Source organism: Mauremys reevesii, linkage group 1 (assembly GCF_016161935.1).
Source record: "Mauremys reevesii isolate NIE-2019 linkage group 1, ASM1616193v1, whole genome shotgun sequence".
Lineage (NCBI taxonomy): Eukaryota > Metazoa > Chordata > Testudines > Geoemydidae > Mauremys > Mauremys reevesii.
The window spans coordinates 57,308,053-57,380,141 of record NC_052623.1 but is presented as its reverse complement, the minus strand read 5'-3'; the positions used below and the strand labels follow the sequence as shown (position 1 = coordinate 57,380,141).

Sequence of the window (72,089 nt, the reverse complement as noted above, 5' to 3'; positions counted from 1 at the left end):
AATCTCAAATCTTTGCTCCACATCAGGCAGAGGGGAGAATTGAAACTAGATCTCCCAATCCTGGGTGAGCGTCCTAACCATTGGGCTGAAAGTTATAAGGGGAGGCCTTCACCTTCAGTGGGTGTTTTCTGGGGGGGTTTAGATGTGCTCTGAGCTTGTCAACCAAGCTGGGCCCCAAAGGCAAGAAAGGTGGGGGAGCACCTAATTTGTGAATTGCACTGGGGCTTATGTGTGAGCAAGGTGCTGAGCTTTTGTGCCACATCAGGACTGAGGCAGCTGTGCACATGCCCAACCATAAAAATTCAGGTACACTAGGGCCTTTAACATGGAAATGTAGACACCTAAGGGATTTAGGCACCTACAAGGTTAGATGGCAGCTGAGTAGGGGTTTTGTGGCATCTGTTGGACTGAAGCGCATAAATTCTCCTTGTGAATCCTACTCTGAATGTATATGGAGCCAATTTTGTTACTATAGTCAGGAACTTGGCCTCTTTAAAGCAAGTCTAGATGGCCTGTGCCAGAGTGGGAATCCAGAACACAGTTTACCTGGCCTCATAGCAGCTTGCCAGAAGCCAGGCCACATATATTCATTAGGTTCAGATGGTAAGGTGTCCACAGGTGCCAGAATTAATGACTTTTGTGGGAAAAAAACCTAAATATCTTTTACACAATTTTTTACTCCAGTCCTTCAATGAGAGCTGCTAAACAGGCCCACACCCATGCAGTGTCGGCATTATGGGACTCTGTAGCGGTGCAGGATCGTTGCTAGCAGATCCTATTACCAGATAGGTGCCATGGAAGTTTAAAGGTAGGAGCCTAATTTCATGTTTATAAAGGCAGCCTGATTTTCAGAAGTGCCAGGCACCTACAACTCTCTCGCAAGTCAGGGGAAACTACTCATGGAATAAGGGTTTGCACAATCAAGCCCTAATTTCTAACAGAATGTTAAAATTTTTCCGCATTTCCAATCTATGAGTCTGATCCACGGTGGTGCTGAGAATCTCCTGAAAGGTGAGGAGTGCCCACTGACTTTGATGGGAGTTGAGAATGCTGGACACCTCGTAAGAGATTATCAGCACTTCACAGGATCCAGCCCTAAATTGCTGAGTTCTGGTTTCCAAAGTTGCTGAGCATGGCCATCTCCCATTGGCTTCAGAGGGAGTTGTGTGTACTCAGCACTTCTGAAAAAAATCAGGCTTTTAATCTGCATTTGTAATTTAATTTCAGCTCTGAAATGGAATTATATATCACATTAATTTGTTTGAGAGTGATACATAATCTGTCCTGATAATTATGTTATCCTACATTAAGTATTTATTGCAGCAAATGTCACCTGCTCACACAACAAATTCCAGCCTTTATCCACAATTATCTGTAATTAATTTTGCATTCCACTTCTGCAGTGACCTTTGATATTAACCCACATCACTAACAATCCAAAAAACTATAGAAATTAGAAATACTTTTAGACCTTGTAGGGAGTATTAATTGTTCCATATTCCAAAATATTTGAATGGTGTCCAGAAAACAGCATTCAAAGAAGGTCTGAGTTACAAAAGTTGACAGAAATAACTTATTGGAATATCATAGTTTTGATTTGTCTGTGATATAGATGTAACCCTTCTGCTAGGTGGAGCCAGCAGCAACCAGGGCCAAGTTCAATATCTAGGGGTTCCTCTTCAACAACACAACACAGAACCGCCTTGAGCCCTCACCCAGTAACCTGGGAAAATTAAACACCTGGGTGACTCTGAGAGGCAATACTTCCCCACTCCCAAGTACAGAGTCTGAGTGTAGAAAATAAACTTTTAATAAAAGGAGGGAAGTCACCTGACATTAATTCGAGAAAATGCCACAAGCAGGATTCATAATCATAAAACTGTGAGCAGGACACCCACCCCAGAGTGTGTGGGGCAGTGCCTTCTGCCTCATGTTCTTGAGTTCTGCAACCAAGAGTTCCTTTTCTGTGCCCCTCTCTGCTCCCTTACCATGCCCCACTCACAGTGGTTGTCCTGGGTCCATGAGGACCCAGGGTTCAGAGGTGCATCTCTGTGAGTTCACCTCCCACCCAGGGAAGAAGAGAACTGGCTCTGCCATCTGAGCACTCGCTCTGGCTGGCTGCTCTGCTAACTGCAGTTCCTCTCCACTGGCTGCCCTGCCAACTGTTTGTGCCACTCCTGCTGGCTCCTCCCAACTGTCAGTTACCATCTGCTGCCACCTGCCTCTTTGCTGTGATCTCTGCAGGTCAGTCTTTTAGTGATTGTCAGCTTTTAGCAGACTGGGTAGAAATGCTGCCCCACCATAGGGGGGAGGGATAGCTCAGTGGTTTGAGTATTGGCCTGCTAAACCCAGGATTGTGAGTTCAATCCTTGAGAAGGCCAGTTAGGGATCTGGGGCAAAAATTGGTCCTGCTAGTGAAGGCAGGGGGCTGGACTCAATGACCTTTCAAGGCCCCTTCTAGTTCTAGGAGATTGGTATATCTCCAATTATTACCTTTATTACCACAAGTGATTTCAGATCTTAATTTGCTCCAATCCCTCAGACAGAGACAAACGCCTACAAGATCTTTATCAAGCATTCTTAAAACTACAATACCCACCTGGGGAAGTGAGGAAACATTGACAGAGCAAGATGGGTACCCAGATCACCTACTACAGGACAGGCCCAACAAGGAAAATAACAGAACACCACTGGCCATCACGTACAGCCCCCAGCTCAAACCTCTCCAGTGCATTATCAACGATCTACAACCTATCCTGGAAAACGATCCCTCACTCTCACAGACCTTGGGAGGCAGGCCAGTCCTCGCTTGTAGACAACCCTCCAACCTGAAGCAAATACTCACCAGCAACTACACATCACACCACAGAAACACCAACACAGGAACCAATCCCTGTAGCAAACCTCGTTGCCTACTCTGTCCCCATATCTACTCTAGCGACATCATCAGAGGACACACCACATCAGCAACACAATCAAGAGCTCTTTCACCTGCACATCTACTAATGTTAATATGCCATCATGTGCAAGCAATGCCCCTCTGCCATGTACGTAGACGTCCCTACGTAAAAGAATAAATGGACACAAATCGGACATCAGGAATGGTAACATACAAAAGCCAGTAGGTGAACTCTTCAATCTCCCTGGACATTCTATAACAGCTTTAAAAGTAACTATTCTTGAACAAAAAAACCTTCAGAAACAGACTTCAAAGAGAAACAGCAGAACTAAAATTCATTTGCAAATTTAACACCATTAATTTGGGCTTGAATAGGAACTGGAAGTGTCTGGCTCATTACAAAAGCAGCTTTGCCTGTCCTGGAATTGATACCTCCTCATCTATTATTGGGAGTGGACTACATCCACCCTGAGTTAATTGGCCCTGTCAACACTGGTTCTCCACTTGTGAGGTAACTCCCTTCCCTTCATGTGTCATTATATAATGCCTGCATCTGTAACTTTCACTCCATGCATCTGAAGAAATGAGGGGTTTTTTTACCCACAAAAGCTTATGCCCAATAATCTGTTAGTCTTTAAGGTGCCACCGGACTGCTTGTTGTTTTTGTGGATACAGACTAACAGAGCTACCCCCTGATACAGATCTCATTTAAGCACTTAAAATAACAAATTTCATAGTAGCAGCTGTGTTAGTCTGTATCCGCAAAAAAACCAGGAGTACTTAATGGAGCCTATTTAGCTCTATCTTTGAACAGTAGGGAGGAACAGGTTAAATGAAACTGAGGCCCTGTAGAGAATGTCCACACCTCCTAGGTAAGATACCTGTCTCCTCCTCTCTTACTTTCACAGCACTCTGACCTTCAAGCCCCTAGCTTAACATGGTCTTTTCAGTTGAGGATGACCCCTCATTTTGGCACAGTTCTGCTCTCCTTTGTTCATACAATAAAGGCAACAATATTAATAACAACATTTCACTACCCCTACATTCTGTACTAAAGTGATTTGTAACCCAACACCAGCCAAAGTTGATCACTTCGAGCAACACAGCTCCATCTGCTGGCTATCTAAGCAGAGTAGGTGTGTTCATGTAAATACGGCTTGCTCCTGAAGTCTCTCCCCTTCCCAGCTAGCTGTCAGGTGAAAGTTCATTCACATCCTGCTTACATAGACATTAATATTCCCTCATCAAAGGAATTGGGGGGATTCTTAACTGATCTTCCCCAGGGAGTGGGGAGGGGAAAGGGTGTCCTTCTTTCCCTTTCCCATGAAGCCAGGAGAGGAGCAAAAGGGCAGAATCATGAAGCAGAAATTGGGGGGAAAAAAGGAATAAAAGCAGCAGAGAAAAAGTGCACTATGGTAATGGATAAAGGATGAGGCCCTGCTCAAAGCATTAAAGAACATTAAGACCCTCCAAGGAAGTGAAGTGATACAGTGCAAAAGCCTTAAAGGGACATGGGCGAGAGACAGTAACAGTGTCTGTAACAGAGGCAGAGCTGTTTAACTGCAAAGATGTAGGAAGATGCATTAACAATGCTAAAAGTAGAGCTGGGTGATTTTTTTTTTTGGCAAATAGTTTATTCACTGAAAAATGCAGTTTTGGGTCAACTGTTTGTGAATTCGTGTCAAATACGGTTCCAAGAGTCTAAAATTTTTCATAGCTTCATTGATTCTAGGGCTAGTCTGATGTTCTGTCAAAACACAGACCACTGAACTTCCCCAAAATTATTCCTGGAATATAGCTTTTAGAATAACATCCAATCTTGATTTAAAAATTATCATGATGCCAAATCCATCACAAATCTTAGTAAATTGCTCCAGTGGTTAATTACCCTCTGTTAAAAATTTACGCCTTATTTCCAAGTCCGAAGTCATCTAGCTTCAGCTTCCAGACATTGGATCATGTTACACCTTTCTCAGCTAGACTGCAGAGTCCATTATTAAATATTTATTTCCCATGTAGATACCTATGGACTGAAATCAAGTCACCCCTTAACCTTCTCTTTGCTAAATGAAATAGATTGAACATCTTGGGTCTATCACTATAAGGCAGGTTTTCTCATCCTTTAATCATTCTCATGGCTTTTCTCTGAACTCTCTCCAATTTATCAACATCCTTCTCAATTATGGGCGCCAGAACAGGACACAGTATTCCAGCAGGAGTCACGACAGTGCCAAATATTGAGGTAAAATAACCTCTCTACTCCTACGTGAGATTCCTGTATGTATGCATCCCATGATCGCATTTCCTCTTTTGGCCACAGCATCACACTGGGAGCTCATGTTCAGCTGATTATCCACCACAACCCCCATATTTTTTTCAATTTTTTTTCAAATGTTTTGTTGCCAGGGTAAAGTCCCCCAACCTGTAAGTATGGCATATATTCTATGTTACTAGATGTATATATTTACATTTAGCCATATTAAAACACATATTGTTTGCTTGCGCCCAATCTGCATCAAGCAATCTACATCACTCTGACTTGTCCTCTTCATTATTTACCATTCCCCCAATGTTTGTGTCATCTACATACTTTATCAGTGATGATTTTATGTTTTCTTCAGGTCATTGATAAAAATGTTAACTAGTTTAAGGCCAAGAACCGATCCCTGCAGGATTCTACGGGAAACAGACCTGCTCAATGATGATTCCACATTTACAATTACATTTTGAAACCTATCAGGTAGCCACTCTTTAATCCATGGAATGTGTACCATGTTAATTTTATATGATTCTAGATTTTTAATCAAAATGTTGTGTGGTACCAAGTCAAATGCCTTACTGATGTATAAGTATATTATGTCAACACTGTTATCTTTATCAACCAAACTTGTAATCTCATCAAAAATTATATCAAGTTAGTTTAAATCAAGTCCCATATCAGCTGCTCCATTATACAGCCCAAGATCAATGTCAGGCCTAGAGGCCTATAATTATCCAGGTCATCCCATTTACCCTTTTTAAAATTGGCACAATATTAGCTTTCTTTCAGTCTTTTGGAACTTTCACAGGACTCCAAGATTTACTGAAAATCAACATTAATGGTCCAGCAACCTTTTTAAAAACTCTTTGATGCAAGTTATATAGATCTGCTGAATTAAAAGTGTCTTACTTCTGTTTAACATCCTCCAGAGATACTAGTAGAAAGGAAAGAGTTTATCACCACCATGTGGTGAGACCATATCATCTGTTTGTTGCCAAATAGAGAACAGAAATATTTATTGAGCACTTCTGCATTTTCTCCATTATTACTGATAAATGTTCTATTTCCATCTAGTAATGGATTTTCAGGATTCTTTTTGTTCCTCGTATATTTTTTTTAAAACTCTGTTTTTATTGTCCTTAACTCTGCTGGCCATAGATTTCTCCTTGTGCCTGCTGGCTTCCCTTATCATTTGTCTACAATTCCTAACTTCTGATTTGTTACCAGCAATTTCCCCTTTCTTCCATTTGTGTACCTTTGTGTGTATAGACAGATATAAATATATTATTTTTTACAGTTGCCTTCACTTCCCCTCTAAACTAGGTTTTTTTTTAACCAGCACATCCTTCTTCCTCAGTTGTGGGATTGTGACTTTTGGGGCATCTTGTAAAGTGGGGTTAAATGATTCCCGATTATCATTCACATTTTTCTGATTAAATTCTTCTTCCCAGCTGATTTGGCTCATAATTGTTTTCAGCTTTGTGAAATTGGCCCTATTACAGCACCAACTATATATGTATTACTAGTCTGGACTTTATTCTGCTTGCGCATTGTAAATGTGATCAAGTCATGATCACTTATACCCAGGATACCATTATTTTTAGTTCTGTGATCATTTCCTCATCATCTGTTAGCCTGATCTAATGCTTATTGAAATTAGTGGAAACCTTTCCACTGAAGTTAATGAAGTTAATGAAGATAGGAATCTGGCAACAGTTTATCACAAGACTTCTCTGATGCATTTAAATCTTGATACCTTAACCAGATACAAGGGTATATGTTAGGGAAAAGAATACTTTCACATTTAAAAACTACATATTATTTGTTTGCTTGTTTTTTTAAATTTAGGATAAAAAATATGGGAGGTATAGGAACATAATTTAGACTGCCTAGGGCACTGTCTAATGTCAGGCCAGCCCAGAAATATTCCTGGGAGAAAACACTTGATTGCTGACTCATACCCCTGCTGCTTCCTGAGCATCACTGTGTTGACTGAATCACTTATTAACTCCTATTGATTGGTTCAATCTACATCGGTTACACTGGTACTTACAATGTGCTATATTGGCAAAAGAAGTCAATAATATTATAGATCTTCTCTAAAGTACTAATTCTCAGAGATAGAATTACTGCAAGAGCATCACCTGCTGTCAGATTAAGAATCAACATTAGTATTTGCTGATGATGCTGATGTGTGTCTGTTTTATTCTTTTTAGGTCTATTTTAGCTGAAACAAAGGAAGCCAGGTTTGGGATAGAAGGAAAGGTTATTGGTGCTCTGTAGATAGCTAGATAGCTAGATTTACATGTGCTGGGTTTTCACATAACAGTGTCAGTAAAATGACAGCTCATGTGAAAGGTATACAGAAACCCTAGAGTGGAGAAAACTGTAATTTTGATGTTGTATTCTTTTTGATATTTTGCCCTGTACAAAACAGAGAAAAGACACTGTCTCACCAGGAAGGATAAATAATGTAGTGAATTCTTGTTTTTGTAAATCAGTTTTACTATCAGGCTCCTGCAGAATTCTATTATTTATTTATTATTTAGGAATAATTTATTGGAATATTGGATTACTGTACCTCTTGGTTTAGAATTATAAATATTTAAGAGTACTATCTTCTTAAATCAAGGAGTACATTCCACTTAAATAAATAAGGACTATTCTGTAAAAATCAAGGACTATCATATGCATCTTGATATAGTCAGTTTTTAAATATAACTCTTCTATCAAAATAAGAATAAGGTAAAATTTTCAAAAGTGGCTGAGTGATTTAGGAGCCATTGACTTTCAGTGGAGTTGGGCACCTAAGTAATTTAAGCACTTTTGAAAATTTTACCCATGGCGAGTCTGGGCTCAACCGAACCTTCAAAACTCTGAATGTACATCACAGTGCACATTGTAAAATCAGTTATAGATCTTAGACACACAGGTGCAGAAGCTGTTTCTACAAGGTATATGGTGATACATGAATCCTTACTAGAGGGAAGAGAGTCCTGAATATTCTCAGGATTTTTGTGTCAAATCTCCCATTAAAACAAAATATATTCTTGCATCTAACCCGGTCTCAGCTTTATCCTCCTTGAATCCGGCACTTCCATTAGAAATATGCTTCCCCCCAAGATATATGTTATACCTCCTTTCTTATACAGTTCCATTACCTTCTTCTTTTACAGTTCTTTTATTTTCAGTCTCCTGTTCTATGGTCTGTTAACCCAATCCAGTAAAGCACATAAGCATCTATGCTACTTTAAACACACCAGTAGTCCCACTGAAGCCAATGGGGCTATTCATGTGCTTAAAGTTACACACATGCTTAAGTATTAGATCATGGCCTCATGTAATGTTAGTCTTCCGATCTCTTATCAACTTCAGGTCCACCCCATTTTGACATCTAATGTTATCTATTTATCGAAATATACTATCTCTCTCTCTTTCTCTGTCTTCATAGTCAGAATATGTTTTATGATAGTTTTAAAAATGTGCATAGCTTATTTACAACACAAGTAATCAAATGGTATCATATGCTTTTTCTTGAAAAAATATTACTAAATTCAACGCTTGCAAAGAAAACAAGGAAGCAGAAAACATGAGATGTAGAAACCAGTAAGAAAACTGGTGAAGGTTCCATCACTTTAGACCTTTTTAAAACTAGACTAGATTTGAATAAATGTACAACAGTGAACAATTCTGCATTGGCAGGATGATGTTAGGCTGGACTACCTAACAGATGTTAAGTCTTTTCCATTGTAACTTGTTTTGGAGGGTTTATCTCTGCAACCCCAATAACCCCCTCTGTGGCAACTACATTTCACTCCTCCTAGGACTGACATAAAAGGCAAGCCAAGGTGGAGTTGGGGAGGTGAGAAGGGGCAGTGCCATAAGGAATGCTGCTACAGCCATGTAGCTTGCCCCGTAAATAATAGGCAGTACCAGTGATGCTGTCATAGCAAAGGCTTCCTTCCAGGCTGCCTAAGTTATGTCTGGGGCTTTTTCAGCTCCTAGATCAGCCCAGAATTGGGATGGCTTAAAACCACCTTTGTTCTCCTCCCTCTAGGCTGGATCTTTTGTGCTGCATCTCCTAGAAGGACCTCATAGAATTTGGGCTTGTGAATGAATCAATGGAATACCGCAGAGACGTTTTAGGGCTGGCCACATTTAATATCTTGATTAATGACCTTGAAGAGGGAGTAAACAGTATTGGTGGGATTCAAAAAGGTACTTGAATGCCTACACTCCAGACTTTGGTGTCTAAATCTGGGTTTAGTAGCCTAAGTCCTAGTTTTAGGCTCCACTGCAATTCACAAAACTCCTGCTGAATTCTGTAGGTGCCTAAACTCACCCAGCAGCTAAATTTTCAGGGTAAAAGTTCTCTAGGTGCCTACATTCCTGCCTCTGGGTATGCACAGGGCCGGATTAAGGCAAGGGCTTTAGGGGCTGCAGCCCAGGGTCCTGCAAGGGGGACCCCTCAAAAATAAATCGCAGGCAGCAATCTCCGGGATGCCAAAAGGGGTGTTCAGGCAGGCTGCCTGAATGCCATAGCCCCATGCCACTCCCGGAAGCAGCTGGCTGCTGGCACGTCTCTGCAGCCCCTGGCGAGGGGGCTGGAGGTGGCTCTGCGCTCTGCCCCCGCCCCCAGCACCATCTCTGCAGCTCCCATTGTCCGGTTCCCAGCCAATGGGAGCTATGGGGGTGGCTCTTGCAGCGAGGGCAGCGCATGTAGACCCACTGCCACACTCCCCCAAGGGGCCCACAGAGACGTGCTAGCAGCCAACCGCTTCCGGGAGTGGCATGGGGCTACTGCATGCAGGCAGGCAGCCTGAGCCCTGCTGTGCTGCCAGCCGGGAGCTGCCTGTGGTAAGAACATCCTGGCCGGAGCCTGCACCTCGCACCCCCTCCTCCACCCCAACCCCTTGCCCCAGATCAGAATCCTCTCCTGCACCAAACTCCCTCCCAGACCCCGCACCTGCTACTGCACCCCAACCCCCTGCCCCGGCCCCCTCCTACACTAAACTCCCTCCCAGGGAAAGGACTTGTATAAAGGGACCCCACAAAATCTAATAGCCCCAGGCCCACAGGAGAGTTAATCCGGCCCTGGGTATGCACACTGCTGTCTCACTCTAGGCATCCAATTGCCTATCTCCCGCCTCAGCCCTCAGTATGATTCACACACTGGGGAAAGAAAGACGCCCCTCCACCTATCTCAAGTACAGGACCCAATGTGATAGGCATGCTCAGAGGCCACCTTCTGGATTGGGTCTCATTTAAAATCTGGACAGAGGAGCAGAGGGAGGTGGTAGTGCTTACCTTATAACTTTTAGCCCATTGGTTGAATAACTGGGATGTGGGAGACCAAGGTTGAATTATCCACAATGAGTGGGGAAGAGTAATTTGAGCTGTGGGATACTTTGATGTGGGATTCCTTCAGTCTCTGCTTGAGGCTGCTCCATTGTGGATAAAAACATAGAGTCATTGGGACAGAAAAAGCGAGCAAGAGAGTGACTCTGTAGTCTGATAGTTAGGGTACCCGTCTGGAAGGTGAGAGACCCAAGGCCCCCTCCTCCAATAAATTGGGTTCCTAACTCATTCTCACAAGAAGTGCCTTAGGTATCTAAGCCATGTGCTTCCAGGAGAAGGGCGACCACTTGTGAATCCCTAGTGGAGATAGGTACCTATCTCCATCAGGGCCAGGGATTAAGACACATCCCTGTTGTTGGCATCTCCTATTAACTATCTTAAGCAGCTCCCTGCCTAGTGTGGTGACTTTTGCAGATCACAGTCTAAGGCGCCTGTCTTTCTCCATTCATTGTATAGGGAGCCTAGCGCCAAAGTCAGGCTTTGTGATTTGCAGTTTTGTTCCTGTGATTTCCAAGATGTCTAAAAATTAGGCATTGCAACACTCGGCATCACAATGCCTAAGTCCCCTTGTGAATGTTGCCCCCCCAACAATAAAATATGAAAGGAATATCAAATACCAATGAGAGCAGAGAAATAACACAACTTAATAAAGAACAGGAGTATGTTTGGCACCTTAGAGACTAACAAATTTATTTGAGCATAAACATAATAGCTCATCTTAATTAATTAGCCTCTTAGAATTGATATGGCTACTTCCACCTTTTTATGTTCTGTATGTATATATATCTCCTTACTATATGTTCCATTCTATGCATCCAAAGAAGTGGGCTGTAGCCCAAGAAAGCTTATGCTAAAATAAATGTTAGTCTCTAAGGACCCACAAGTACTCCTGTTCTTTTTGCGGATGCAGACTAACAGGGCTGCTACTCTGAAACAAATGAATAAGAAACTTGGAGAGAAAATTAGCAGCTGAGATTAATTTCAAGACAATGCATCCAGGAAAAAAATAAACAGGAACACAGATATACAATAGGCTGTATAAGCAATGACATTGCATTGTGGCAGAGCAGACCAATAGTCTATGGAGCTGATTATGCAGCCACTTCATATGATTAGCTCCCATTGAAAAAAACAGTGGCTCCTCAGACAATGGTGCTTCACATAGAAATGTTGTTTTCATGTCTGGGCATTCCATTTCTAAAGAGATATTGACGAATCTGAGGAAGTTCAGAGGAGAGCAAAATAAACAAATGGGGGCTGGGGCAGTTGAGTAGTGAGGAATGGTTATAAGATCTATATTTTTGCAGCTAGGCTAGATGACAGCTACTGAGATTTCTGAAAGCAGTCTGCAAATATCTGAACATGTGTAGACTAAGATGGAAGGAAATTAAGTTGCTTTGTGCAGGTGTGGTATAGCTAGGATTAATGGAATGAAATTAATAAACAGGAAAATGAGGGCCAGATCCATTAGGCTGTGAAATAAATGCCTTAGGAAAGAAGAGGAGGCCCCCATTGCTCACTGGAATACGTAATGCAGAGAACAATCCTGCGTTGACATAACATGGTAGGTTTTCTCCATCTCTAACATCTATGATTCTAACCTTCACCCCCAACTCCCAGCATCAAAGCCTGTAGCAATATTCCCTTGAGTAGTGATCTTACCCAAAATCATAAACTAAGCAATGTCAGGGTGGGAGACCTATGAAAAACCCCATTGTTGTTGAAAGACGTGTTGGTAATTTAGTAGGTGGTGTTTTTCTCAATGAATTATTACTGAACCAGTAAACCAGCCTTGTGCTAACAGGTGCTGTGCTGGTGAAAAACAGCCTCCTTACAGTGTATCGTTATTAAAGGTTTTATGGGACCTTTGCAAGTGTTAGAATATTAACTCTGGAGTCCTGGCCAAATTCCAGTTCAGGCAATGTTCTGCTCACTGAAAACCTCCTCTTTCTTTCAGCTGGTATTCCTCATGTGGTTTGTGAAATAAGTAGAGTAATTCAAAGAGTAACGTGCACTTACACTGATGGGCTAACTCAGTGGCCCTTGCACACAAGACCCTCTTCAGGATTCCAGGGTTCAGGACTTCTGTTTTATTTCTTCAAAATAATGTAAGTTCAACATATCCATCACATCTTTTCCCCCAACCCAGGGTCTTCTGCTGTGGCCCATCTACACCTGCAGGATTATACTTCGCAGGCCATCTGCCTGAGGTTCATGCATCAACTAGGATCTTGTTCCTGACACAGGGACAGATATATGTCTGCGTCTCTGTCTAACTAAGGTACTTGCTGGCTTTGATGAGGACCAGGATATCATCCAGTTGTAGGGTGACCAGATGTCCTGATTTTATAGGAACAGTCCCAATTTTGGGGTCTTTTTCTTATCTAGGCTCCTATTACATCCCACCCCATCCCGATTTTTCACACTTGCTGTCTGGTCACCCTATCCAGCTGTCACCTGATCCCTGTGAGTCAGCTGATTAGTCACAGGTGTGGCTGGGCCCCAGCTCCCCTTTAGGGCAATGCAGACAACTGTGGCAATGCATCAAAATGTATTAAACATATTTGTATCTAAACAAGGTACCAAGAAATATGGGTTTAATTGTATTTATATTAACCAGTTCAGATATGGGAGGGAGATAGTTGTCTGATGGTAACAAAGTTGCCATCAGTAGACTTTGCTAGATGCTTCAAAGGCGGGTGCAAGAAACCCTGCGGTGGTGAGTTATGGGACAACCTGTCCCCAGGGAAACCATCCCTCTAACCCCTAGTTGTTAGAGATTGGCTTAATCTCGAAGCCTGAGGGTTCATATCCCTCTCTGCACTCTTGTTTTTTTTCTTTAGTATTTATTGTCATGACTCTGGATATTTGTGTTATCCATGTAAATGTCCAGTCCCTTTTTGAATCCTTGAAACCCAGGGGAGCCTTAGACTTTCTGTGGAAGCCAGGCTCCATTCCTGGGTCTGGGCCTTTCTGGGTGCCTCTGCATTGCTCTCATGGATCTCCCTTCCCATGGCAGTACAGCTCTCTCGGCCTGATTCTCCACTGCCTCGTGTAGTCATTTTCAACTGTAGAATGTGTATATAAAGTAGGTGCAAATCATGACTGCGTAAATCTGGTCATGTTCAACGCCCGCTTTGCACAGATATTCTCTTTTTGGTGGTTTCTTCTTAGAGCCCCTTAGGAGACATCTCCAGAAGACATATCCATGCTAGCTATGGCTGCAGCTCAGGCTCTGAAGCCTAGGGAGGTGGGGTGGGCTTCAGAGCCTGAGCTCCACACTGAGCTTCAACTTCAAAGCACTGTCTATACAGCTATTTTTAGGGACATGAACCCCTCAAGACTGACAAGGGCTGAGAGGCTTGTAGACATGCCCTAAATGTTTGCTTAGCCAAACTATTAATATTTGAATTCAAGGATTTTTGTGTCAGGGAATAAAATTAAACCTTTGAAGAAATAATTAAACTAATTTTTTGCAGTTAAACATTTTTTATTCAGTCAACAAATTATTTAGCATGAACATTCAAAATGTTTAGGGGAAAATAAATATTACTGGGTTTTCTCCACTAGAGGTCTCCAGAGAAATACAAGTAGCACTAGTTAGAATTACTACAGATGTATTACAATTTTTATCTTGACACTATTCAAATGACTTTAAAGACAGAAACCAATCTCTACATTTTGTTAAAAGAATGAATTTTGTGATCTATCCCTGTATTTGTTCTGATACTTTTCTCTTACTGTAGATAGGATGTAATCTTTGCAATCATCACTAAAACAAAAGATTTTCATCCCTTATTTATTTTAAAGTATTTTAATGTACTTTTAATTAGATTTTCAGGACCATATACCCTGGGAAGTACAATATTCCAGAAAGTAATAAGGCCAGGCAAAATAAACAAAGGGATCAGGCAATAACATTGTTAAAAAATTAAATAATAGATTAAAATAAATATAATGCTAATAATTACAGGTGAATAAACCCAGGGTTGGTTAACCAGCATAGTAGTTTGGTTTATAAATTACAAACGGAACATATAATTGTTTTCTTTAGTACTTTGGTGGGCCACACATCTCATTTTTGTGATACCTAATGGTATGTATACGGGCCTGAAGGTGTGGGTAGGTTATTTATTTTAATCCTATAATTCTCTGTATTTTATAGGACACAATTATTCACCCGGAATTTGATTCACAAAGGCTATTTCCTTTTTTCTTTTCTAGATTCATGGCAATTTGTTTTTTTAACATATGTTTGCTAACTGATAAGATTGCACAATTTCTGTCACTTTGTTTGATTAATTATAAAATGACAATTTCCAGGATTTACAGAATTTCTTTAGCCATAGAGTCATAGATAATAAGGCCAGAAGAGACTATTGTGATCATCTAGTTGGACCTCCTGTTTAACACAGTTCATAGAACTCCCTTAATTAATTTCTGTTTGAACTAGAGCAAATCCTGTAGACAAAAACATCTCATCTTGACTTTAAAATGACCAGTGATGGTGAATCCACAACAACCCTTGGGGTACATCTACACTGCAATTAAAAACCTGCAGCAGACCCATGTCAGCTGACTCAGGCTTACAGGGTCCAGGACAAGGGCCTGTTTATCTGTGGTGTAAATGTTCAGGCTCAAGCAGTAGCCCAGCATCTGGGACCCTGCGAGCGGGGAGAGTCCTAGAACTCAGGCTCCAGTCCAAGCCCAAATTTCTATACAGCAACTAAACAACCCCTTAGCCCTGAGCGCTGTGAGCCTGAGTCAGCTGACACGGGCCAGCCGCTGGTATTTAACTGCAATGCAGACTTACCCTTGGAGACCATGTGTATTTGTAGTCACACTTTCCTGACAATGCTTAATGCAGGCAATATTAGGCCAATGAACATTATGAGAATATTAGGGTTGGAAGACAAAGATATTCATTCCTTTCAATTATGTTTTCATTTGGTTCACAAAGGCCTCAATCCTGCACACACGTACACATGTCAATCACAACCATGCTATTTCTGTAATGTTCCTAACTGTTCTCCTAATGTTGCCTGAGGTAAGCTTTGTCAGGAAAGAGTGACTATCTAAAACAAACAAACAAACACATGGCTACTCTGCCATGGGATTATTCATGTGCTTACAGTTAAGTGTATGTATACATCTTTCCAGGATTGCACAAAACCTTTATTAGACATGGCTAAATCTGTGTCTGTCACCATGTCAACAGCTTTCTTGAACAGCGTTTATGGAAACTCACGCAGCCACACAATATATGAAATTCAGTATTCCACACTTGACTCCCATGAAGAGATGAACAGAATGCTGACTTGCATTATGGAAATTTTTACAGGAGTCTAAGTTTTTCTCCCAAAACTTTGCATCTGTGCTGGTTTATTTTTAATATAACCATTGTCCATATTACTTATCCAGCAAATGAACAGTATAATGACATGTCACTAGGGATGCTACAAATTAAGGTTGATTTTCTTCTAAATAGAACTGATTAATCTGACTCAGTTAATATTTTTATTTTTCACCAGCATTTGCTGTGCTGTTTTACCACCTCTGGGAGCCCCCTCTGATAGTAAAGCAGCTATATATTAAAAGTGAGGCATGTAATATTCATTTTAAATTCTCTTTGGATGCATTTGAAATGGAAATGAGAGTTACTTAACACTCATCTTTACTCTTTACATATGAATGGAAAGCAAAAAAGGTTTTGGGATTGCTGTGATTTAATGCTTAATATGGGATCTGCACTCCCATTGGGACATTTGTGCAGCTCCCATTAGCATCAATGAGAACTGCAAACAAGCAATAGATGTTAGAAAGGGATTTCTGCCTATGAGTCAAGGCCCAATACTTTCCCTGCAAGCCAGTAGAAAGCCAGCCATAGAAAGTCCATTCAGCTGGGGTTCTATGGGAAGGGGTGGGGGGAGAGAGTCTGTCTAGACAGAGGTTAAGAAGAGCCTGAAAATAGTTGCCCTATCCAGTATGCTCCTCCTCCAAACCTGGAGGATGTTCCTCTATGTGCATGGAACTCAGTGTTGCTTGTTGCAGCATTGACTTCCACCTCATGCTTAGTGAGCCCCACTGAAGTTGTCACAGTATAAGCATAGGAGAGGGAACAAGGAGAAAATGACTTCTAAGTTGGGCCCTGCTACCAAATGGGAGGGGAAGCTGGAGAGCAACTCTGACGAGCTTGCTTCAGGGATGGAACTAGATTTGCCTGAAGTCCTTAACATCCTTGAACTCGTTAAATCTACATCTCTTTTAAATCAAGGTTGAATCTCATTTCCGTTGACCTTAATATGTAAGGGTTTGGGTTCATTTTTATTTTAAATGAGACTCGAAAGGTGAACATTTGTGTGATCATGATACCTACTGTAGTTTAAAAGTACAGCCCACTGTGGAACAGGCAATGCATAAGAAGTTAAAAACCAAATTCTAAGTCCAAATCCAGCCCAATTCAATAATGAACAAAAGGCATTGGCACTTTATGTCTGTTCTGTGGTAAATTAATTTGGTGAACTCACTTTAGTTCTGAGTCACAAAATCCATGAACGTCATATGTGGCACTAATTGGCAACCTTTTTGGAAGTCTAGAAAGCCAAGGCAGAATGGGTATAGAAGAGCCAGGAATTCCTGAATTCTAATTCTGTCTCCATTGCATAGTTACCTTATGACCTTAGGTAAGTCACTTAACCTTCGTATCTCACAGTTTGCCCATCTGTAAAATCATAGAATTGTAGGACTTGAAGGGACCTTGATAGATCATCTAGTCCATTCCCTTACACTGAGGCAGGATTAAGTATGATCTAGACCATCCCTGACAGGTGGGAACATGAATATTACTTACCTACAAAGGTTAATTAATTAAGGTTTTATATATAGTGGCTCTGGTAGGCACAGCCAGAGTTGTATATTGCAATGGAGAGGTCTCACAACCGTGACTTTTCCCAGAGGCAAGTTGTCTGCAGAGACAAGAGGGTGATAGAAGGTTTTGAAGGCACTGTAGGCAGGGGCGACTCCAGGCCTCAGCACGCCAAGCGCGTGCTTGGGGCGGCATGCCACGGGGGGGGGGCACTCTGCCGGTCGCCGAGAGGGCGGCAGGCAGGCAGCCTTCGGCGGCATGCTTGCGGAGGGTCCGCTGGTCCCGCGCCTCCGGTGGACCTCCCACAGGCGTGCCTGTGGAGGGTCCGCTGGTCCCGCGGCTTCGGTGGAGCCACGGGACCAGCGGACCCTCCGCAGGCACGCCTGTGGGAGGTCCACTGGAGCCGCAGGACTGGCAACCGGCAGAGTGCCCCCCACGGCATGCCACCATGCTTGGGGCGGCAAAATGTCTAGAGCCGCCCCTGACTGTAGGGAGCATGCCAAGAAGTTCCTATACTTTCTATTTTAGAGTTGTACCACATGCTTGCCCTATCACTGTCCCTGGGCCACCAGCTGGTATGGAAGAGGTAAGTTGGCCTTCACTCTTCCCCCTTTGGAGGGACTAGGGATACTGATAGTACTATGACACCTGCAGGTAGGCCAAGCGTTGGAATTCTGTCTGCAATAGAGAAGGTCTCTCTATACTTTCTCCCTGCACTTTATGTACCTGCATGGTGTCATCTAGAATCTGGTCCTTTGAAGACAAAGTGCTATATTGGTTCAAAGTATTATTATAATCCTGAACTATCTTCTCCTCCTTAGATATGGTCCCTCCTTGTACTTATGCCTGGGGAAAGTTCCACTGTCTCTGCCTAAGCTGTACCTGTTCTGTAGTGAAACAGAGCGCTTCAGTCCCAGGAATGTCAATCCAACATTTTTCATGAACACTGAACTCTCCTGCACCTGTTTTTTTAATTTCCAAATGTGATAATTACCAATTTTTTTTTCACTTTAACTGCAGTATGGTAGGTCTTTTAGACTTAGGGTTAAAAAATTTCCCATTTTCATAAATGATGGATTATACATTAAAAATGTAGGCATATATTTGTTTAAAATATTCTGAAAACATTTCTGTGTTGAAATGGAGAAATTTGCACTGATCTGGGGGTCAGGAACTCCTGTATTCCAGTCCAGCCCTCTGACACTGACTCACAATGTGCCCTCAATCATGTCACTTCACCTCTCTCCCTCAGTTCCTTCATTTATCAAATAAAATTGACATTTATGAACATAAAAATGGCATACAGGGTAAGACCAATGGTCCATCTAGCCCAATATCCTGTCTTCCAACAGTGTTTCAGAGGGAATGGGCAAACAGAACAGGGCAATTATTGAATGATCTATCTCCTGTCACTGAGTCCCAGCTTCTGGGACACCCAGTGCATGGCATTGTGTCCATGACCATCTTGACTAATAACTGTTGATAGACCTATTAACTTATCTTCCATTAACTTATCTAATTCTTAAATCTGATGCCCAATAATTTCATTGGGTGACCCCTTGGTTCTTGTGTTAGGGTAAATAATGTGAAAGGGTAAATAATACTTCTCTATTCACTATCTCCACACCATTCATGATTTCATAGACCTCTGTCATACCTCGCCCTGCCTCCCGGTCATCTCTTTTCTAAACTGAACAGTCCCATTCTTAATAGTCTCTCATAATACGAAAGCTGTTTCATACCCCTAATTATTTTTGTTGCCCTTCTCTGTACTTTGTCCAATTCTAATGTTTTTTTTGTGATGGGGCTACCAGAACTGCATGCAGTATTGAAGGAGTCATATAGTGGCATTATGATATTTTTCTGTCTTCTTATCTATCCCTTTTCTAATGGTTCCGAACATTCTGTTTTTTTGACTGCCACTGCACATTGAGCAGATGTTTTCAGAGAGCTATCCATGATGAATGGTAATAGTTAATTTAGACCCCATCATTTTCTATGTATAGTTGGCATTATATTCTCCAATGTGCATTACTTTGCATTTATCAACACTGAATTTCATCTGCCATTTTGTTGCCCAGTCACTCAGTTTTGTGTGATCTCTTTGTAACTCATCCCAGTCACCTTTGGACTTAACTATCTTAAGTAACTTTTTGTATCATCTGGAAACTTTGCTACCTCAGTGTTTAACCCCTTTTTTCCAGATCATTTGTGAATATGTTGAACAGCACTGGTTCCAGTACAGATCCCTGAGGCACCCTGCTATTTACCTCTCTCCACTGTGAAAACTGGCCATTTATTCCTGCCTTTGTTTCCTGTCTTTTAACCACTTACTGATCCATAAGTGGACCTCCCCTTTTATCCCATAACTGCCTACTTTGCTTAAGAACCTTTGGTGTCAAACGCTTCCTGAAAATCCAAGTACACTATCTCAGCTGGATCACCCTTGTCCACATGCTTGCTAGCACCCTCAAAGAATCCTAATAGATTGGTATGGCCTGCCCCACCTGCCTCATAGGAGGCTTGTGAGGACTACTAAGGCCATATTTACACTATGGATGCTATAGCACCATAGATATGGGACTGTAACTGTATTACTGTAACCTCGTAGTGTAGACGCAGACTACAGCGATGCAAGGTGCGTATTTCTTCTCATGGTAAGAAATCCATCTCCCTGAGCAACAGAAGCTAGGTTGATGGAAGCATTCTGCCATTGACCTCACTGTATCTGCACTGGCGGGTGGGGGTCAGCATGGCAATGGCACTCTGGGGTGTGTGTGGATTTTTCACACCCAGAGCACTGTAGCTATATCAGCCTAAGTTTTAAGTGTAGACCAGGCCTTAATTAATGTCAATGTAAATATAAATGTACAATGCTCAATGTAAATACTAAGTATTATTATTATTAAATTATTTCACTAGTTAAGCAATCATTAAATTATATTGCTAATTAATAAGGGTATTAATATCACTTTTTCTGATCACACAAACACTATCTCAGGTTAGTGTTATTGACAAGTATTGATAGTGACATTAATCAGTTTCACTAATAAGATGACAACTCAGGTTACAATAGTGAACACACAAAAACACAGTAGAAAAAGCAAGGTATAGCTCTGTGAGGCAGAGACAGTGTCTCCCTCTGTGTTTGTGCCACACCTAACACAATGCAACTCTGATCCCATCTGGGGCAGCTGGATGCTTCTGTATTCTAAATATCAAATCATAAATCCTGGTCTAAAATTCTTTTAACTACTCTGCTGTTTTAAGTGTCAACTGAACAAAATGATAAACATCTGCTCTTTATAGAATAAAGAAAATTAGTCACAATGGTGGGAGAGGGGGATGACACATGCTTTGCATGTTTGAAGAATGGTATTAATTCAACTAATTGAAGCTGGCAGTTTGAAGTTGCTATTCCTGGAAGGGTCTCAGGTTGATACAATGTTCCCTCCCACAACCCTGTAGCATATATATAAACTGTGAGCTCTTCAAAACTTTTTGCCAGTTCTCTCGTTAGACTAGGCAGGAGGAACAGGGGATTAAGGATGAAGATCCTTTTTTTATCCACCTTCTCCATTTTTTTGTTGTCTGCTTTTGATCCAGCAAACTCTTCTGCTCATTATGACAAGATTTTGTCCCATAGCCGAATCAGGGCACGTGAGCAGGGGTAAGTACATGTTTTCTCTTTTATAATACCCTAAAAGGAGTGTTTTAAAGTTCTCTCCCCTACACAAAGCTCAAGATTAAGCATAATATTAAAATGAGATTTGTGCACTGTAAATTCTTACTGAGTGTGAGTCAAATATATTATTTCTAAAATGCAAATGGTATGAAATATATTTCCAAATTATTTTTTGTAGAAAAACCATACAAAATAAGATTAAATATTGTTAAACTTTATGAATTGTTTGAAAGCTAAAAATTATATCTGAAGCTAAGTAAAATACATGCGTTTCAGTATCATTGAAAGTAACTATAGTTTACAACAGATATAATGTGTGATCAGACATGTTTAACATGGCCCATCAAATATTTTACCAGCATTAGTGTATGTTCCACAACATGTACTTTTTCTTTTTTCTCATGGTGAGAAGTATGAACTCTACTCAGTTCTCTGGTAATTTGTAAATGCACAATTAGAGTACTTTTCAAAAGTTAAGTTCCCACGTAAGCTTTATAATAATGTTGCACAGTAAGACACTGAAATGCAGTGATTAGAAGTTATTTATTTTAACAAATTGTCTCCGAATAAATATTAAGGAGTCTAAACATATCTGTTTTAAGGTTTCTTAGTAAAAGATAGTTTAGCTCTGTGGGTTTGTTTTTTTTTAAATAATCAAAAGGATTTTTGCATCCCTGCTTACAGGATGAACTGGGCTTTGTAAAATAAGAGTTTCATGGTTTCCTCTTTTGATAAGTGTTATGTTCTAACACTCCGACAGAAAAATTACTGTAATATATAAATTAGAGACAAAATGGAAATTTGCTTTTGAGGAAATTTCTCTTTTGCACACAACAACATTACAAAGTTTTCCTTATTTGAATTTTCTGATTTTTTTTTATATAGCAGTTTACCCTTTGGTCCTGTGTAATTACTAGACTGTTTATTTAGGTGCTCTTGACATTCCAGACAGTGGCAATCCAAATAGCTGATTGAGTTACTGAAGATGGGGTTCCTTACTGGATAAAGAAAAAGTCAGCTTTCTGCCCTCCCCCCTCCCCATGACATGCAGCCACACAGCTGTGCACAAGACGAACTTTGATGAAAAGAGCTCGGCAATAGTCACAGTTCAGTCCCTAGCGGATGGTAATTCACTTCAGGAAAAAAACCGCAATGCATAATAAAGCTTGATTAGGCACAGCTGGAAGTGACTGTTCACTGGAGATACAGGGCTAAGCTGGCAGACAGGGGGAATCACCTCTTGCTTCTAGGGAGTGTGGTCTTTCCAAAGAACTCAGCAGGGTGGTGTCAGGAGCTTGGACAGTGGTTGACTGAAATCACACCTGCTCTGGTAATCAGGACCAGATGTCCGTTTCTGGCTCTTGTCCATTGAATACTGTATTCAAAACTATTTTTAATCACACTTTTTCAAATATGTACAATGACTTAATGTGTTTTTTTTTCCTCCAGTCCAAATGTCTGTGCTCTTCAGCAAGTTATGGGCACCAAAAAGAAATATTTCAGCACCTGCAGAAACTGGTATCAGGGAACTATCTGTGGGAAGAAAGCGTAAGTGCTATTTGTTTCCTGACTATCCAATATTTACAGAAATGTTATAATATTATTACAGAACTCCTCTTCTTCTAATAGAGGCATATTACATACTTGCTTCAAATGCAGATCTCCCATAGCTAGCAATGGCAATTTGGAAAATGACAACACAGTGCAAAGCATTTAAATTCCAAGTGCTTTCCAAATAATCCTCACAACACACATTTAAAGATGATAGAACTGAGACAGAGGGCTGAAGTGACTTGTCCAGTGATACAAAGCAACTATCCAAGCAGGGGACAGAATTCAGTATTTCGTGGCTCCAGTCTGGTGCCCAGACCACACCTTTATCTATGTACATGGAACAAAAGAACAGAATATTCCTAAGGATTTGGGGAAGTTATTTTGTCTGTTGTTTACTAAGTCGAAGTGATTTTGGTGTCTTTTTAGTACCTTAGAGAAATTTGTTTCTTTACGTTTATTGTAATCGTGACCTCATAATTTCATTATCCCATGATGGTGATGACAAATTTCACTTGAGGCCCATAGTATCAGAGTCATTAATGACTCCACTTCTGGCCATGCATTATCTTTGGGGCATACTCACCCAAGCACCTAAAAGCCAAAGCAGAACTCTTCCTGCACCTCTTTTCTTGGTGCTGCTGCCATGAGTGACTAGTATAGCTGGTTAAATCAGTATCCTTAGAAAAAGCTATTTAACACATTCTGCCACTATAGTGCCACTAAACCATCCAATCAGTATTTTACAACATTCCACCTTTTCTTTAGCTGCTAAACTACTATTGATTGGATAATTTATTCTGCCAAAAATTATTAAATATGTTATTTGACTACTAATCTTTGTCAGGCAGACCTAAGATAAAATTTTCAAATGTGCCTAAGTGACTTAGGCACCCAAGTTCCATTTTCAAAAGTGATTTGGGCACTTAGGCATCTACATCTTATTGAAAGTCCATGGGACATGGTCTTCTAAATGCCTAAACTACTTTTGAAAATGGGATTCATGAAGTAAGTCACTTAGATGCTGTTGAAAATTTTAGCCATTGCATTAAAAAAAATAACAATAGCAAACACCAAGAACAGGAAGTGACTGACATTTTCCAAGCCATTTAAAGGAACATTGTCACTTTCCTTTACTATTTTCAAAACCAATTAAACATTAGAATCCATTTTTAGCCTTTGCTTTCAGCTTAAACCAGAATTCCTAAGTAAGCACTCAAAGCCTCAAACATCCATTAATTGATTTATTTGGACTTCAGTAAGTACTCACAACCTACACTGTTGCTACTGGACATTGTGCACACATTAAGAGAAGTGTAACCCATCAGAAGCTTAGATATCATGGTGATGTGCATGATATAAATGCCGACACAAATGTTCTTCACATTGTTACAGATTAGATTTGTGAATTCACAGTAGCTCAGCAAAGACCTGAAGCAACCTTGTACTGTGGTTGCTACTGGTACTGGTCAGTGTTAGAAGTTCATGAGACTGTTTTGCATTTCTTGAGATTCCTGACAGACATCCCATCTTGTGACACAACACTGGAATAGCCCCTGAGGAAAAAATGAGTGGAAAGAGATGGAGGAGGAGGATATGGCTTCCAGTTTTTTTATTTATCAGAAAATATTTTCAGCAGGGTGTCAGCATAGCATAGAATTATGGGGCCAGTTATGTTTTTGATACACTAATCAAGCAAAGTTTACAACATCTAGTCTTGTGGTGCAAATATTCCAATAATTCTGAACTCTAAGGTCAGGGCTAAAATCTGGGCCTCACTGAAGTTCAAGGAAAAACTCCCATTGACTTTAATGGGGCTAGGATTTCACCCTGGGCTTTCTGTTATTATAAACTTCATATTTCCTCCAAGAGCCATGGATTAACACTGTATTATATTAATATTATCACAAAGGATACAATGACATTCTCACCAGAACAGGAACAGATGCCTCTTCGAATCTCCAGAAGCTTCTCTGGAATATAATTTAGCATCTATAATTCTAACCCTCCCATTTTGAGTGAGACTGATGTTTTCGCAAGGCTTTTTATTTCTGCAGCTGATTCAGGATCTGTCTCCCCTTTATGCAATTTGATCAGCTCAGTTATGCATAAAATTGGGAGATTCTGTGGAGACACTGTAGTTTAATTTCCAGGACTCAGATTGGTGCTATAGAAGTAGTGTTTGATCATCCTTCCAACATCTAGCCTGGGTTTCCCAGGCACTTTAGTTTGTTTTGCGGTCTTTCTCCCTTCCAGTCTTTCCTTCTCCTCCTAATGACATTTCAATGCAATACTGACATCCATTTTCTTCAGAGCACATGGTGTAAATTGTCCAAGATATTTATTCACCATTTATGTAAAGCCTGCCTTACCACTGTCTTCTTGGCACAGCATTTTCTTTCACTAGTGACACATTAGGGAGAAAGATGCTTCCTGAAAATGCTTTAGACTGAACTTCTTTGGACATTTTCAAAGCTGATTTTGGAACGTTAGCTGCGTCTGCAGACTAACTGCTTCATTTATGTCATGTCTTGCCAATACCCTCTAAGTGAAAGACTGCTGAGTGCTTTAAGATGACATAGAGAATCATTATTCAGCTGAGCCACAGTGGTAGCATGAGTTATTTTTTTGTGGACGGAGACATCATGATGTGTCAGAAGAAATATTTTGAGGCCATGAAGAGATTTTACAGTACTCAAAATAAGATTCCTTAAGTGTAGTATGGACTCATTGACAGTGAGGTTACACAAAGGTATCACATACATTCTGAGCTCTGCATTGGGACTTTTTGGGTTGTGCAAAGAGTAGATTTGAGGAAAACTGTGGATTGGATTTGGATTAAATGATAGGCATAGTGGTACCTTTTGTGTGCTAACAGTAGAACATCTGGTATAGTTTAGATGGTGCCTAAAGTAATGTAATTATTAACAAGAGATTTTGAACAACGCCAAAAATAGAACTACCACCATTCCTAAACAGATTAATTTGCTTCCTTCTCATTTAAAAAAAACAATGTTATTTCTTACAGTTATAACAGTTCCATGGTAACTCCCTTCAGCTTGTATATTCTGATCCAGAAAATGTACGAAAGATACCAAAAGGATCTACATTCTATCATTTCCCATTTCCAATCGTATTTATAAATTCCCCAGCTGAACTACTGACCTGAGGGCTCTGTAGAAACAGCCCTATTGGATCATAAAGGTGTCTGTAGTTTTAATAGTATATTATGCCTGCTAACAAGACAGATAATTTGCAAACAAGCCTCAGGGCCGCTCTGAGCTATGCCAGCCACCAACAGCCCCAAGAGGATGCTTGACTACCACAGAGATGCCCTGGCCATGCCCCTCTTTCCTTGGGAATGCCCTTTATCCCTGGGGCTGAGATGGAAGTGGCATAGAGCTGGTTTTCTTTACTTAGGAACGCAGCATTACGTCATTATCTGAAGAGTCACTTCTCTTCAGTAACATCACACCATGTGCTGAATTTGCAGAATTATGTAGCTGAAAATTTTTTGGAGTGTGGTATTAGTGCACAGGCAACTCTGCTTTGGATTTTATACAATGCCTCTCTATGGGGGGGACGGTCGGGGGACTGTGTTCCTTTTTTCCTCTAAATTGTCCTTCAACCTAAAAGGTGTGGGGAGCAACTGCATCTTACATTGATTTCAGTAGAAGCTGCACATTCCACCTACCTCAGCATCGAGCTTATTGACAACCCTCACTCCATCACATCTATCCACATCTACCCATGTCACATACATTTGACACATCAGCTTTCTAGTTCCAATCACCCATGAGGGAACATATGGCTTTGGATACTAAAAGGAAGAACTGGCCAGATTTTAATTACTAGCAGTCCTCAGAGGCAGCATGCTGTATGTTAAAAGGAATATGATAACCCAAAGGTACTAGCATTGTAGCTCTTGGCCAGAGAAGCATTTCCTTTGTCCATTGTACTCTTCAGCCAGTTTTCTGCCTCACATAAATTGTACTCGTATCAGACCCAGTCTTTTCTCTGCTGAATATGGTGAAGAAGAGTAAACATCCAATGTCTGATTGGTGCTTAGTCCCCCTTTTCCTGTTATCAAAACTTAAGTGAGATGTCAAAACACACAGGATATTTTCCTGTTTCCTTTTGGAATATTTTCTCTCTCTGAAGGAAGTACATTTTCTTATAACAAAGCAGTTTCCTGGATGGCAGATGCATGCTAATTGCTGGTTTGTGACCGAGATTCCTCAAGAACCAGGTTTTGTCTGACTCTAGCATGGGTGAGCAGGAGGCATGGGAGGAATGGTGCAAGGAGCCCTCTTCCCACACTTCTGTGCCTCGTGAAAAGGCCAGGAATCACTCCAAAAGTGTATCTTTGAGTGCACAGGGTGGGAGGCAGCAGGACAATTGTTGCATCTGCTGTGATAGAGCGGGTTTCACTATTGCTGCTTGCTCAGGAGTCAGGGGAAGGCACAATCCTTCTCCAAACTAAATCTAGTCCTACTATGCCAGGTTTGCATGCTCACCTACCTGGTGGAATATGAAGCCCACACTGTATAGTTCTGGGGGATGGGCGTAGAGTGAATTGTCATCATCCACAGAGAAGTATATTACAGACTGTTGCACAAAACTTTTTTGAAGCTCAGTTAGAATTGTCTTGTGTAAGGTTTCGCAAGCTGAATAATAAATAGATTCCTTTTAAAATCAGATTAAAAAGAGAAAATAGGGAGTCACACAACCTACATTCATAGCAGAAACAAATCTAACATGGCAAAGAAAATTCTCTATAATGAAAAGCTCTTTGTTCTTTACTGGCTATCACTTTGCAATAAATTATGTAGCTCAGAGTCTCATTTTAAACTCATGCTTTGTAATGTTGTTTTTATTCCAGTCTGCTTTTATGTTTAAGTTTTTATTTTTAAGATTTAAGATTTTATTTAATCTTCAAATAGATTTTTATCCCAGAGTTCTGAAAATTCCAATTTGAGCAAGCCATTTAGTTTAATGTATTTGTTGCTAATATTTTGTCATCTATCAGAGGGGTAGCCATGTTAGTCTGGATCTGTAAAAAGCAACAAAGAGTCCTGTGGCACCTTATAGACTAACAGATATATTGGAACATAAGCTTTCGTGGGTGAATACTCACTTCGTCAGATGCATGTCAGCTCTAACTCATTACAAAAACCTACACGATCCCACACAGCTGCCTCTAGGGAGCTTCCAGCTTCAAAACTGAGATCCTTGAGCCACATGCATTAAAAAAAATCATGTAGAGCTCTGATTGCATGTTTTTCTAGTAATTCAGTCTGCAGTAATTACTTTGAAAAGCAATAACTGCAGAAGAAAGAGTTTAGAGATTTATGTTATTTTTCACGTTTCAGTAAGTCCATATAATTTCCTGGGTTTCTTTATCCTCCAGCAACCACATTCATCCTTGCCATAACTCCATTGACTTCAGTAGAGTTGTGCTTATTTACAGCGGGGCTGAATTTGGTTAAAAATGTCTATTTTAAGGCTGTTACTTCCTTCAAATCAATAAGGTACAATAAAAAGCAATCCATAATGCTGAATACAACATTACATAGCACCAACCCACTTCTGAGTACAGTTTATACATTCAAAGGTGAGGCGATTTCCTTGAACAACTATACATCAGGCACTATCCGATTTCCAGCTCAACTCTATCCTCCCCTTCATGGCTGAGCTCTCACTCCTGCCGCCTTCAATTCCTCTCTACTAGCTCTTTCCTTCATTTGTTACAATCTGGCTTTCACCTTCTATACTCTAACTAATGAGACTAGGGTGACCAGATGTCCCAATTTTATAGGGACAGTCCTGATTTTGGGGGCTTTTTCTTATATAGGCACCTATTACCCCGCACCCCATGTCCCGATTTTTTACACTTGCTGTCTGGTCACCCTAAAGGAGACTGCTCTCACTAAAGTTACCAATGATCTTTCCCTTGTCTTCTCCATATTCATTGATTTTCCCCTGTTTTCAACATAACCAGTCATTCTTTATTGATTCTCTCCTCTATTGGCTTTTACAACACTGTTCTTGAACAGTTTCCCTTTTTACCTTGTGCATTTCTCTTTCAGTGTTGTCCTCAGTGGCTCCCCCTCCTCCCACTTTCTGTCAGCATCCCAAAGGGCCTATTCCTAACCCCCTGCCTTCATTCCTTCACATTATCCTTGGGTGGTCTTATTTGCTTTCATGACTCTAATTACCATCAATTTACCCTTCACATGTAGACTATTGCCAAAGCTTGGCACTTTTTTTCTTTACATCCACACTGTCAAAAGCTTGTCCATGCTTTGATAATCCTCCCCATCCCTTCCAACCTTGATTCAGTTGATCCCTCCTGAAATCTTCTCTTTGGTTTTCCAATCCCTTCTCTCCTAGCCAAAATGTCACCATCGGATTCATTTTCTTCACCTGCTACTGCAATCACCTCATTCCTCTTGACGAATCCCTTCACTAGCTCCACTTCCCCTCTCACATCCATTCCAAGCTCCTTGTCCACCTTCATGGCTGCGGATGTGTTGTGTATGTAAAATGCTATGCAGCTACAGGACACAGTACAGTGGAGCCAGTTAATAGGATCTGATTTGACACCAACAGAAAATAGGCTGCTGAATGTTAAAAAAAAAAAAGATGATTAGGTAACTCTAGCCAAGGAAACTGAATAGAAGTAGATAATTTTTTTTAAAAAAAATGTAAAACTAAGATAATTAACTGTAATTGGTGTCATTTTGTTTGTACTTTATTCAATCTAATTTTTATTTTATACCCTACAGAACTGTCTTGTATGAATGTTGCCCTGGCTACATGAAGATGGATGGAATGAGAGGTTGTCCGGCAGGTACAGTCTTAGATGCGCATGATCTTTACATATGGGACCCATTCTAACACAGGAGATTTTTCAGAAGTGGTCTGTAATTTTGGGTGCCCAACCTGAGACATCTAGAGTTTCTCAGAGGGGATGACTGAGGATCCACAACTTCATTTGATGTCCCTGAATGTGGGCAGCACCACTGGAAATCATCCCCACGGTGTTTGATGTTGGACACTGAGCACTGAGGCATTCATAATTAGAGGCCACTTTTGAAAATTTAAGCCAAAACCCTTAAAATATGAACCTGCCCACTATGGATAATCCTGGCAAGTCTTGGTCCTGCTGATGTGATGGGTTCCCCGGCAGCAGAAATACCACAGTCCCACTGTGTAAGGGGACAGGATCTGGGGGAACTGTACAGGCAGCATATATATTGGGGGAGGGATAGCTCAGTGGTTTGAGTATTGCCCACCCCCCTAAACCCAGGGTTGTGAGTTCAATTCTTGAAGGGGCCATTTGGGGATTGGTCCCCTTTGAGTAGGGGGTTGGACTAGATGACTTCCTGAGGTCCCTTCCAATTGTGATATTCTATGATTCTTGTGCAGTGTGAAGTTCCCTTCTGTGTCATTTACATAGTTGCTTGCAGTGGACCAAGCAGCACTGGGTAGGGGGAGGGATGGTGCAAAACCAGGTATTGGAGGTGAGATGGCACCAGAGTCAGGGGGAGGGATAGGTATTAGGGGTGCATAAGAAGGTACCAAGGGCTACTCAGTAGAATTGGCTGGTCATAAAATTTCTAGGGGAACATTTTTTCATGGGAAAATGCTGATGTCAAAATGAAAAGTTTTGCAGGAACTTTTCAATTTTGTCCAATTTTCCTATAGAAACCAAACAGATTTTCAAAGGGAAAACTACCTGGTTTTCTGCCAGCTCACCTGTTGCATGGGATGCCCTAACTCAAGCCAGAGTTTTCAAGACTTCTAGGCTTCTCAATAACCTATCAGATGGGCAGCTGGGGCTCCAGACAGCTTGGGGATTTCGTTTAGAAAAAATAAAATCAAAATGCCATTTAATTTTTTTCTAAACAAAAGTTTCAGACCTTCACCTCACCACAACTTGGGGTGGAGAATTCCTCCCCTCTGGATATTTGTTGAATTATTTTTTCTGGGCACTGTCTGCAATGACGATTTGGCATATATTGCAAATTCTACTTAATTTGAACCCAAATTATGGAATTTTTAAAGCAATGTTTAGTTAAAAGGGTTTTATTACGATGATTCTCTCCTCCAGTTAAAACAGTAGTAATAGGTAATGATTTTGAGAGACTGACTTGTCAAAGAATTTACAGTACTCTTGTCTTGTGTATTTTAGTTGCTCCTATTGATCATGTTTATGGTACCCTGGGCATTGTGGGAGCAACCTCTACTCAACGGTATTCTGACATGTCAAAGCTGAGAGAAGAGATTGAAGGACGAGGATCATTCACATTCTTTTCACCAAGCAATGAAGCTTGGGAGCTGTTGGATCGAGTAACTATATATCTATATATCTCTATACACACACACACACATATATATTAATGTTATGAGTGCTTTTTTTGTATCTACAGTAGCTGTGTTTTAAACCACATTAGAAAGAATGATGATTTTTTTATATATCAGAGATAAATATTGAAACTCAATTATTATATTATTCTGAACTAAATTATGCTTAAGGAACACAGATATTTTACATTTAAAAAAAAATTCTAGAAACAATGAACACCTGCAAAGGATATCTGTTGGAGCACTGTCAAAGAGAAATTGGTTTTATGATTGTTGCTCAGCACCTTGAGTACTTTTGTGATTGGATGCTTTATAAATACAATTATCATTATTAGTCTTGTCAGCATAGCTTTGGGAATAATTTTGAAAACTGAAGCAATTCCAATAAGGGAGGGTGAGAGACATTTTTGTGTGTGACTGTAGGGTACTTTCCCTAGAACTACAATGTTAATCAAATCCAGTACAGAACCAAAAAAAAAAAAGCTTGAATGTCTTGCTTATATAATGAGGCCCGCTGTCTTTGATACTTAATCAGTCTAGAGAATCCTCTAGCCAGCTGCATACCAGTAAGGTATGTAACTGAAATAATTTACCTAGTCAAATGAAATATACATTCAAAAATATGTTGAAAGCATATTTTGTGGCAAAGAAATCTGTATAACTAGCTGATTGAGATTGTCCAGGAAATGTCTAACTGAATCTTCTTCCTCAGGAAATTCATAGTAATTTAATTGACAATGTAAATATTGAACTGTACAATGCCCTCCACAACCATATGGTAAACAAGCGTATGTTGACAAAGGATCTTAAGAATGGCCTGACTCTTGTATCCATGTACAATGATCAGCAACTGCTTATTAATCATTATCCTAATGGGGTAAGTTTATTTCCATAAGCTTCTTTTATACCGTATTTCAGAGTGGTCACTTTCATTAACTCTGTGCTTTTTTTTTTTATTTATCTAATGAAGAATCGATAAAGTCATAACAAGATTATCACTTGGCATGTCAGTTATACATCTTACCTTACAAATGCTAGGAATACAGAATAAATCTATTCATTAAAGACCTCTTTCATAGACTGAAGGCTAATTGCTAAGAAAGGACTGGGTAACAAGAGCTAATTTTTATTTTAAGAAAGTTGTAAAAGCACGTAATGAACTTTTCTCTAAAGAGGTAGCCTTTTGTGGATGGGACAGATTATTATCCTTCTAAATATCAGAAGTTAGATTTATTACACACTTTTTCCATATATTACTAAATACATTTTAATTAGATTTTTATTCCAATTGCAGCATGTGACAGAAATATTTAGTCGTAGAAGAACCGCTTATATTATCTTCCTACATGGGATTTAATTTTTATTAACCAGGATTCCCAAAGTAATTCACTAGTATTTATTTTCTTAAATTCATAGAAACTACATGTTAGGTTGGCACTGAAATTAGTGTAAACGAAAAACAAGAACCATTTTAATCATTCAGGGAAATGGAACGCTAAACAATTGTAATATGGTTGGAAATCAAGATGACCTGCACAAGTTGATCTATTGGTAAATCTGGGTGTACAGGCACTGACTTTTGTTTTTCCCAGTTTGTGTTCCTCTCGCCCCCTCTCCCTTTGCGAGTGGTGGGCGGGTCGTTGGGGGAAAGAGGCTGAGAGGAGGTGGAGCCTTGGGGCAGAACATGAGCCAGCCCTTAGGGGGAAGAGGCCAAGCAGGGATGGGGCTTGAGGGGGGAGAAGGCTGAGTAGGGGCAGGGCTCAGGATGTAGCGGGGGCAGGGCCTTGGGGCAAAGAGGCCAAGTGGGGGCAGGGCCTCAGGCAGAGCTTGGGCAGAGCAGTGGGTGGGTGCATGCTCTGGATGCTGGGGTCTACAGAAAATTAATCCAGCCCTGCAAGTGCTGAGGTCCCCCAATTTTTTTTTCAGTGGGTGCTTGAGCCCCAGAACACCCACAGAGTTGGCATCTCTGGCTAGGTGGATGTCCTCCTTAAAAATAAATTATAAGAGATAGTCTGCTTAATATTCTACTGTTCAATTCCTTAAACATAGGTTGTTACTGTTAACTGTGCCAGAATCATCCACGGCAACCAGATTGCTACAAACGGTGTCGTTCATGTCATTGACCGTGTCCTGACCCCTGTTGGAAATACCATTCAAGAGTTTCTTGAAGCTGAGGATGATGTCTCATCTCTTAGAGTGAGTGGGGGAAAATAAAATGCTAACAAGCTTCTTTGGCCTTATAATTTTCCTTTCTTTTTCTGTAGTCTTAGATGTATGAAAAGATTATTAACACATTGTTAGGGGAGTGAAATGAACCAAATCAAGGACCAGTCCACCAAATGATACAAGGTAGAAGAGCTATATATTTTGACATAAGTGCCCAGTCCTGCTTTTGTGATAATCGTGTAATTGACGTCACTAGGCCAGATTCTGGCACCCTTATTCGCAGTGAGTAGTCTTTACTCCTTGAGTCCTGGGGCTGTTCAGAGAGTAAGGTATCACTCAGTGTGAGTTCAGATCACAGAATCTGGCTCCGTCTGATCAGAATTAGATCCAAAATGGGGAAAATAATTAAAAGTAATGGAAGTAATAGAGATATCATCATGGAAGCTTAAGTGATCCAGTTGGTTTCAGAAAGTTGGTTAGAGAGTGATGACAAGGATATTTACTCGCCTACTTGGGCTGGGGCACCAGGATATTATGGAATCTTTCCAAGCCTCTCCCTCACTCTTCCAGAACTGAAAGACTCTCTCATTTGCCTCCTTTCCTCTGATTTCTCTCATCTTTTCTTCTTTCTGTGGAAGAAAGAGAAAAGTTAGAAGCAGCGGAGAACAGAGAGGGCCCAGCAGGTTCCCTCTTTGTAGCATGAGGAGGTGAGAAAAACTATGGAAGGTGTGTGAAGACAACCATTATATAGGGCTGCTTTTCTTATTTCCTGGTCGGTGGAGTCATATATGATGTCAAAATATAGTTGTGCTGTTATGCTCAAATGACAAACGGGAGACATTCATGACAAGTTGTAACTATATTCTTATATATACCCAGACATATTAATATTAAAGATAGTTTTTTAATAAATTGGCTTAGAGATGTTCCCATCTGTTCAGCAATGTATTTCAAGTACACTTACACTGTTCTATAAATAACTATATTAAGCTAGATAACTTATTTCAATGTTTTATATTGTGACACTGAAATTAGTAGGTTCTGTATGAATGGGCTTATTTAGTCTGCAGAAGAGAAGCATGAGGAGGGGATTTGATAGCAGACTTCAACTACTTGAAAGGGGGTTCCAAAGAGGATGGAGACAGGCTGTTCTCAGTGGTGGCCGATGACAGAACAAAGAGCAATGGTCTCAAGTTGCAGTGGGGGGTGGGGTCTAGATTGGATATTAGGAAAAAATAATTCACCAGGAGGGTGGTGAAGTACTGGAATGGGTTACCTAAGGAGGTGGTGGAATCTCCATCAGAGTTTTTAAGGCCTGACTTGACAAAGCCCTGACTGGGATGATTTAGTTGGGGTTGGTCCTGCTTTGAGTAGGGGGTTTGGACTAGATGACCCTTTGAGGTCTCTTCCAACCCATATCTTCTATGATAATCCCATTGGTCTGATGAGTTCCAGCTTAGGGCAGGTTTCCAACAGGGCAAATCAAACATCAAAAATGTTAGCAGCTCAATTCAGCTATGCCTCCAAAATTCTGAAGTAAATCCCAAACCCATTGAACTCTAAGGGCACATCCCCTATCAACTTCAAGGATACAGCAAGGATTTCACCCTGGTGTTTATCTGCACTTGTCTGGATGTAGCCAAACCTTTGAATCTGAACAAATGGTGTGAAAATCTTATGCTTTCTTGAAAGACTCCTCATTCTTTCTGGTATCAATTGGACCAAAGCTACCTATAAAACAGCCTCTCAATATATTTTTTTCAGTATACCTATTTACCTGAGCATGGACAAGCATATGGGCAGGGGAAGAACTTAAAATAAGCAAATTAAGAAAACTTTTTTCTTTAATCAGAAAAGGGTTGGCTTGATTACGCTTTTAGGACAGGGATTGAGTTAGTTCATATTTCATTCAGGCTGATTCCCACATACCTAGTTTCCAGGAAGTAAAGGTGAACCCCTAATGAGTTTAGATATTTCAATCTTAGTTCATATCTACTGTGATTAGATAACTTTCATCATTAATGTCCATTAGCCAATCTGAACAAAATTGAAGGAATTAAACCATGTAAACATTATGGCTAAATGCATTCTTATGCCTTAGGAAGGGTTAGGAAACAATGTACTGTACAACAACACATAATTTACTAGCTGTATTATGAAAGATTTTTCACCTTCTTCAGAAGTATCAGGTCTTGGCTTCTATTCCAAAGGTAAAACAGTGGATTAGATAGACTGCTGGTTTCATCTGCTATGGCAAAACCTATGTGCATATGTTCTTCAAGGCAACAAACTTTTTCAGGATCCTTTGTATTCATTTAGCCTAAAGGTTTGTGTATAGAATTTCACTTATTCAGCTTTATTTACATTTACTACTGAGTATTTGCATGTGATGGATGAATCTAATGAACTACATTCAGAACTACATTCTGATTTGGACTGGAGTAAATCCAATCTATCTCAACTGAAATCAACAGAGTTATGCTACATTTGAATCATTATAAATTGTCTCAGAATTAGGCTTTTTCTTAATATCTGCTAAAATATCAAAGAAACTCAGAAGACTGAGCCAAGATGTTTCCCTAGAACATTTAGTTTTCTATATTTTGTTTCTGTAATTTTACTTATGTAAAGAGTCTTTTCTCTGAAGAATATTATAATTCATTTCAACATACCACTAAGATATCTGGATACAAATCCTAAAGAGCTAAATCATAATATAGTATCAATTGTACAGAAACTATGTGCCAAATTCTACCTACAGATTCATATACAACTTCCACTGTTCTCAACGAGCGATGAATGTGAGCATTCGAGTGCAGGATTTGACCCTCTGAGGTTTCAAAATTAAGGGTTTTGTTTTTCTGCACCCATAAGTTTAACGTATTTGAACAATGCTCTCAGTAAGCAATACATTTCTTTTCTAGGCTGCTGCCATTACATCTGGTGTATTGGACACACTTGGAAAGCCCGGCCATTACACACTCTTTGCTCCTACTAATGAAGCTTTTGAGAAACTTCCACGAGGAATCTTGGAAAGGATCATGGGTGACAAGGTGGCCTCTGAAGGTACATCAGTGACTTTGTGTATGGGAAAACATGAAAATATATCAAACATAATCAAATCAGGAATTAACAACAAAGGGATTATAAAACTATATACATCTCTCAAAAGAGTGATCAGAAAATTATACTGCTTGTATTTATTTAATGGAAATGGACCTAGCTTTATATTCCGGGGCATCCGGATCTGGGCTTTTGCCTCAAACGCCATCTCGGCTATAGCTCTTTCAGGGTATATGTATTCTATAGGCCAAATTCTACTGTGTAAACTTTTCAAGAGATTGTCTTATTTTTCTACAGCCACAGTGAGGCTGCAATCCTAATTCAGCCTGCTGGGTGCTACTGTAACACAAAGAAATAAAAAGCACAGACAATTTTGTCTGTGAAATGCTATGCACATCTATGTGCTGTGTTAAAAAATAGTAATAATTACCAATAAAATAACCTTCAGTTGATTTGAGAAGGGTACTCAAGACAATTTGATTTTAATGCTACAAAAAATGTACATTGGTTCCCAATCCCACAGGGATCCAACATGTTGTTTATGGGTAAAATTTTCCAATGCACCTAAGTGACTCTAGAAACCTGCTTCCCATGGACTTTCATGGAGACCTAGCTGAGTCACAGAGGTGCTTTTAAAATGTTTGCCCTACTTGCTTTAAACTGGATATTCCTATTCTCATGCAGGCAGAATTGCCTTTGAAGTTTATGGAAACTATGCCTGCAGGCCCTTTACTGACAGGCATCAATTGGAAAATAGAGCAGAATGTGCTGGCCAAATATACAGGTGGTGTAAAGTGGTGTAGCTAAATTGACTTACACCAGTGGAGAATAATATATGGAGATATACCTATCTCATGGAACTGGAAGGGACCATCAAGTCCAGCCCCCTGCCTTTGTTAGCAGGACCAAGTACTGGTTTTGCCCCAGATCCATAAGTGGTCCACTTGAGAATTGAACTCATAACCCCGGGTTTAGCAGGCTAATACTCAAGCCATTGAGCCACCATTTATTAATAAAGATGCATCTCACCCACCATTTATTAATGAAGAAGAATCATTTAATGATGGCTGTACAGTGTATTTTAAATAATGGGGCAGATGCCAGTTTTCTTGCCCTACCTATGTCTGTGGTGTATAAGTGAAGGTCAAGAAGGAAGATTGTCTTCAGTTTGTCTGTGCAACTATGGTTTCAAGACAATATAATTTTAATCCTTTAAAAAGATGTTACCAGTCACTGAACCCCACTCCTTAAGCAGATTGGATGGCTATTATATCACTTTCCAGCACATTTATCTGCAGTGGTCTGATACTTGGGGATAAGAATCCTTTAACAACCAAGCTGTCAAATGAAAGACTATGCATCTAATGCAATCAACATTGGTTAAATGCATGCATAGCTCATAAAATTTCCTTTCCACAGAAAGGAAAAGGAAGTCCCATTAGAATCATTATAGTTGTAAGTTACAGCTAACATCTGTCCTTCTCATTAAGGAAGGGCAATTGCCACATACTGTACTGGAGGAGTCAGAGTTTCTGTCGTGCTTTAAACTACAAAAAAAAAAAAGCGCCAAGGGATTCAGAATAAGCATTATTAGCAGGATGTCTGAAAGAAATCTATGTAAACTATGTTGTAAAGACTGAGACTGCAATTTCTGCATGCACTATGCTGCATATTTAAGGCATTTTAAAGGTGAACTGTGAAGGACACTTTTATGCCTTTTGGTAAGTTCTCCTTACAAAGATTAAAGATGGTTCAAAGTTTTCTTCCCAAACTAAAAAAAAAAAAAAGTGGGGGAAGGGGAGTTTTGATTTCTTCTTTTCTTCTGGAGCATTCCTTAGAGGAGTGGAATCTATGGGATGTTTCCTAACAATTTATTGAAGCATGTGTGTGTGTGTGTGTGCATGAGCACAATCTTTCAAAAACACAGGTTTTCTGCCAACTGTTTGTCAGGAGTAAGATATTAAAGCAATAAGTTAGTTTATCCAATTCTCCAAGAAGTCCTCCAGCAAAAAAGAAAGAACTCAGGACCTGATGAGCATGAGGGAGGCAGTCTGGGGACTGTAACAGTCACCTGATTCTCAGAACATAAGAACATGAGAATGGCCATATGGGGTCAGACCAAAGGCCCGTCTAGCCCAGTATCCTATCTTCTGACACTGGACAATTCCAGGTGCCCCAGAGGGGAAGAACAGAACAGGTAATCATCAAGTGATCCATCCCTTGTTACCCATTCCCAGCTTCTGGCAAACAGAAGCTAGGGACATCATCCCTGCCCATCCTGGCTAATAGCCATGGATGGACCTATCCTCCATGTATTTATCTAGTTCTTTTTTGAACCCTCTTATAGTCTTGGACTTCACAACATCCTATGGCAAAGAGTTCCACAGACTGACTGTGCGTTGTGTGAAGAAATATTTTCTTTTGTTTGTTTTAAACCTGCTGCTTATTAATTTCATTTGGTGACCCCTAGTTCTTGTGTTATGAGAAGGTGTAAATAACACTTCCTTATTTACTTTCTCCACACCAGTCATGATTTTATAGACCTCTATCATATCCCCCCTCAGTCATCTCTTCTCCAAGCTGAAACATCCCAGCCTTATTAATCTCTCCTCCTGTGGAAACTGTTCCATATCCCTAATCATTTTTGTTGCCCTTTTCTGAACCTTTTCCAATTCCAATATATCTTTTTTGAGATGGGGTGACCACATCTGCACGCAGCATTCAAGATGTGGGTGTAGCATGGATTTTTATAGCAGCAATATATTTTCTGTCTTATTATCTATCCCTTTCTTAATGATTCCCAACATTCTCTTCACTTTTTTGACTGCCGCTGCATACTGAGTGGATCAGGGCAGATTTGTTCTGGTCCTGGACCCACATAAATTATAGTAGCCTAAGGATTGCTCTATCTTGTGCTAGCTAGCTATGGTCCCTAAGGGAACAAATGCCAGTTATGAATTGGCAGAGCTCCAGTTGACCCTTGTTATGACCCCAACAGAGTTTGTGCACTCTGCTGGGGGTGAGGCATTGGGAATACTCTGTGTCATGTTACACAATCTGCAACCTCCCCTACTCCAGAAGAATTCACATTAGGGCCAGATCAAGCAACTTGCCATCATCTGAGTGGCATAAAGTGGCAAACGCTGGTGGGAGGGAATCTGGGCTGATACTCGGAATGTAAAAAAATAACCAAGAAAAGAAATTTTTTTGAAATCTCATAGAACTTCTTTATGCATCATAAAAAAGTAAAATGTGATTTTTTTAAAAATTGCTTTTGAGTTCACCTATAAGAATTTCATTTTGTCTTCTGGGCACCACATCCAGAAGACTGGACTCTGAAGCTCACTTCTCCAATATAGTCAAAGGTACCAGAACCCCCTCTTGTATATTTGACAACAAAAAGGAAGATAAAGCTCTGCTGGGGCTACACACCTGTGAGCTCAATTCTGTCCATCATACAATGAAGGCAGCAGGGTTGTCCATGGACAGAATATGGCCCACAGTGTTTTCAGTATCTGCAAAAAGTAAAGAACTGAAAGCAGCAGACAGTCTGTAACATCTTCTTTAAATTCCTACACAAAGTTTAGACCACCCAGGTTATCCTCAGCTCCACATGTCTAACAGACTCTCCCCGCTGCCAGCAAGTAACCACATTTCACACTCCCCTCATTTTACAGGGAAGAGTAAACATCTGTGTCTACTACCAGCCTCTCCACAGACTGGTTGCAGAAGTTTAGTGATTGACAACTAATGATACTGGTGTATCTGAAGGGCTAAGGCCACTAGCTAGAAAATCCTCTCACTGGATCACTAGCAGGAAGATATTTCTTGGAGGTGCCCTTTTTCCCATTATAAAACAAACAAACAAACAAACCCTGTGGGAGCTACCAGGAACAAATAATGAACAGTAATAATAAAAGCTGAGCCTTGGTTCTGAACACCCAATACAGAATATGTTGAGTTCCACCGGCAACCTAATTTTACCCATGGACATTAAACTATATCCTCTGGAGAGCTAATTAACAGACTAGGGTGTATTTAATGATATCATGGGAATCACTAAAAAAATTTCTTAACCATAATGTGCTATAGCAGTCTGCACTTATGAGTTCTTGTACAAAGAACCCTATCTTCAGTGACCAGAAAAAAGAGTTATCTGTACAGCCATTAAGAGAATATGATATTTTGTATTTTTCAAACGTGGCATGAGAAATTATGGGAAATAAAGGTAGTTATTCAAAGTTTTATTGTAACAACACTAATTCAGTCAATGCATTAAATTGTTTTAAGCAATCCTTTTACAATCAAGTGCCTATACATGGACCTGTCTCTTCTTTTTTCCACAGCTCTCATGAAGTTCCATATTTTAAACACTCTTCAATGCTCTGAAGCCATCATGGGTGGAGCAGTCTATGAGACCTTGGAAGGAAGTACAATTGAAGTAGGTTGTGATGGTGAAAGCCTGACTGTAAATGGCGTCAAGATGACAAACCGCAAAGACATTGTGACAAGCAATGGTGTTATCCACCTTATTGACCATGTGCTGATTCCTAACTCTGGTGAGTGACTGACATAGTTTCATGTCTGTATCACAGAGATAAGGAATGTTGACTACAAGACATTCTCCACCTGAGAAAACTATACAAGCTTGTTTATTGAGAGGACTTGTGTGCACACCTTCTCTGTACCTTATCCAATCTCTCTAAACCCTCTTGTACTGAATTGTAATTTGTAGGGAGGGAGGTGGCTGAAACAAGAAAACTAATTAACAGGCTAAAATTAATTATCTTTTCCTTTATCAATTGCAGCCAAGCAAGTTATTGAGCTTGCAGGTGACCAGCAGACCACCTTCACAGACCTTTTGGCACAGCTAGGATTGACTTCTTCTCTAAGGCCAGAGGGACAATACACTCTGCTGGCTCCTCTGAATGGTGCTTTCTCGGGTAGGTAGGAATATTCCCTCTGAAGTAGTGTCAAAAGTATCTTTTCTGCCATTATGGTTTTCTAAAACAAACTTTTTCCCCAGTCTATGTTATGAGACTGCAAAGATTTGGCACAACTGAGAATAAGAGATTCTTTGTCCTTTTCAATATACACAGTGGGTAAAATTTACCACTATGCAGAGAGACCGCAGAAGACCAATGTGCCACTTGAGTCTTACTTAAGCCTACACACTTTATTTTATTCAGCATATTGAGAACCTCTTTATTTAATGGGAAAAGTAGAGTTAAAATAAGATGCAAAACGTACCTTAATGGTTAGCAGGAGAGCTGGGTGAATAATGCAATTATATATTACAATAAATCCCCTTAAATTCACTTGAGTTGTCACCAGAACCCCCTTTATTTACTGTTCAAGTAGTTTCACACAAGCACATTTCTATTTACCAGGATGTTTGAGCAAAGAGAAGGTGTCACATACGTATGTGTCAATACACATTTGAATTAGTATTTGCACTAGGAGTGGCCACATGGCCCTTCTGAAAGCTCTTTGTGGATTTGGTAGTTATCCAATCAGAGGTAAGAAACAGCTCCATATGACTTAGATGTCACAACACAGAGTGGATTACAAATGGTGAATACTCAAAGCAATAATTACAACAAATATTTTACAAGTAATCTAGAGGTTAAAACATGCCCATACATAAATCATCTGCCAAATATCTACTAAAGAATTAGAAGTCTGTTTACAGATCATTTGTAATCATAAAAAGGAGTTAATTTAATTCTGAATAGTGAATAGTTTTCCCAATTTTATTAAGTCTAAAATGATTTATCTAAAATGTAAACAATGCAAAAAGAACAAGTATTTTCATGATACTCAAACATAGTGTGTGCAGTGAACCTTACCTGAATGAAGGAATCATTTATACATTATTGTCTAAATGATTTGGTAGATGACACTTTGAGGATGGATCTACGCCTTCTTAAACTGATCATGCAAAACCACATTTTGAAAGTGAAAATTGGCCTCAATGAGCTCTACAATGGACAGAAGGTGGAGACCTTGGGAGGAAAACGACTCAGAATCTTTGTATACCGCACAGTAAGTGAATGAGGATTTCCAAATCCTGGGACAGTGACTAATAAATCTATCCAAAACCTGAAGCTGAAGAAGGATGGATCTCACTCAAGAAGATAATACTATTGGTGTTATAAGAGAACTCACCATTGAAAGTCAAAATTACCAACAGTTACCACACCACTGTATAGTAGAAAGGTCTTTGATTTTGACATATTATGCAATTAAATTAAATTAAACTTTGGCTGAAATAGATGAATGAGTGGAAAACTAGAAGATGGTTTCACAATTTAGCTTGAGATTAATAATAAAAATTTCTAGTTTCTGAACAGCTAACAATTTTTTCAAGTGACACAAGTAATTACATTTCAAACTATTTACGTAGTCATTTACCACATCGTTTGCTTCTTTTTGCACATTTTATTTGAAAAAGGAGGAACAAATAATTTGCTAATGAGAAGTTGGAGAAATTCTATTTTTAAATTGTAAAGACTACAGAGGAGTTCATGTTTCAGGCTGATTACAAAAAATATGCTTCACTAAAGTTGCCATGGCTGTGGCATGGACATTGTGACTATAATGTCAGGTGGTTTGTCTTGTTTTTTCTTTTATATCAGGCTGTATGTATTGAAAATTCATGCATGGTAAGAGGAAGTAAAGAGGGAAGGAATGGTGTTATTCACATTTTCAGACAGATCATCAAACCAGCTGAAAAGTCACTGCGTGAAGTGTTGAAGAATGATAAGCGCTTTAGGTAAGCAAAAGGTTTTCACAGTATAGAAATCTCTCTATAGACTGTGGTAATGTCTACACAAGAAATGCTACAGCAGCACAGCACATACTACAGTGATGGGTTCTTGGGTCACTGTAGTCAATCCACCTCTGTGAGAGGTGGCAGTTAGGTCAATGAAAGAATTCTTCCACTGACCTAGTGGTTTCTATACCAGGGCTTAGGTCAGCTTAATTACATCTTTCAGCACATGACATTTTTCACAGCCCTGAGCTGTGAAACTGATCTAACTTTGTAGTCTAGACCAGCCCTTGATCAGTATAGAGTAGAGCTGCTCTGAAAAATTAAAATTTGACAAAAAATGGTAGAGGGGGGGAAATGGATTTCTTTCTCCATTTTCCATGCAGGTATATTTTATAATACCAGAATGGTACAGTGAAGCTATAGGCTCCCATTCTGGGCAGCAGTCTAGCTCTTTCATGCCATTCCAGTGACAATAAGGTCCAGAACCCAGACCTCATTCCCTGCTGGTAAGTCCCCCAGCACAAGGGCAGTGTAGGGCTGGTGTAATAGCTTCACATGGCCACACATGCTCAGCTACTGGCAAGATGTTCAGAGGGGCTGGGACAGTAGGGGAGCAGAGAGGATGTGTCTAGAGTGTTTTCAATAGGACTGCTCATGAGTAAGTGTGGCTACAGTCTGGGGCCTTAATTTTTCTCAAACCCTAATCCCTGAACACAACCTGCCTGTACACAGGATAGCCTGAGTACATACTCTAGTATCCCATTTAATGAAGTACTACTCACTTGAACTCACTTATCTTACTACTATCTCCCTCTTCCCTTTTATCTCCTGCCCTGGGAGCACACAGTCTTCCTCTCCTCTACTTCTCCACTGGATTCTGTGCAATCTCATTTCTGACTGCTCCACTCCATGAACATTGCTTGTATCAAAGTCACCAACATCCTCCTCTTCCTCTACTCCCTTCCTCTTCAGTCTAGCCATTGCTCTTGACACATTCTATGACTCACCACCTCCTCCACTCTCCCTCATCCTTCAAATCATTAGGAATAATTGCAGAGTAAGGTACTAGACAGATGCTTAGAAGTGACAGGAACTAATTAAGCAAACTTTTGTGTGCTGATGGTGCCTTCAAAATTCCTTGTGTAAACAAGTCTTTGGGAACTGGACCATAACTTAATGTGTGCTTTTTTTTTCTGATTAGCATATTCCTTAATCTGGTGAAAGATGCCGATTTAGATGATGTTCTATCACAACCTGGAGAATGGACTTTGTTTGTCCCAACTAATGAGGCCTTTAAAGGCTTGACGGATGAGGAAAAGGAAATACTGAGAAGTAAGTAGCACACAAATATTAGAAATGTAATTAACTAGGGGTGAAATCCCACTGAAGTCTATGGCAAAGATCCCGATGACTTTAATGGGGCAGGATTTCACCCTAAGTGTTTAATGTGCCTGAAATCTGCATGCTTCATACTCCTAGGATCCACCTAACACCCACTCCCTGCAAGGAACTCTGTGTACCCCCAGGCAATGGGATCAGAATTTATAAGCTGGCATCCCTCCTTTCCTTTCCTTTCTCTTCCGCTGTCTCCAGCACAGCCATCTCTGCCCTCACCCTGCTATTAGAAAAGTACATCTTCACTGGATCCTTGCTACTTTTGCTACTTATACCACAATACTTTGCATTTATATAACGACTTTCAAACAAGGCTCTCATAGCATTTAAAGTAGCTTTTTAAACCACACAACTTCCCTTTGAAATAGACAAGGGATATACACTGCTCACTTCAAATATCACTGCAGTCCGGTGCATTGTGGCAGGGTATAAAGACTTTGCCCACTTTGTACTCCCTGGGCAAAGGCCAGAAACAGGTCCAGTCCCCTCACTTTACATACTGGAATTCAGCAGTGATACCAGGGTTAATATTTCATTTCCTATGGAAAGTTCCAGAGGATCTTTAATGAGTGAAAAGAGTAAAGATCAGAGCAATAGAGTAAAGCTGTGTCAATCAATTACACCCCATCCTACATCTCCAATCATTCCGTCACTTACTCATCCAATTGCTTCAGTTAAGAGCTACACCGTGACTTATTATTATTTGCCTCGAAGGCCTCCTGATACTGGGGCAGCACAATCTAAAGGAAAGGACAGTGACCACCCCACATGTCTCCTCTGCCCAGCGACCTCCCTGCCCTGTGCCCAGCCTGGGGCCTCTGCGCTCTCTCCCGCTGCGCCTCCCCTCCCCCATACATTTGGCCATTCTCCCTGCTGGCAGCTGGGCCCAGGTGGGGAGTGGGAGGGAGCCTCTTCTCATGCTGGCTGAAACTGGCCTCTCTGGGTTGCTGACACTGAGAGAGCCTGGCTGGGATGGTGGCCTGCCACGCTCCACCCTCTCTGCTCTCCGCCCCGGCTTGGCTGCTGGGGACAGCAGCAGAGTGAGCCAGAACCCCATCTCCCGCCGTCCCTGGCAGCTGGGCATGGGCGGGGAGCAAAGGGGCTGGGTGGGCCACCACCACATCCAGACTCTCTCTCAGGCATCCGTCACACCGCACAGAGCAGCAATCTAGAGTGGCCATCATGAGAAGCAGCTTGTCCCACACCTTCAGCTCCCTGCAGGCCAAATAGAAATCTGGGGGAGGGGGCACTTGACCCCACATACCCCTCCTACGCATCGCCTATCCCCAAAGGTGAGATGCTGGTTTTGTCTTTTATCATTTTTTTCTGTGTTAACTACTTATGCCAAATGTAAGCGGGGGAATGGTCCCGCTATTGTGGGGAACTTTCCTGGCTTCTGCACTACCCTGGTGAAGTGGGCTAGCGAAAGGATCTGAATCCTCGCTCCCACTTCCTTTACCCAGAGGCCTCCCTGCCCTTGAGGACTCCCCTTGCACTCTCCTGTCTGGAAGAGTCCTCGTAACCCGACAAGGCTGGGCCCAGGATTCCTGGGGGGCTTGACTCCCAACCCTGCTGTGGTCATCCAGTACAGGGGTTAGGGTGTCCCCACTCCGGGGGACTCTCTCTGCACTGGGCACCTCCCTGACCCACTGATCATTACATAGGATTTAAAGCAATACAGTTTATTTAATTAGCAATTAGTTTAAAAAAAGAATAAGGAAAAATGTGAAAGGTTAAAGGAAACTCATCACCCTGCTCTGTGGCAGGGAACATCACAAACAGTGTCTCTGGAATGTCAGGGCAGTTCACAGTCTGTTTTTTGTAGGTCTCAGGCCTCTTTCTCAGGCTCTGGCTGTGCTGAAGGGATGCTGTGGGTTGGACACTTGCTCTGGTGGTGGCCACATGCTCTCAGGCTCTAGGTGACAGGACCCTTCTCCCCAGCATCACCCACACCCCGTCAGGGTTACGATCCCCCTCCAAGTCTGGCCTGCAGAGCCTCTTGGCTGAGACATCTCCCTGTGCTTGGCCCATTGCCCAGGGTCCCCCTCGCTCTCCCCAGCTGCTCACCATACCCGGCTCCGGATTGCTCCACTCTGCCTCAGCACGGCTGCTGCTGCTGCTCTGCCTCCAGCTCCCTGGGCTGCTTCTCTGGTGCCTCTGTCTCTGGTTGCTACAGCTCTGCTCCCAGGGTAGGTCTGCTCTGTGGGCTGCTTCTGTGACTCTGCTTCCAGCTCTGACCTGCTTCCTGGGCTGCTTTTCTAGCCCCTCTGGCTCTGGTTGCTGCAGCTTTGCTCCCAGGGCAGGGCTGCTCTCTGGGCTGTGCTCTGGCTTTGGGGCTGCAGCTCCCAGCAGCTTAGCTTGGGCCCCTGCACTCTCCTTAGCTTGGCCTCACTCTATCTGACCCAGGCAATTTCAGCTCACACGGAGGATGGAGGACGGGACCCCCCTGGCCTCCTGACTCCTTGATTAGCCTGCCCATCCTGTCAATCAGGTTGACCTGGAGCGTTGGCCTCTCCCCATTGCCCCTGGGGACTGTCAGTCTCAGGGTCCCGATTTCCCATTTACCCTTCCCCTTTCGGTACCGGGAGCTAGCCAACCAAAACACCCCCACTGAATGTTAGTAAGGGGATAACAGTTCCCTTACATAAACAATCCGTTCCACCTTGTGTTTAGCTGTCACACTCTGAGTACATTTCCCAGATCTGAAGAAGAGATCTGTGTAAGGGCTTGTCTACATTTAAAATGCTGCAACAGTGCAGCTTCTCCACTTTAGCACTTCAGTGAAGATGCTACCTATTAATGGGAGCGGCTCGCCTGTCAGTTTAGTTAATCCAGCCCCCCAGGAGGCAGTAGCTAGGTGGAAGAGAGAATTTTCCCAGGGTTTAGGTTGATTTAATTGCACTGCTCAGGGGTGTGGGTTTTTCACACTCCTAAATAATATAGTTATACCAACCTAATTTCCTACAGTAGACCAGGCCTAAGCTCAAAAGCTTGTCTCTCTCAGCAACAGAATTTGGTCCAATAAAAGATATTAACTCAACTACCTTGTCTCTCTAATATCCTGGGATCAACATTGCTACAGCAATAGTGCATATAACAATATAAATCCATTGTCATTCTCTTTAATTCACTACTTAACTTTTCACCCAGCATTTACTTCTCTTATCTTCTGCCATTATTTTCACTCTGAGAATTCATATAAAGCCTGGATCCCATTGGATTTTTTAAACAGCTTAGCTTTCTGAATTTGTTTAATATACTGCAGAGTGTTCGATATGATCTCATTCTAGCCATAGTGGGCTTGGCACACCATTACACTGTTGTCTGGTAGATGCAGTTTTATGGGATTTAAGTAAGAGGAGTTCAGGCAAGTATTTAAGGACTGGAGAATTCATAGCTGTGATTTTTCAAAGCAAGTGAATAGGAGCAAAATGCTGAACACTTTTTTGTTTTATTCTATATAGGTTCTAATACCACCCTCATCACTGTATTTTCTTAGTGCCTTCTCATTAAGCAATGTGACTAACATTTGGTCACATCTGGTTCATGCTCTCGCTCATCCTCTTCCTAGGGGAAGAATGGTATGTGCTTTTGGATATGCCAAGCCGTGTGTCTGTCTAAGCAGTGATCTTATTCAAGCATCATTCCATGAATCCTTGGTATCTTTACAAATGAACTAAGCAGCACCATTTAATGGCTATTTTTATAGGCGACAAAAACGCTCTCAGGACTATTCTTCTGTATCACCTGACAAAAGGAATTTACATTGGAAGCGGTTTTGAACCTGGTGTGACAAACATTCTCAAAACTATCCAAGGAAGCAAACTGTTCTTGAAAACAGTAAGTACTAAAAAAAAATTATGATACTCACTCTAATAGGGAATTGGCATATCAGGTCCATATATTAAATAGTGTACTATTTACACTAGAAAGATGTGTACTTGAACAGTAATAAACCACCATAGTAAGACTAAACTTTTTTTGGAAACATACATGTTCAGTATCTTGAGTTCTCTTTTTGTTGTTTGTTAGGTAAATGACACACTTCTGGTGAATGAAGTGAAATCAAAAGAATCTGATCTCATGGCAACTAATGGTGTTATTCATGTTATAGATAAACTCTTGTATCCAGTAGGTGAGTATTGGCTTAATGCAGGGAATAAATATATAGAAAACCTCTATGTACCTCTTCTAAGCATATGTGAAGAGTTACAAAACATAGAATACTGCTGTCTTTTTAAAAAATCACTACTTTTATAATTACACAATGCAGAAAAGCAAATAAGAATGGGTTCTTGGACAACCCTTGCCTGGTGCTGTGGTACTTTCTTAAGTGTGAGAATACCTGAGGCTCAGTGCTTAATTTGTAATGAAAGAGGTGCCAGGGCTCAGGCAATTAGGTGCTGGGGTTCAAGCAAGTTTTTTTACATTCATAACTCATGCAGCAAGTCCTAATGTGCTGGGGCTATGAACTGCCAAGCCTAGCGGTGCCAGGGCTCAGCTTTGGCAAGCTCTGGCACAAATTAAACACTGCTCAGGCTTATAGCAGGATACAAGATGATACAGGCTATGTACCCAATAGGAGAGAGATTTGGATTCCACGTCCATGGTAATCACAATTCCTTCTGATTGCTAAGAACAACGGCAGAAGGAAATAATTACAGTTAAAGATGTCAGATGTACATGAATACTCTTCACAGGGTTTCTAGTCTTACTAATAGCAAGCTGCCTTTACTGTTATTTAAATTGACATATTTAATATTGACATACACCTTTACGTCAATATAACACTGTCCTCGGGAGCCAAAAAATCTTACCGCATTATAGGTGAAACCGCGTTATATCAAACTTGCTTTGATCTGCTGGAGTGCGCAGCCTCCCCTCCCCTGCCCCCCGAGCACTGCTTTACCACGTTACATCCGAATTTGTGTTATATCAGGTCACGTTATATCAGGGTAGAGGTATATTTAAATTGACATATTTTTATTCATTACTACATTTCAGATTGTATCATTTAATTATAAATTCAAATCTGAATGCTTATTATGAACCTTAAGAAATGCCTTCAGGTCAGAACACGGCAGCCCTTGGCAGCTGATCAACAGTAGATCTTTACAACTGTTGCCTTTTCCCAAAATATTTGCATTCCTTTTTGCAGATGTACCTGTTGGAAATGATCAGTTGCTCACCATCCTTAATAAGATGATTAAATACATTCAGATTAAGGTACTTTTTAAAATAAAGGTTTGATTGTTTATGCTTTTAGCCATATACATGCAAACAGAAGAGTTCCCTCCACCAGTATTTTTTCAATGAACAACACTTTAATCTGACTGATAGATCCCTGTTTGTCCTAGAACAAGGATTCACTTTCCATAGGGTCATCATGTGAGCCATTATATTCACTGTCAAATGAAACTCGTAAATACTAGATTAAAAAAATATCCTGCCAAGTATCTTTGGTTACAGTACATTTGAACACACTGAAGTCTCAGACACACTCTGGACCAGATTCAGATTCCTGCTGTGGTTATATTCCACCTCTCCAGCAGCATAAACCAGTTCTAAAGCCAGATGGCTCTAAACCCTTGAGGATTCCCCTCTCTGCAATAGTGGATCAATGCCTGGGCCCATGTGCTCATGCCCAGGGGCCCTTGCCAAGATGGGGGCCCCCACAGGAGCTCCAGAACCTGTGTAGAAGTGGGGGGTCTCCTCCGGTGCTGGAACTGTGGCCCCGCCCCTTGCTTCTCCTCTTCCCCCCAGAGCCCCAGCCTCTGGCCAGGACAGAAGCCAAAGCTGGGCCATGGTAGGAGCCTCCCAGGGAGCCAGGGCTGCCATGGGGAGTCCCGGACCCTCCGCCTGCCTAGACAGGGGCCAGGGTGCCCAAAAGCAGCCCCTGACCTGTGTTCCCATTCCCCAGGTGGAACCCAGGGTCAGGGGCTCTGGTTGGGCATCCTGCCCTCTCCCTGGGACCGGCAGACACTCTACAGGGAGAGGAGGCCCTGCCCTGGCTGACAGGTACTGTGGGGAGCCCTGGGAAGGTCACAGGCATTGAGGATCCAGGCAGGGAGGGCTCCTCTGGCACAGCTCCCATTGCTACCGGCCTGCCAGGCTGCCCCTGCTGGGTCCCTCCTGTTCCTAGTGACAGGTTGCCCCTTCTGCTGCCTGGGCTTTGTGCCCGAGGCAGCAGCCACGTGCGGCAATGCTTCTCCTGTCACCTCTGGCCCAAGGCTTGCTGTTTGGGGAGGGGCAACGCCCCCCTGCCACCCTCCAAAACTACCGCCACCTTGTGCCTGCTCAAAGCCACTACACCCATATTAAAAAGTGGGCAGGCATGCCCCTCCCATTTTTTAAAGTATGGAGGAGCCAGGGCACACCTGGCCTGCCCAGTTCTGGCACCCGGGGACCCCCAGGGTGTGGGGGGCCCAGATGTTCTTTGTGCCCAGGGCTCCAATAAATCTTAATCTGCCTTTGCCTCACTGGGAGAAACCTTGAGTGGCAAAGGAACTGCCGTCGCCTCTGCCACCACACACACCAGCCCCAGCATGAATCAGGGGACAAAAGGAGGCACAGTCGAGGCACCACTAGAAGGGAGCTCAGAGGTTTGGCCCTTCCACCCAGGCGGGCAAAAATGGGCAAACCAATATGGTGCACTAAGCTGTAGAATTTTTAGAGGGTGTAGCAATTGTCATTCTTGTGTGTCCTCTGCCAACATCCCTCATGGTCTGTACAGCCAGGGGCTAGAGTCTTGCACACCCTCATGTCTCCAATACTACTGTGGCATAGGGTCTGATCCAATGCCTAAGGAAATTCAATGTGGATCTTGTGCATGAGCTCAGTGGGCTTTGGATCTGGTACATATAGTATTTAATGCATTAAAAAGTGAGTTTTTATTGTATAAGTCCTTATATGTTTGCTGGATTTGTTCTTTATTTATAGTTTGTTCATGGCAGCCGCTTCCAAGAGATCCCCCTGACATTTTTCAGTAAGTTAATTTGGAATATTTCCAGACACATTTGGTGATATTGCTTTTAAAAACTGTTGCCATTGCAGCTTGAAAAGCATCATTCAATTAAAAAGAAAGTCATCACTATGAAATTAGGCTGTTCTCGTGGCGTATGGAGGAAGGGTAGTACAAAGACACAGATTTGCCTTTATCATGATACCCAATGCAGTATTTTCATATTTCACATTTGTGACGGGGAAGCATCGCTGAAGGAAGCAGTTTAAATTCCTTGGGTTAGAGTGGTGGGAAAAAATTTCCTCGTTTAGCTTTCAGTCATAGCCCAGTGTTAGGGGCAGTGCAGAACAATATTGCTTCAAAGAAGCGGCAGGAGACAGCATTGACCTGTGAGCTCTCTAGTGTAGCTATAGCCCAAGGCTCTGGTGCCACAAAGGCTTATGCATGATAGACTTGGGCACATGCCTATGTCTTTGCAGGACTGGAGCCTAAGGGTTGGTCTACACTATGCGAATCTTAGTTCGACTTACCTGGCCGTCCTCACGGCGGCGAGTCGACTGCCACAGCTCCCCTGTTGACACTGCTTACTCCTCTTGACGAGGTGGAGTATGGGTGTTAATTCGCGGATGGATTTATCGTGTCTAGACGAGATGCGATAAATTGATCCCCGATAGATCAATTCCTACCTGCCGATCCGGAAGGTAGTATAGATGTACCCTAAGATTCTAGCTAGTTCTAGAGAACACTGCATTGGGCTTTAGAGAATTCAGAACTGATAAGCTGATGTTTAGATTCAGTTCTCAGAATGACATGAGTCGATGCTGTTTGTTTTTTGTCTTCCTATCACCTGTGCTGTTCTCCTGAAAAAAAATATAAAATTCAAATTTAAAAAAAAATTAGAGAATTGTAGGAGTCTCTGCTTTCCTTTGTTTTCTTCTGTTGCCATGGAGCTGATATTTTCAGGAGATACAAACAAAGGTAAATGGCATATTTGTGTAGTCCAACAGTATAATCCTTAAGCCTAGAACATTATTGGTGCTAAACAAACAATAAAACCTATTAATATATTTAGTTGATTTTTCTGTTGAATAGTTTCCTTCTGTGCATAACATATGTAATGCCACAGCTTAATCACTAGAATTGAGTAGATTCTTACTCTGGATCTCTAAAAAAAAGTCCTTTTTTGCATACAGTACTTCACACTGATTTTACCTGATTCCTTATAGCCACACCAAGTCTGAAAAAGCCATAATATAAAGAGATCATAAGAAAGGAACAACTTTGTTTGGATGCTTTTATGTAACTGTGCTTCATGTTCCACTTTCTGTGCTTTCAGCATCTAAATTTAAAGTGAAGCCAAATATTAAAGTGATTGAAAGCAGCCTCCAGCCCATCACCAGAAAAGAGGGTAAAACTGGCTCCTTTTCAGCTTGAAATACATTGATGTAATAGGATTAATTCTGGAACAGAACAAATCCAGGTTTCAACATGTTGCTTGAAAAGCAGAGATAACAACTAGAAGTGGCCAAACTTTTCTGAAGAAAAAGATCTTTCTTAAAAGGCCTGTTTTCTAAAGTAATTTTGTCATGGGAAATGGCTTGCATTTTAATTTAAAAAACAAAAAAAAAACAAATTGTGCCTTGTTTCAAAGATTTGTTGGGTTATTTTAATTACCAAAAACGTTATTTGGTTTTCAGTAAATGAAAAAAAAAGGACGTTTTCAATAGTGTTTTGTTTAACATTTTTAAAAATGGGACATTGAACAAAAAATGGTTATTAGCACCCACCGACAGCCAAGCTCCTCTCCTCCCCCCCAGCACTTCCTGCCTGCCGGTGGCCCCACTGATCAACTCTGCCCCTCCCTCCCAGCGCCTCCTGCACACCATGGAACATCTGGGAGGAGGGAGAGGAGCGGGGACAGGGAGCACTCTGGAGACGTGGTAGAAAGAGGAGGGGCAGGGGTGGGAAGAGACATGGTGGGCATGGAGGCTTGGGGGAAGGGCAAGCCTGGGTGGAGGGGCAGTCGAGTACCCCCGGGTAGAGAGGAAGTCAGCACCTCTGAATGTTAGGACCAAAGAAAGTGGGATAGAAGTCTTGGGGATTTTCAAAAGCATTCAATATTGACCTAACTCTGCTACTACTGTAAAGAATCCTGTGGCACCTTATAGACTAACAGACGTTTTGCAGCATGAGCTTTCGTGGGTGAATACTCACTTCGTCTTGCATCCGACGAAGTGGGTATTCACCCACGAAAGCTCATGCTGCAAAACGTCTGATAGTCTATAAGGTGCCACAGGATTCTTTACTGCTTTTACAGAACCAGACTAACATGGCTACCCCTCTGATATCTGCTACTATTGAACTCCAAGGTAAAACTCCCATTGAGTTCATTGGAAGCAGAATAAATCCAACACTGAGTACTCTTGAAAGTCTCATGACTGTCATCACTACTGGATAAATTCTATGTGTCACGGAGTCCCCGGACGATGCTCTGGAACTGCTCCCCACAAAGCCAGTCAGGACTTTGGGGAGCCTCCTCTCCCTCAGAGCAGACTGTCTTCACCTCCTGGGTCTCTCCTAGGAGCATTCAGCATATGCCCCTCCGTGCGCTTCCCACAGCGAGTCCGCCCAGGCGGGGTCCCGGGGAAGCCACCAGGTCCTTCACCCCCACTTCACAGTCAGACGTGACTCTTAGCCAGCCAGTAAAACAGAGGTTTATTTAGATGACAGGAACACAGTCCAAAACAGGTCTTGCCGGTACAGACAACAGGACCCCCTTTAGTTAGGTCCGTCTGGGGCCCCAGGGAGGCCCCAGCCCCGTTGGGAGGCCCGAGCCCCATCGGGGCTCCCCTCCATTTCCCAGCCAGCTTCCAAAACTGCCAAACCCCCTCCAGCCCCTCCTCTCTGGGCTTTGCCTCTTTCCTGGGCCAGGAGGTCACCTGATCTCTTTGTTCTTCCACACCTTTAGCATCCCCTTGCAGGGTGGGAAGGGCCCAGGCCATTAGTTGCCAGGCGACAGAGAGTCGGCCATAATTGAGGCACCCACACACTATTCAGAGGAAACATTAAAAACAGTCCCACTTCATCACACTATGAAATAATAAAAAAATTTCAGTCATTTAAATGCTGCCTCATGAACTTGGTACATAAGTCAGAACACAGCTCCGCTGCTTCCTTAGGCACCCAGCACATCACTTAGAAGTCCCCATGTCCCACCGGAATGTTCTGAAGGGAATTTGCAGAAGTCAAACCCAGCAAAGAAGGGATTAAATAAATGCTTGTAAAGTTGTTGTTGAGGGGGTTTCTTCCCAACATGAAGGTCGTGATCTTGCTTATTCCACAGTTAATGACAATGTGAAATGGCGTGAATTGGTACTTTCTGATGCACAGGTCAGAACTATTCACCAAAGCAAGATGAAATAACAGTACAAATAGTGAACATTGACGAGTCACTTCATCCAGCCAACTATCACTGGGTGGCAAATCAGTAATCCTACCTCTGGCTATACCCAAGTGCAAGCTTTTTGTTTGCCAGTATTCTGACTCCGCCCATATTCTCACCATTGAGTCTCACTCCTGGTGAAGCCAGTTTTGGCTCTCATGGCTTGCCAGCAGCAGCTGCAGCAGTACCCAAAAGACACAAATGCCTGCAACTGCCATTAAAAAAAATCTCCCAAAGTTGCCAAAATGTTATTTTTTCTAGCTATGGCAGGAAGTCATAGCCAGATCATAGTGCTAGAGGAAGATTTAGTGAAAATAAATACTCTTCCAAAGTCTCTTCAGAGGGTAGGGTGGGCAACCCATCCTGAACTAAGCAGAAAAGTACTGCTTTATGCAACCCTCTATGTGCCACATATTTCGATTGAACTAGTCTGACAAAAAACAAAGCAGATTAAGGTTAAAAGGAGCAGGGTTTTAAAAACATCATTTTATGAATAATTGTATTGAGTTGTGTGATTAAATTCTATTACATTGTGTTACCATGTACTTGTATAATATGCCCGCAATTAAAATGCAAAAATTCCTCTAAATTTAAAGCAGCAACAACTGAGCATAGCTGTTATTGATGCAGTCACTAAAATATATATGTATGTTTGTCAGAAAAAACAGGTAGAAAAATCACGAAAGTAGTTGGTGGTACAACAATTCGAAAAGTTACTCAAGGTAGGATTTATAAACAGAGCTATATGTTTTGTGATGCACCAGTGTGCTCTAGATTGAGGTTCATTTAGCTAGTTATTTAACTAGCTAAAAGCTAATCTAGGACCCTGTGCATCGCCTCCTATTGCAACATATAGGAGGTCCAGCAAGGCTGGACTTTATTGTTTTAATCACTTGACAATAAACCAACCTGTATGAAAACACAATGTCAGGTTAATCCTGATTAATAATAATAAAAAAAACTTCTTATGGAGTCAACTTCTATGGAAGGTCAACTTTTTAAAAAAAGAGGGTGACTATCTGTTATAAAAACAACAAGGAGTCCGTTGGCACCTTAAAGACTAACAGATTTATTTGGGCATAAGCTTGTTAGTCGTTAAGGTGACATTGGACTCCTTGTTGTTTTTGTGGATACAGACTAACACAGCTACCCCTCTGATATCTGTTACAAAGAGAGGAATTGTACAATAAATGTCCGCTAATAAGATTACAGACTATATCATGCTATTAGCACCGAAAACAGAGTAAGGGGAGGTGCAAAAACACATCTCTCTCTTGGGAACATCCTAATACTCTGTAAAGAACTGATGTTGTGTTTTAAACTTAGTCATGCATTACTCAACCGCTGCCTTACAGTTGGAGATGAGTCTGAGCCAGACACTCAAACTCTGCCTCCCTTAATCAGACTTTGGGGCCGGCCTGGTTCTTTGCTGTCTTAAATAATGTGCAGTTATTGTCATAAGTATAAAATGGCTTTAAAATACTAACTGATTGGGATGAGGATCTATGGGCACCTCACCTCTTGAGCTGCAAAGACAATAGTCACTTGCACTGACAGGTGTTCCTACCACACCAGTCCCTACAGGCTGCTCCATTGGCCTCCACTATGGCTCTGCTTGAGATATGCTACCATTGGCTGCACAGTGGTAGCTGTACAGAGGTCCTACAAGGAGGTAAGGTTGATTGAAATGGAAATAACTGGGTATCTGAGTGGTTAGCAAGAGACAGTGCCATGAAGAGAGTCAGGAGTCCACCTCCCAAATCTCCACAGAGCTTGTTCCATGCAGAGATCTGGTGAAGAAGCATCTGTAGGGTTCCAAGGAGTGGGGACAATGTCAAAGAGGAGATGTGTCCCAACTTATACCCAGGAAGGCAGATCCTGAGGAGATGATTTTGCCATAGACAGGACACAGGCTAGTCAACAAATCTTTAAATTCCTGATATTCAACAGGCTGAGGGATATTATAACTCCAACTGGTGTGAGAGAGAAAATGCAAGATTATTCAGTTGTTCTCATGAATGGATACACTTAGCTTTATTTTCTCATATAAATCTCTGGCATTATACAAATGTATTATTATAACAATAAATAATGGAAGAATGGAATATTATATGTTATGGTTTTTATGTGGAGAGTGTTAATGTCTTTTCTACCTTAGCTGTTTTGCATACTATATATGTTTTTTCCAGGCACGAGACTGATCGAAGGGGGACCAGAATCAAAATTGTTTAGAGAAGGCGAGACAATAACTAAAGTGATTCATGGAGGTGAATAAACTTTCAGTGGCTAGACTTTATTAGCCAAACTACTTATGGAAGATTTATAGTTCCAAGTCAGGTTTTATTTCAGTGAAGAGCCATGTGGATTTTTATGAGTCATCGGATTTGCTTTTATTATTTCATTCAGGAAATATAGTAGCATTTCATTCCTACTTGTTACAGATTTTTCCTAACTCTTCAACTCTTCTCAAACACACTGTATCTGATGTTATGATTCCAGCACTTTACATGCTGGGTTGCCATCTGTCTCAATTTAATTGTGTTTGGTAGCTGTTGGCCTGCCCTCTAAAGTGCAGTGGATAGACATGGGATAGAAAGTGAACATGTGTTGACATAGACATGAATCTTAGAAGCATAGGACTGGAAAGGATCTCAATAGGTCATCTAGTCCAGCCCCCTGTACTCAAAGCAGAAGTAAAAACTAGACTGTTCCTGTTGGGTGTTCATCTAACTTGTTCTTAAAAATCTCCAATGATGGCGATTCCACAATCCCCCTTGGCAATTCCCTAATGTCCAACCTGACTGCCTTTGCTGCAATTAAGGCCCATTGCTTCTTCTATCGTCAGAGGTTAAGAAGAACAATTTTTCACCCTCCTCCTTGTAACAAACTTTTTTGTACTTGAAAACTGTTATCATGTACCCCTCAGTCATCTCTTCTCCAGCCAAACAAACTCAATTGTATTTAATCTTTCCTCATAGGTCATGTTTTCTAGACCTTTAATCATTTTTGTTGCTCTCCTCTGGACTTACTCCAATTTCTCCACATCTTTCCTGATGGTGCACAAAACTGTATACAATACTCAAGCTGAGGTCTTATCAGCATGGAATAGAGTAGAAGAATTACTTCTCATGTCTTGCTTACAGCATTCTTGCTAATACATCCCAGAATGATGTTCGGTTTTTTTGCAAGAGTGTTACACTGTTGACTCATATTTATCCTGCAGTCCATTATAATTTTCAAATCCCTTTCCGCAGTACTCCTTTCTAAGCAGTCATTTCCCATTTTGTATGTGTTCCTTCCTAAGTGGAGTACTGTACATTTGTCTTTATTGAATTTCATCCTATTTACTTCAGACCATTTCTCCAGGTCATCCAGATTTTTTAATCTTATCCTCCAAAGCACTTGCAAACCCTCCCAGCTTGGTATCATCTGCAAACTTTATAAGTATACTCTCTAAGCAATTATCTTAATAATTTATGAAGATATTTAACATAACCAGAACCAGGACTGATCCCTGCGGGACCCCACTCTATATGCCCTTCCATCTTGACTATGAATCACTGATAACTACTCTCTGGGAATGGTTTTCCAACCAGTTATGCACCCACCTTACAGTAGCTCCATCTTGGCTGTATTTCCCTAGTTCATTTATGGGAAGGTCACGTGAGACAGTATCAAAAGCCTTACTAAAGTTAAGATATACCACATCTACCACTTCTTCCCTATCCACAAGGCTTATTACTCTGTCAAAGAAAGCTATTAGATTGGTTTGACACAACTGTTCTTGACATATCCATGTACTTGTCACCTTATTATCTTCTAGAGATGTTTTCAAATTGATTGCTTAATTATTTGCTCCATTATCTTTCCAGGTACTAAAGTTAAGCTGACTGGTCTGTAATTCCCCGGGTTGTCTTTATTCCCCTTTTTTATAGATTGGCACTATATTCGCCCTCTTCCCGTCCTCCGGAATCTCTCCCATCTTCTATGATCTTTTGAAGATAATAGCTAATGGCTCAGATATCTCCTCAGTCAGTTCCTTGAATACTGTAGGGTGTATTTCATCAGGCCATGCTGACTTGAAGACATCTAGCTTGTCTAAGTAATTTTTAACTTGTTCTTTCCCTATTTTACCCTCAGATCCTACCTCATTTTCACTATGTTCAACATCCGATTGCCACTAATCTTTTTGGAGAAAACTGAAACAAAAAAAGTCATTTAGCACTTCTTCCATTTCCACATTTTCTGTTATTGTTTCCCATCCCCATCATTGAGTAATGGGCCTATCCTGTCCTTGGTCTTCATCTTGCTTCTAATGTATTTGTAGAATGTTTTCTTGTTACGCTTTATGTCTCTAGCTAGTTTAATCTCATTTTGTGCCTTAACTTTTCTAATTTTGTCCTTACACGTTTGTGTTGTTTGTTTATATTCATCCTTCATAATTAGACCTAATTTCCACTTTTTGTAGGACGTTTTTTAAGTTTAAGGTAATTGAAAATCTCCTGGTTAAGCCAGGGTCATCTATTGCCATATTTCCTATCTTTCCTATGCTGTGGGATAGTTTGCTCTTGTGTCCTTACTAATGTCTCTTTGAAAAACAGCCAACTCTCTCAAACTGTTTTCCCTCTTAGACTGGCTTCCCATGGGAGCTTATCTACCATCTCTTTGAGTTTGCTAAAGTCTGTTTTCTTGAAATCCATTATCTTTATGCTGCTGTTTTCCCTTCTAACATTATTTAGAATAATAAATTCTATCATTTCAAGATCACTTTCATCCACTTCCACTTTCCACATGGACACTGGCATTTCCTGCCACTTCCTCAGGTCCTTGAAGTGTTTCTAACAAATGTGAGCCTCAACCAAAACTTTGGATATGACCATCCTTGGACTTGAGGGAAGCTTAGGTCCTGATCCAGATCCAAGCACTGAGGCCAGCTCCATGGGGCCATTCTTCTTATTATTATTAATTTGTACTGCAGTAGCACCTAGGGGTCCCAATCAAGATCATGATCCCATGGTGCTAGGTGCTGTACAAACACAAAGTGAGAAACAGTTCCTGCCTGATGAGTTTATTATCTAAATAGAAAAGACAAATAAAGGGTAGAAGACAGGAAATATAGGCACAGAGAGGTAATGTGACTTGCTGTAGATAAAAAAGCAGGCCATTGTCAAAGCTTTTGAGTCCCAGTTTGGTGCCCTATCTACCAGTTTATTTACTTTCCAATGTGAAAGTATGATCACCAAAATGACATATCCAGTATATTCCTGACCACTTTATTAAGATCTTTAATTTTTAAAATATCATTATAGAGCCTATTATTGAAACATACACCAAAATAATCGATGGCCATCCTGTTGAGGTGACTGAAAAAAAAGTGACAGAAGAGAGAATTATTCAAGGTAAACTATGTGAAGCACCTTTCTATTCCCACTGGCTAAAATTTACCTTTCTGCACCAGGCCAATCTATGCATTTCTGAAGTCCTGCTCTGGCTCTTGTGGTGCACACTGCAGAAAGGTGAATGCCATCCAAAATTCTTAAGCCTTTCCCACTACTCCTAGGGAAGGCCAGCTCCTGGCTGTGGGTTGTACATAGATGTGCACAGAAGTGTCTGAAATATTTTAAACACAAAGTAGAACTATCAAAAGTCAGCATGTTTCTATATCTCAAAAAGGAGTCCCTTCTGCAAACATTTCACGAATGTATGCCATGGTGGGTTTTAATGATTAATTATTAGTAGTATTAGTATTATTTTTTAGTTTTTAAAAAATAGGCCCATTTTCAAGATAAGAAGATTTCTGAGGAAAAAGGATAAAAAAATTCACATTGCTGCTATGGAAAGGACAATTGTATCAGTATTTCAAATAAAGAAAAATTTGGGAAGGTGGCAACACCTCCAAGATTAAATTTAAAATTTTAGTACTAACAAGTAATGCATTACTAGCATCTAAAATAAATCAATACATACTAAATCATCAATTAATAAAACAATTATAGGCATGGTGGGTAAAATTTCCAAAAGCACTTATGTGAATTAGGATTCTAATTCCCATTTTGAAAATGGAACTTAGACTCTTAGGAATCTAAGTAAATACCTTGTGAGGATGCGGTGGGCGGAGAGATCTATATAGCATTCTGGGGTCATCTTTAATTATAATTTTGAACATGATGATTCTGTTAAAGACAGAAACATACTAGATGTTTCATAGGAGAAAATATAATAAAATGTAATTGTGTAGTCTTTGTTTCAATGCTGCCCCTTTTAAACTTTGTTTCAGGTCCTGAAATTCAATATACCCGAATTACTGCGGGTGGTAGAGGAGATACGGAGGAAAATTTGAAGAAATTGCTTGAAGAAGGTTAGTATTTTTCTTCTCAAAGAAAAATGTAGGTGCCATGAAATCTACTAAGGTATTTAATTACTGAAAATTATGCATCTCATAGTTTTAATAAATATACATGTACAAGGTGGGCCCGAGCCACAAGTTCAGAGCTAGAGATTAAACACTGCAAACTTTAGGAGCGCTCAGATCTGAGGATTTGGTTTGATCTATTATAGAGATGTAGGGTTCCTTGAAATCTGAACCTCATAGTGAAGGCTTGTTTGGATCTATATAAACATGTGCTTGAAATGCAGTAGAGAGCTTTATTTTTCAACATGTCGAGTTCCACATCAAGACAAGAAAAGAAGTCCCAGAAGGAGGTGTGAAAGGCATACTACAAATGACCCATTATTGGTATCTGTCTCAATATGTGCTTCATTAGCAATTAATTTTAAGTGAAACTGCTCATGTATACTGTATACTGAGAACTGATCAAAATGATTGCTTTTCTGTCGTGATGATAACCAGATGTTTGGCATGGAACTTATTATAATAAATGGATTTTGTAGTTACTCAGCTTGTTCGTTAATGTAATATAATGTAATTTAGAATTCTGAATGTCTTATGTAAATCAACTTTATGCCATAAACATGTATCCTCTCAGAGGTTACCAAGGTGACCAAATTCATTGAAGGGGATGGTCATTTACTTGAAGATGAAGAAATCAAAAGACTCCTGCAGGGAGGTTAGTGAGTGTATGACAACTAACCTTTACATAACAGGTTCTGGTGATTGAAACCTCTCTGAGACAATTTGATCTCTTAACATTTTAAAGATTGACCTAGATGATCTAGTTTAAATATAAATCTACCAAAAACCCAACACACAAAAACAAAAAAACCAAAGGCCTCCTGAACTATAAAATGGCAAACTTTGAACAGCCAATTTTCATACTCTCATTGATCATGAACAAATAGAAGTTTGCTTGTTTTTTAGTCTTTAAAATGTTACCTAATTCAAACCTAGGGGAGCAATGAAGATTTATTCTATTAGCTGCAAACTTTTTTCCAGGAAATCGTTAACTCTGAGAAACACTAATGAAATGGAAAGTGTTACAAGAGGACAAATCCATTATGCTTTTCTGTTATCCAGAAATGAATATTCATTGCCCTCAAGTTAACAATCAAAGGCATGTTTAGCATCTCTCTTTAAATACTGACAGGTAATGTGGGTCAAAATATTAACTTATTTCTCTTCAAGTACAGCATTCCTGGTAATGATTCTCTCTCTCTCTCTCTCTCTCTCTCTCTCTCTCTGTTCTAACAGTTTTAGCAATAAATAACCAGTGGATGTAGAAAAAAAGTAGAAAAATTGTGCATATGAAATTAATTCTTTATCTATAAATATGGAATGTCTTCTGCTTATTGCATAGATTAGAACAACTACCTGTAATAGCAAAGGTGACAGTGAAAAAGAATTCAAGTATTCTGGGGAAATTTAGTATTGACCTGACTAATAAACTCAAAAGGCTATTTGTCTGTTTCTTGAGTCATATAGTAAAATCTCTGATTTAGCTGAATGGAATCCATTTCTTCTTGTCATCTTTTTATTAATGACAAGTTTGGAAGTCAGTGAAGTAGGTCACAAACAACCCTGGACCTAATCCTACAGACAAATTCAACTAAACTCAGATTCTCAAAGGCATTTAGTTGCCTAACTTCCCATTGGAATTAGGAACCTAAATACCTTTGAAGTCTGGGCCTTAGAGATTTGCCTAAGGAAGGATTTAGTAAAGGCTGCAGGATATAGCCCTTAACTCTTTTACAAAGTAAAATCATCACAGTTAACACTCATTGGTCCACCTTAACTTAACTGGTAGCAGACAAGCAAAGGACTGGTCTTTCATTATCTTTACTAATAAACTTATCTAGATCAGGATTTAAGGCACTGGGATTAGGGCAGTGTGGGAAATCTTGCATTACTGCTGAATACACTGTACACATACTAGCAGTAAAGTCTCCAGGGCTACCCATCTTGTACCTTTTACCTGCACTAAATTTAGTTAGAGCTATTTGAAAATTAAGTTGAAAAATTACAAAAAGATATAGCAGACAAATTTGAAGAACTGGACTAAATTCCATTGTCTACAGTGGGGGTGCAAAAGTCAGAAATGCAGAATTTACCCCCTATGGGTCTGCAAAGCTCTACTGTTGTGAATTAGAGTGTCATGACACTTTGGATCTCTTCAGTATCTAGCTATTACCCTAAATTATCAAGCTCTGCAATTAAATACAATTAATCTATAAAGATATATGACTCTACAGATTTATATAATGGTGATACATTGAGTATTAGTAATAAATTGGGTAACACAACATAGTCTCTTGAATTCTTTCCTTCTCCTTGCTATCATAAGGTGGTTAGTAAAAGCCTCTTGCTTTATATAATGGATCAAATGAGCAGATTATCTGTTCTTCAGTCTTCTCTACATTTTTCCATGTTTTAATCTAGTCTTTTACACCACAGTACAGTACTTCTAGCCAAGAAGAGCAGCTATACATGCTGCATTGTGGCTGCTGTAATAATGGTGGTGATGGCTCCCTGCTCCTTCCAACTTCATCAGAGCATTTCTGTTTTACAACAGAGCATTCCCCATGCACTTGAATAAACCTGAGTCCAGTCACAAATGTATGTCTTGCCTTTGTGCAAAGCAACACACTCTCCAATGAGCTGTTATAAAATTATATATAATCCAGCAGAGCTTGCTGCATTTGGCAGTCTTTGCTGAAACAAAGCCCCAGTTCAGCCCTAGAGAAGGAGACTCCCCAGTGTCAGGGCTGAGAAAATTGGCAGGATTGTACGATGCTTATAACATGGCATCCTGCTCACCAGTATGCCCCCAGAATGAAATGTGTCCAGCCCAGGCACCCTTCATATTGAAAAATGCTATCCCAGATTTAACTCATTTGTTTTTAATGCTTATCATAGCTGGAACTGAGTTCACCAAGGTTACTAAAGTAATTGAGGGAGAGCCACAGATTATCGAGAGAGAAATCAAGGAAGTCCATCTGGAAGGTTAGTTTGTCTAATAATGCAATAGCACTGAGACCACCTTCATCTGCAGTGATCATCCCAGGTGGGGTTTTATAGTGTCTGTACACATACATTGTTTAGCTCTGGAACTACAGTTTTAGCAGGAAGAGTTTTGTCAATTTTTTTTAAAGAATTTGCTCATACGCTGACATTGCAGAGAATCATTTCAAAGTTTGTTTTGAGGCTCATTCTAAATAAATTAATTGTCATGTGTAGTAGGCAAAAAATGTCTAGCTGCAAAATCTAGGCAAGAATACTGAAAAATGAGCACAATAAACTTACTGCCTTTCCTGTGAGCAGCACTACATGAAGAGTATGTAAATTCTCAGTAACTTTAGTTTGTTTCCTGTTTCAATGTTCATCCATTATGCTAGGGGTTCTTAACTGCGGGGTCACAGTCCCTGAGGGGGCGGGGGGAAACATAAACAGGTGTCGGTGGGTTGCGACCATTCTTCCTTTCTCATATTGTTAAATGGGAAGGAGGTTCCAGTTGGGGGTTCTGGAACAATTTGTTTATTGGGGGTGCTGAGAGCCATTGAACTAAACTGTAAACCCTGGATATGATGGAAACCACTGCAACCCAGGGGATGCAGCAGCACTCCTAGTTCCAGCACTAGTGGTTCCAGTGGGATCTGAGATCCAGTGGGATCCCAGTATTAAAAAGATTGAGAATCACTGGACTATGCAATGAAATTCTTAGGGACCAAATTCATTCCTGGCTTATGCCTGGGCTGAATTTAGATGTTCTAGTTTAACTTGCAGTTACTTGCAAGTTGCTTATCTAACAGGACCCACTGTGAGTTAAAATAAAGCAGTGATTTCTTGTGGTATTTATGTGTGTTCTCTTTGAAGTAGCATTTCTAATAATTCAAAATCGGTCACTAAAGTTTATCTATTTCTTAACAGTTCACATTCTAGATATAGGATACATAGAAACAAATAGAGCTTCTGGTGAATGAAGTTTCTCATGTTATCTGAAGTACCAAGAAATTAATTTGTTTCAACTGTATTTTCAACTTATGTTAACTTAATAGATTTTACAAATGTGAAAGAAATTTACATAGTCACATTTTTATTGTTCAAAATGAAGTGCCCAGTATTTGTGTTTACAGGACTCATGATACAACTGTATAGATAAGGGGTGGCCAAATCATGGCTCGCAAGTTGCATGTTTTTACAGTTAAAGTGCGGCTTGTGAAGCTCCCCATACGCCTCCCTCCATTCTCCGCCTAACAAACTTAGGGCTTCATCAGAAGCAGGGTTGAAGCCCCAAGCCCCAGCCGGGAGCCCCAAGCCCTGGCAGGTGCCTCCCATGGGGCTGGAGTCCCAAGACCCCCCTTCCCTCAGCCCTGAGTGCACCTGGAGCCCCAGCAGGCACGTCCCAGCTCTCAACCATCTGAAGATTGTCATATGCAGCTCAGTGGGTCAGTAAGTTTGGCCACCCCTGGTATAGATACTTATAGGACATATACTGCATAATGGTGTGCGATAAACTCTGGGTTTGCTCATACACAAAGAAGATGTGGAGCATTGTGTGTATCACTTCAGCGATAATCATGATAGGGAAGGCAGAGAAGTCTGATCTTCCATCAGTGAGAGAGATGCCCAGTAGCTATGCACCTAATAGCTGATGTAACTTTGAGCAACCTCAGCTGGGAGGAACCTGATTGTGAAAGGACTTGTAAAATCAAAGTGTTGATGTAAACAAAGTAAAGTGCAAGGCAAGTTAACTGCATGTGTTAGTAAATACCGCCTTAGTTGTCTGATGGATTCTAAGGGGAAAATTCTCCACTCGGGTCAATGGATCTTGACTCTATTATTTTGGTCTCCCTTACATGTTCAGAACTCTGTTGACATTCCATGCATGTAATATCAGTGGCAAAATCTGCTGTGAGGATGTCAGAGAAGATCTGTTTTTCTTCCTCTGGAATTTTTCTCATATTTATGTTTTCTTGCATTAATCTACAGACGTGGGTCACAACATTTAGCAAATACCTGTAGAGTCACAGATCAAATGGATGTTTTGGAAAACACTTAGATGTCTATTAATCAAGGGTGCCTCTCCAACATATTACTTGCATCATTCCTGTATGCCGCTCAACTCAAAAGAAGGGAATTCTGGGAATCTGAATTGTATATAGAATGGTGCTGCAACATCACAATACTTACTGTACTGTACATGGTTATTTGGAATTTCCAACTAGCATCTCAGAGATGGTTCACCTTCAAGAACTATAAAAAACAGTACAAGTCTTGTGTTTATCTTCTGAGATCAGTAAGTTATCAATTTGCTACCATTTCCAGGAAAAAATAGCTTGTCAGCAGCACAATCCATCCTAACGTTGAGGATAATTTTGTATTTTTAAAGGATGATTTTTGTTATGATTTGTAGAATGAACAAAATGAAAATGTTTTATTATTTTTTCTTAGTACAAGCCTTTGTGTTGCAGGTCATTAATAATCCCAAGCTTATTAAATACTTACAACAGTGTCGACTTCATTTTTTAAGTTATGAGTTTCAAATCAGCTGTTGAATGAACTCTAATTCAAATACTTGTTTATAAATCACTCCTGACTGCAATATTTCTATTTTGTAGATACAGCAGTGAGGAGACCAAAACCACCCAAAAAGGCACAAGGTACAAGAAAGCAAGCATTTTCATATTATACTTTTTCTAAAGATATTTAAGACAATAATCCTTTCCTGAGACTAAAATACATTCCAGTAAAAAGAACGGTAGTCATTTTTCACTGTGTTCTTTTACAAGAGTTAGTAATGTTAATGTTTTTTTACAACACTAATATGCCTGAAAACTACTCGTAGGGACTATATGCTCTGTATAAACTGGGTTGCATATTTCATTTATTGAAACAAAAGTTGAATATTGAAAAGGTATTAAGCAGTACTTCCACTCTGAATACAGGCTTTATAAAAATGGCATTGTGGGGTTCCATCTCTACTGTGGTCACAAATTCGGTATCAATCCTGGTTGCTTGACAAGGAAAAAATGCTTTTTACTTTGCTAACTGCCAGGCCTGCAACTCAATGTGAGATCTGAAAGTCAAGCTAGATACTTTGTTTCTCATGAATTGGCAGCCGCAGCAAAGATAAGCAAGTAGTACCCTTGGTTACACTAGTGGAAGCCCATTGTCTCTAAATGATTATCTCAGCTGGGTTTGTGTAACCTCATTAGCTTCCACTGGAGTTGCAGATGGCATCACTGGAAGACAGTTGGGTTGCATTTGGCCTGCAGCACTGATATGGTGAAGTCATTAAGAATTTTGCTGGTATAAGGAATAAATAATAACTGTGTAAGGGCCTCAGGATTTGTCCCATTAAGACTAGATATGGGATTGAGAGGGGTCTAGATTCCAAGTATTCTCAAAGTGTGGGGGTATTTGGATCTAGGGTTTTAGTGCAGCCTATTATCAAATGAGTGGTAATCCATGAAGTTCAAAGCCAGATCTGTTGACTTCCATTGGGCTATTTGCAGGAGCAAGGAAGGATTTAGGACAAATTAATTTTTTTGGATACTTTACTGACCTATTGACGATCCATTATATTTGCAAATAACTTTCTTCTTTTATGTTTTGCTACTAGGAACACCACGGAGAAGGACAAGGCTAGTTCATCCTTAGAGATTTCCAGTGAGATAGAGTCCATAGAACTAAAAATGAATAGCCTGACCTTTGAGAGGAAAAGAAGTTGTTTTAAAATAAAATCAAAAGGAATGTGTCATTTGCTAATCGAGTATAAACTGAACCATGAGCCCACACAAAGGGCCTGATTGTGTAAACATTCACTACTGGGCTTAGTGCCCATTAGCATGAGTAGTCTATTAAAGTAAGGGAGACCTCTCTTGGTAGTAAGCATTATTTAGGGTGAAATGCTGGCTGCACGGAAGTCAATAACAAAACTCCCATTGACTTCAGTGGAGCCAAGATTTCACCCTATGCCTGGTAACAAGTGTTTACAGGATTGGGCTCAAACTGAGCAGGGAACATTTCAGAATGTAAATTTTATTATTTCTTATAAATGAGAAATATACATGAAATTAGATCATTTCTAGAAATATATAGTTTAGGTGACTTGATGATGGGTAATCTAGGGAGAGCTCCATAAACCTAGCACTTTTGGTTCAGTAGTATCATGCATTTTGATGTCAACTTTTGTCATGTTTTTAATGTCATTATGACATAACAACATTACCTTTTTTAAATTAACAATTATACCATATATTAAATGTATCATCTAGTTCTGCATTACATATTCAAACATTTCCTGGTAATATGGCTAAAGGATGTTCTAAAAAAATATCACAAATGAATTTACTAAAATTTATTTGGTGTAGGATGGTGCTGGCTACATTTTCATCTATTAATAAAAATAATTCCTATTATAGGACTCCTATAGAAAACACAAAACTTAAGATACTAAAGGGAAAACATTTTAAATAAGAATGAGCCCTTGAATTGTTAAATCATAAGGGATAAATAAAATGCATGCAAACTGTTACCTCTGCATGAAAACAAGCATAACAATAATTGGGGCTTGATATGAAAGCTTTTATATCAAAACATGCTTTGCTAATGTCTGGTACTAATGTGGATTTGTTTGTAAATTATGTCATTTTTATAACTCTAGTTTTGTACTCATAAAATGTTTGTCATTTGCCTTTTGCAATATTTTAATGTCAAATGTTGGAATGCAACTATTTGAGAGGAAAGAAAAAATATTTCTTCAAGGTGCCTTAATTCTGCAGAACCAAGTTTGAAGAGGAGTCATTAGATGTGCTATTATTCTTCTGTTTTGAAACAAATACTCATTAAAAAAACTGGCTGAATTATGCTTCCTTTTCTTTGTAAGTAAACCCTTTTGTGATGGGCAATTCTAAATATTCTTACAATCCGTAAGATAACTTTTAAATAAACACATGCATTCATAGAAACAGGTAGATTTTTTTTCCCGCTGAGCATATGGAGTTTATCCTAAACTTAATGTGTAGGGTTTTAGCAGCACAACTCTGTAAGTACCTAATCCATAGCCCCTTGAAGTCAACAGAAAGACTCCCACTGAATTCAAGGGGCTATGAATCAGGCCCTAAAACACTCCATAACAGTCCTTTGTCAATTGAGTAATGAGTGACAGGGGTAGTTATGTTGTCAGCACCTGATAGACCACTTAGTCTTACTGGACTAATATAGTATCTTTATCTAGGAATGTAGATGGTGACTTAATAGGCTGGGTGCCCTTTAAAACTGGGGACCAGATCCTCAGTGGCTGTAAATCAGCATACTCCACTGACTTTATGCCTTGGCAGGAGGTCAGCTTTAAACTCTAGCCAGGGCTGTATATGAGCTCTACTGGTGGAGACTGCCCAAAAAATGGCCAGAATCAGCACATTTCCCCAAAGCTCTCAACTGTATGTTCCACAGTACAGCTGGTTCAGCCTCCCTGTCACACTGACCTGCATAGTCCTGTGTGTTTTGCAAGATAGGAGCTCATGGCCTGCAACTTTGAGACCTCTGCTCTTCTGTCTGCCTCCAAGAAGCCGAGAGAGACCTATGAGGGAAAGAGGGGATCTGGACAGGAGCTTAGAGAAGATTTCAGATAGGGGAGTTGATGAAGAGGGACTGATACCTTTTTCACAAGAGGGGCGGGGGAGAAGGAGCAAAGCCAGACCACAGCTTCCCCCCGCTTTCTGCTTCGACGACTCACACCCCAATTTACCTAATTCTTAAAATGGTAACAATTAGTCTAACTTTGGAGACATGCTTATTTTTTGTATTTCATGTCTCACAATTTTTTTTGATGCCTTCAAGCAAATGCCTTCACTATTCACTAAAGTATGTAGTTTTATTTAATTCTACTTTAGGTAATACATCAACATATGATAGTATGAATTATATTAACGGGGACTCATTAATCAACATTTTTATTTCCCTAAATGGAGCTAAAATGTGCCATTCATTTTGACTGCTTAGTTTAGTACAGAATGTATATATCCAAATCCCGATGGAATTTTTTTTCCAGCTGTCAAAGCAAGATTCTGTCTTCTTCTCAACACTTCTAAATTAAGAAAAATAAAACTCTATTTGATCTGTGTGTGCACACATGCATCTACTTGCCTAAAATATTAGCCACTACAACTCACATTTCCTATAACCCTCTACATCTCCTATAACATTTTCACGTATTACAAATGTTGCTGGGGTCTACAGAGGAACTACCTCAGAGACAAAAAGAATGTAGATAAAGATCGTTTATACTATCACAACCTCACAGCACTCTGTGGGAGAAGGAATCTTCTTTTCAAGACTCATACTAAACGTGTGCGAGAGAAACAGTTGCAATGGCAAGAGTACTTGAGACTGACAGTAAGTCTATACCTAATATAGCTTGTGAAAGAGTTCACCCATGTGCAACCCCCATCTCCTCCCACCCCCCAATTAAAAAACACAAAAAACAATGCTACTGAAGACCTCATTGTTTCAAGCGGTTAGGCTCAGAACAAAATCTCTGCCACCAGTACTCTACCCATCTCAGCTCTCGGTTCACCCATACTGTGTCATCTATAGAGCAAGGTAATCTGTGAGTATGAGAAAAGGGAGCTGGAATTTAGGGGGATCTCTACTGATAGTCATAAGGGAAAAAATTATGTCCCATCAGCCACCAATGAGTCCATTCACTCAGACAGTCAGTAACTTTGCCTCTGTAGATGGATCAACAAAACAGTTCAGCAGGTATGCCCCAGTCTCAAACTGTAGCAGATAACGGTGCATGAAACAGGTGTCATCATAGTAACATAGCCACAGGAGTCAATGGACAGTGACGTCTGACATGTCAAGCCAGAAGAAACAACTTCTGTGTCAGTCCAAACACAGAAATAAGCAAAAATATAGTTTCAGCCTTACACGGTGTGAAAAGGTTTTTAGAGTTGAGATCAGTGTAGGAAAGCTTCAAGAAGTGGTTTCTTTAGAGAAGAATTTGAAAGAAAAGAAGGACAATTGGTACACAGGAATTGTGGGGAAGCATGGGGGATAGTCTTCTGAACGTATAGAGTAGCATGAAAGAAAACACAAAGCTGAAAATGTGGAAAGAAGAAGGAACTTGGGACTGAAATCAGGTCCTGGAACAGACCTGACAGCTCATCAGATACACCCTCCTGCAAGGCTAGGACATAAAGTGTGATTGTTGGCTCACTTAAGTCAGTAGGAAGATGTGTTTTAAGTGAAAGAAAAATGTGGATAATTATGCTAATATAAAATTGTCATGGTTCCTGGGGAAGCTGCAATTTGGGTCCTCTGGGGTACTCTGGCTACCTTTACCCTCTTTGGGTGTACTAACCACACTTAGACTGGGTCTCTGGGCTGCAGCCTTCCTGTTTCCCAACATAATAATGAAAGAGGCCCAGCTGAATTTGGCACTTGCCAGCCCTCTGAGAGCCTAGGACCAACTAGCTGATTAAAGTGACTCAAAAACAGCATCACAACAATGGTACGAAGCACACAGAGCAAAGGCATAAAACAAAAAAGGCCTATCTGCATATTTCCATTACCTAATATTTCCTTGCAAGCTTTAGTGAGCTCCATTCAGCACAGTTACCACCATTTTAGGATGAGGCCACAGCATGCTTTCTGTGTCTTGTTCAATCGGTGTCCCAGCCTCAGTCTGTGGACAACCATTTCTCTCACCCTTCCTGCCTAGGCTAGCATGGTTAAGGTGTTAGCAATTAGTATACCCACCCTTAGATCCCAGGTTAGGCCTGAGAAGAGTAAACTTTGGCAGTATACTGGCCCTCATGTTGGGAGAGGGAGGGATGGGAAGAGATTTTCCCCCCAGGTCAGATTGGTAGTGGCCATGGGCTTTTATTTTATTTTGGC

General features: G+C 40.6%; 1 protein-coding gene across 5 annotated transcripts; it reads left to right on the top strand.

Annotated features, from left to right (window-relative positions):
* Positions 1 to 20,781: 20,781 nt before the first annotated feature.
* Positions 20,782 to 69,079, top strand: POSTN (periostin). Of its 5 annotated transcripts, XM_039493990.1 has the most exons (25): positions 20,782 to 21,052; positions 22,517 to 22,615; positions 29,407 to 29,471; positions 30,816 to 30,973; positions 31,701 to 31,865; positions 33,038 to 33,184; positions 36,079 to 36,220; positions 40,564 to 40,776; positions 41,026 to 41,160; positions 42,114 to 42,262; positions 42,856 to 42,992; positions 44,194 to 44,324; positions 48,097 to 48,227; positions 48,420 to 48,522; positions 49,546 to 49,613; positions 51,327 to 51,372; positions 52,685 to 52,756; positions 55,450 to 55,512; positions 56,980 to 57,057; positions 60,100 to 60,189; positions 61,068 to 61,148; positions 61,777 to 61,857; positions 64,101 to 64,187; positions 66,803 to 66,844; positions 67,807 to 69,079. In XM_039493990.1, exons 1-25 carry the CDS (start codon positions 20,931 to 20,933, stop codon positions 67,842 to 67,844), a joined length of 2,643 nt encoding a protein of 880 aa, XP_039349924.1. In that variant the 5' UTR covers positions 20,782 to 20,930; the 3' UTR covers positions 67,845 to 69,079. The 5 variants fall into 5 exon arrangements, with proteins under 5 accessions (XP_039349924.1, XP_039349935.1, XP_039349946.1 ...); XM_039494001.1 differs by lacking the exon at positions 52,685 to 52,756 and having other exon boundaries at positions 20,783 to 21,052; XM_039494012.1 differs by lacking the exon at positions 64,101 to 64,187 and having other exon boundaries at positions 20,783 to 21,052; positions 67,807 to 69,078.
* Positions 69,080 to 72,089: the final 3,010 nt, after the last annotated feature.

What these genes read in the sequence shown, in the direction of transcription:
- POSTN (XM_039493990.1), top strand. Translation starts at nt 20,931, where the DNA reads ATGAAGATCCTTTTTTTATCCACCTTCTCCATTTTTTTGTTGTCTGCT. An exon ending in TCTGAATGGTGCTTTCTCGG is followed by an intron (nt 41,161 to 42,113) that starts GTAGGTAGGAAT and finishes ATGATTTGGTAG; the next exon opens with ATGACACTTTGAGGATGGAT. An exon ending in AACTAAAGTGATTCATGGAG is followed by an intron (nt 57,058 to 60,099) that starts GTGAATAAACTT and finishes ATATCATTATAG; the next exon opens with AGCCTATTATTGAAACATAC.